Genomic DNA, 60948 nt, shown 5'->3' with positions numbered 1-60948 from the left:
AAACAAGAATGAATACATCACATAGTATTGGTTCGATCTTCTTTGAATGTTGAATGGCACACTCCATTTGGTAAACACATTCTCATATTGTACATAAACACTTAGATAGAAACATTAGTCTCACAACTCTAGTCATATAGAGAATTCCCTTTTGGTAAGTGCTTTAAGAATTTGAATTTCTTACTTAGCACTCTATTCATTTAAGAACATGGGATAATACTCTTTATGTCTAGGTCATGGCAATAATATGATGATTAACTTGAAATATGCCACAAGATACATACAATCAATTTAAAGCATGTAGATTGTCACAATATAAAAATATGAACTTGCAATCTACCATATAATTAGATCCTTTCCAAAGCAAGGTAAAATCTTTTAAGTTCATTCTCAAGTGCTTCATTTTTCCTATGTGGCTACAAAATACACAAAGGAATATACCAATTAAAAGCAATGTGCACTTAAGAATTAATTGTTACCATCCTTTGGATATCACTTGGTTGTAGGCCTTTTGCTTGATTCCCACAAAGGTTAATCCTTATTCCCTACAACACAAGTTCTTGCTAGAGATGAATATGAAGTTAGTGATATAACAACTCAATTCATCTTTGGGTCAATCTTAAAGGATAGACAATGTAAGATTGATAGCTTGAGATAAGAATTGAGTTGAACCGCTCAAGCACCCCAAAGCTTCATATCATCTCTGGGTACCTGCAAAACTTATTAAGTACATTTTGGTACCCATCTCATGATAGGTCCATCAAGGTTAGCCAATAAGGACTTAGGCACCCAAATAGCCTTGGTCCTAGAATATGGTGAACTCATCACCTTTCTAGCACAAGAGTCAAATTTGGGTCTCCTAAGCATATTTGAATGTATTGACAAGTTAGGCTTAGGAGTTTTACCCTTTGGACAAACCTTGAATAGATGACCTTTTTCACGGCAATTGTAGCAAATGTGATGTTTGTCCTTGCAATGCATTTGCCTTTTGCTTTCATCCTTTTTGATGGTCATCTTTCTTGATCGTTCAAGGTCTTGATTCTTCATGTGGGGGCATGAATCAATTTCATGACCCTTCTCCTTGCATCCATAGCACCTTCTATCGCTTCTCTTTGATCTTTCTTTGTTGAAGCACATAGGTACATTGTTAGAGCAAATAGTATGAGCATTAATTTTCTTACCATGAATTTTTCTCATGCCCTTCTTGGAAAGCTTGGTATTCTTTTGAAGGGGTTTTGTGCATGCTACGGTTGTCCCCTTCTCAAGCTTTTTCACCATATTATCACGGTTATCTTGAGAAGGTTGAGCATGACACTTTCCCTTTAAAAGAGTTAAGCTCCTTCTTAGCCTTCCAACTTCTTCCTTGAGCTCTTTATTTTCTTGTGTCATAGAAATATCACTAATTCCTGAAATTTCTAGCTCAATGGAAGATTGGCTTTCTTGAGAGCAACATTTGTTAGCACATGATAATATAGTTTCTACTTGAGTACATGTGCATATGTGAGGTTGGTATGATTTCAAATTAGTTAACACAACCTCATGAGCCATTTCTAACATGATATGTGAATCCATAAATTTATTATGAGAGCACACAAGCATATCATGTTTTTCTTGCAAAGCTAGATTTTCAATATTTAGCCTTTCTATCGTGTTCTTGAACATAGCATTTTTATTTTCTAATTGAGCAATATATGATGAATGATTAACAACTTTAATTTGCTCAATTGAAATGTCTTCATACCTTTGGACCAAATCATCATGAGAGCACTTTAGCTTCTCATGCTCTTTGGTCAACTTCTCTAAGTCTTCAATTTTTCTGATGAGGAAGTCTTCTTGCTTATGAAGCATTTCTTTTTGTTCTTCCGCTCTTTTCATGAGTTTGAGCAAGCTCATCCGATGTTTCTTGCTTAGCTGAGCGAAGAATTGTTGAAGATCATCCTCATCTTCACTATCACTTTCTTGCTCCTCCTCATCCTCACTTTCGCTTTCACTGTCACTCCCATTAGCAATAAAGCACATATGAGAAGTGGATTTGAAAGACGAACCTTGTGAAGAGGTGGATTCGTCGTTTGGTCTCCATCGATCATTTTCTTCTTCAATTTTGTTCTTCGCCTCATCTTCCTTCATTTTGAGGAACATCCTTTCGGCGATTCTCATGGCAAGATCTATTGCCCTAGGATCAACATCTGCAACAAAAGATGAAGTCGAGGCAACCTCAACTTTTTCAAGCTTAGAAGCACTTTCGTTTCTTAGTCCCCCCGACATGATCTTTTCCTCACGCGGTTAAGCGTTAGAACGAGGATTAGGCTCTGATACCAATTGAAAGTTGCCTAGAGGGGGGGTGAATAGGCAAGTTAAAACTTTTTCAACAAAAACTAGAAGCAAACTGGGTAAACCTGAATTGATCTTGAAATTCACCTAGTTAACTTTGGAAATGAGATGTTCTAAATAATCCACAGGGTTCAAAGTAGTAGATCTGAGAAGGGCACTTCTCAAAATCCACACACCAAAAAGATATAAACAATCTTTCACGGAATGGTGAGAGAACGAAGAACACAAACAAACACAATGAGCAAGAACACAAGAGACACAAGATTTATCCCGAGGTTCGGTCACACCACCAAGGTGCCCTACTTCCTCGTTGAGGCGCCCACAAAGAGCCGGGTCTCTTTCAACCCTAATCCTCCCTTTGCCGACCACAAAGGTCAAGCCCACACAATAATCTTTGCTCAAATGAGCGGGTAATACAAACTTTCTTGTGGTCTTCCACAAGATTTGGAGACTCACAAGAGACACCTAGTCGTCTAGGAGCTAGAAGCTCCAAGAGTAATGAATCCACAAAGAACTCGATGTAGTACCAAAGCTCGAATCAAGAAGAGCAAGAGAGATTTGGAGATGAAGCACAAAAACCGCAGCTCTCAAACTCACTCAAAGATTTCTCTCCAAAGATTTGAAATGGGAGAGGCAAGAGGTGTGTGAGAGAGAGTGGGAGGTGTTTCTCAGGTTAGAAATGGAGTCCAAGTCGTGCTCTTCTGTGGAGGAGAGAGGTGGGAGTGAGTATATATAGGTGGGGCTCCAAAACTAGCCGTTTTTTACTTTTCTGCCCAAAAACCGGTTGAACCGGTTTTTCAAAAAGTTGCGCACAGCTTTTTGGCTGACACAGCAGACTGGCAGAAAAAAAGTGAACAGTGCAAAAACCGGTTGAACCTGTTTTAAAACCGGTTGAACCTGTTTCCACCAGACAAAAACCGGTTGAGTGTCCGGTTGAGTGTCCGGCTGAACCAGTATTTTCAAAAAGGTGAACAGTGCAAAAACCGGTTGAACCTGTTTTAAAACCGGTTGAACCTGTTTTTCCAAAAAGCAATTTTGGCCAAGATAGACTTAAAAAGGTTGTACTACATACTTTCACTAAGGATTAACAAGGGTAAAATGGAAGTTTTAGATCAAGGATTTTGAGCTTTAGTACCAACACCAACCTTCTTTTTGGATCCCCCTTGATAGTACGACGATTCCTATACTCAAGTTAAATAAAATATAATTAAGTAAACTCCTTGAGTCATTGGTGTCTCAAGTGTGATTTCTCCATGATGTTGCTTCATAAGGATCACAAACATCTTTGTCTCACCTTTTGAAGCAAACACAAATCGAGCCTGTGACTTGTGCCATTTCACCATATATGAGTTCAAATCATGGCTTCAAGTCACCTTACTGATGCATCAACATGTTGTAACTCTTCATAGCTGATTAGTTCATCGACTTAGTGCAAGTACTCTCTTCTTCACCTTAGCCATGGTACCTCGGTCTACAAGCCGTCGCTTGGCCTTCACCTTCGCTTAGTTCCTCGAAGCCCTTTCCTTGCTATCTTCACCCTATCAAACCATTCTTGAGTCACATCCTATTGAGCATCCATTGAGAGAATCATTTCTTCAATATTGTGAACCTTGCTTGAATGTCATCTAGATATAACTGCTAAGATCAATCAAGCTCTAGTTTGATTCTCATATATACATATATGGACTAATAGTAATATGGTCAAGCCAATTCACGATTCCTCATATCTTATTCACTTTGGCTTGACCAATCCTCTTAATCACTTCAACCTCTATTATGATCATATTTATGCATAGTGATTTCTCAGGACTTGTCCATATATTCAAACCAATATAGAGACCATATTATATCCATTTGCATTGTCTCACTGGTTATTTGACCTTGTGTTGAACCTTGTTCACTGATCATTATACACTATTCAAGTATGTTCATCATACTGAATTTCCTGTTCAACACTTAGCAAACTTGTTAGACCTTTAAATGTGTTGTTATCTAAATCACCAAAACTCACAAAAGGGATGAATGCACTTTCACAAAGCTAGGTGATGCAACCATTATGACGAAGATCATCTTCGTACTTCCACATAAGAAATATGAATGCATCATCATTGTCCTTCGTAATATGGAGGACTTGAGTACAATGGCCATGATGCTTATCATTAGTAAGTTAGTGGCATTTGTCACAGAAGATGGATCAAGAATCCACATCATCAAACAAAGGCGTAACTCTCACATGTGAAGAGCACAAAAAATGAAGAAACAAATTGAAAGCTCAAGTTTCTCAAGATGATGATGATCTAGCCTCCACCTTATCCTCTAATGTTAATGAATATACAATCATAATAGATGGAAAGGATGAACAAGTTTGTCTATTCAAATTGAAGACATCCTATTTCAACAATGATAGGAAAACAAAGAAATAAGGGGTTATATCAGATGTGACAAGAGGCACTTCGTGGAAGACTGTCTAAGCAAATTCACTCTCAAAGACAAGAAAAGGAGGTGCAAGACTCAAACTCTAACATTAATCAAAACTTTGGGACGATTCATCAAGTGAAGATAAAGTCCAACACAAGAAACATGATTGCAATTGTTCTTCGTCATGCTACTCTCATAACTACATCGTGGCAAAGGTAGCATCAAAGATTCATCCTCTAGTGAGAGTGATAGCGAAAATGAGATGTATTATACTAAAGAATTTGTGCACGCCGCTAAATTCTTTAAAGAAGTTTGCACTAAACAAAAGACTCAATTAAAAATAGTTATCAAAATTTGCTATAATAATATGATTTTTTTGGTAATTCTAACTGTTGAGTCATCTAATAAAATTAAGCAATTAGAAGCTAGTGCAAACATATCTACCAATGAGTATCTTATAAAGAAAAATGACAAAGTAAAAACAAAGTTAGCTAGCCCCCTCGAGATGTCAAGATGCCTATGATAGTTTGCTTAATAAAATAAAAATGGTTAACAAATATAATGATAAGTGTAGAATCTTCAAGGACACCTTTGTTTAAAACAATTTAATTAATAAAAAGAATGATGCTTATGATAGTTTGCTTAATAAAATAAAAACGATTAACGAAAATAATTATAATCATAGAACCTTCAAGACACCTTTGTTAAAAAAATTAATAAAAAGAATTATTTTACTTCTTGCTATAAATTGATTGATATGAACTCACCCCTTACCTCTTGCAAACAAGTTTTAAGAATGTTATTATAGAGATTTCAACATTTATGTATGTTAAATTTATGTTATGAATGTTACTGCAGCGGCATGTTCAATATTCGCGTATGCTACTCGACTATAGCGGATTTGTAGTTTGGTACTAGATATAACTAAGATTTATCAAAGCAGCTAAATAGAATAACTACGGAACTTCGCAATACTCATACATAGAACTGATCGCACCGTCACGTAGCCCACACGAGCTCTGGTCCGAGGCGTCCAGCGAGAAGCGTTACCAAACGTTCGAATGATTCGGTTATTTTAATTCCATGTAGATTGAAGTGTATTGTGTGGGATTGAGATGTATTTAACTTGTTATGGATTTAAAACGACTCAATCTCATCCAATTCATATGGTTTAGCATCATAACGAACAAGCCCTGAAGTGGAACTAGAGCTACAGCAGGTCGATCTGGGGCAGACTACCAATACCAAGCATACAAGTAGAAGGATTCAGAAACCAGTGACCTGCATTGAATTTCATGTCTGTTCCGTAAATTGACAAGATACAAACATTATTCTATATATCATCGACGGTGTAAGAATCAGAAAGTACAGGCCTGACGCTGATGCACATTCATCTACAAACCACAAGAGCATGTTAATTTCTGGTCAAATGGGTCGTTCGAAATAAGTCCATCTCCCATAGTCTGGCAACTAAATGCATACAGGACAACAATAATCGGAACACCGATCACACGGTGTCATCATGGAACCACCACCTGGTCTCTTTCGGAGACCTCCCATTGCGACAGTTCTTGACATAGCGATCATTATCAGCTGGGCGTTGCTGCAATCGGTAATGTATTGCAGTCAAAAGCAAGACCCACCAATTCAACAAGGTGATGTAGAGAAAATATGTAACCTTTTCTGGCGAGCTGGACAGCATAGATAATATGCTGATACAGATAGAACTGACAGTCATCGCTGGGGACCACGAGTCATACAGTATATCTGTAGGTAAGTGGAGGAATCAATAGTTACTAGAATATCCCATTTTCATGGCAAAAAAAAAACTGATTAGAAATGTCAACTATCAAGGATTAGTCGTACATCCAAAAATAAAAGCACAGGAAGTGTTACAGGTTTCATCGAAAGAAGCCAAAAGGCATTGCGCTGTGGCTTGGGGAAAAGTTTGTGGACCTTTGGAAATAGGAGGTTTGAGAATAACTAGTTTCAAGGAGATGGCCCGGTGAAAGGGAAATGTGCCTTTGGTCAATTTTTATTATGTTTTGGTGATTAAGTGTCCAACACATTTAAATAAGCTCTCATGTGCTAAACAAAGAGAGAATTGATAATCAAGGCAAAGGTATGGTTCTAGACTTAGTATATTGGTTTTTGTGTGTACTAATATATTTGTCTAAGTGCTAGAATCAGAGAAAAGAGAAGAAGAAAAGGACTTGGCTGGAGCAGCCAAGACTCAGCTCGGTCTAGCACACCGGACTGTCCGGTGGTGCACCGGACAGTGTCCGGTGCGCCAGGCTGGCTTCCGGCGAACTGGCCGCTCTCGGGAGTTTTTGGCGGCGTACGACTATAATTCACCGGACTGTCCGGTGGTGCACCGGACTGTCCGGTGAGCCAACGGCCGCCAGCGCAACGGTCGGCCGTGCAATCCGCGCGCGACGCGTGGCCCGCACCAACGGTCAGCTGGGGGCACCGGACTGTCCGGTGCGCCAACCAGCCCGAAGTTGCAACGGTCGGCTGCGCCAGGAATGGAAGGAAATCGCGCACCGGACATGAACAGTGGATGTCCAGTGGCACACCAGACTGTCCGGTGCGCCACCCGACAGAAGGCAAGATTAGCCTTCCAAGAATATGCCTCCAACGGCTCCTAGCTGGCTTGAGGCTATAAAAGGGACCCCTAGACGCATGGAGGAGTCGTCCAAGCATTCTTTGATCATTCCTAAGCATCTAGACTCCACTCCCACGCATTTGATTCTCTATGCTAGCAATTTGAGCTCCTCTTGAGTTGAGAACTCCATGTGTTGAACTTAGAGCTCAAGTTGTGACTTGTGTGTGTGGTTGCATTGTGGATTTGAGTCTTGTGTGCGTTGCTCTCCCCTCCCTTACTTCTGTGCTTCTTTGTGATTATCAATTGTAAGGGCGAGAGGCTCCAAGTTATGGAGATTCCTCGCAAACGGGAGAAAGTATAAGAAAGAAGAACACCGTGGTATTCAAGTTGATCATTGGATCACTTGAAAAGGGTTGAGTGCAACCCTCGTCCATTGGGACGCCACAACGTGGAAGTAGGCAAGTATTACTTGGCCGAACCACGGGATAACTCGCGTGTCTCTTGTGATTACTTTTCTGTGATTACTTGTGTGTTCGCAAGAGCTCACTACTTAGTCATACTAACACTTAACCAAGTTTTATTGGCTATTAGTTATTGAATTTTACAGGATCACCTATTCACCCCCCTCTAGGTGCTCTCAATTGGTATCGGAGTCGTTCTCTTCACGAAAGGGACTAATCGCCCGAAGAGATGGATCCTAAGGGAAAGGGGATGGTGGTCAACGACAAAGAGAAGGAGTCCTTCCTCAACGAGCCAAGGGACGACAAGCCCACTGACTCTGGCTCGAGTCACAAGAAGGACGGGAAGAAGAAGAGGCGCATCAAGAAGATTGTCTACTACGACAGCGACGATTCTTCTTCTTCCCAAGAGACGACGATGAGAAAAGGAAACCGGTTAATTCGAATTTTTCATTTGATTATTCTCGTATTCCTTATAATTCCAATGCTCATTTGCTTTCCATTCCTCTTGGTAAACCTCCACACTTTAATGGAGAGGACTACGCTTTTTGGAGTCACAAAATGCGTAGTCACGTATTTTCTCTCCATCCTAGTATATGGGAGATAGTAGAAAATGGAATGCAATTCGACAGTATCGATAACCCCGTGTTTATCAATGAGCAAATCCATAAGAATGCACAAGCTACCACTGTTTTGCTAGCATCCTTGTGCAGGGACGAGTACAACAAGGTGAGCGGCTTAGACAACGCCAAGCAAATATGGGACACCCTTAAGATATCACATGAGGGGAACGACGCCACCATGATCACCAAAATGGAGATGGTGGAAGACGAGCTAGGAAGGTTTGTCATGATCAGGAGAGAGAAGCCAACGCAAACGTACAACAGGCTCAAGACCCTGGTCAACAAGATCAGGAGCTATGGAAGCACGAGATGGACGGACCACGACGTCATACGACTTAGGCTCAGGTCCTTCACTGTTATTGATCCTCATCTTGTGAACCTCATCCGTGAAAATCCCAGGTACACAAAGATGACTCCCGAGGAGATTCTTGGGAAGTTTGTGAGCGGGCGGATGATGGTGAAGGAAGCGCGATATGTTGATGATGCTCTCAATGGCCCTCTACCCGTCTACGAGCCTCAACATGTTGCTCTCAAAGCAACAAGCAGCAGGGAGGCGCTACCTAGCAAGGTGGCACAAGTTGAGGCGGCCGGGCTAAATGAGGATGAGATGGCCCTAATCATAAAGCGCTTCAAGATCACATTGAAAGGACGCAAGGAGTACCCTAACAAGAACAAAGCAACGGGAAAGCGCTCCTGCTTCAAGTGCGGTAAGACTGGTCATTTTATAGCAAATTGTCCTGTTAACTCTAGTGACCAGGAACAAGGAAAGGGCGGGAAGAAAGAGAAGAAAAAGAGCTATAGGAAGGCAAAGGGCGAGGCACACATCGGAAAGGAGTGGGACTCGGACTGGTCGTCTTCCGATTCCGACGACGAAGGACTCGCTGCCTCAGCCTTCAACAAGTCTTCTCTCTTCCTCAACGAACGCCACACCTGCCTCATGGCAAAGGAGAAAAAGGTAAGCGTTCGTGAAACCCCTAAATATACTACTTCAAGCGATGATGAATCTAGTGATGATGAAGTAGACTATACTGAATTATTTATGGGTTTAGATAGATCAAAAGTAGATAAAATTAATGAGTTAATTGATGCTTTAAACGAAAAGGATAGACTTTTAGAAAAGCAAGAGGATATATTATATGAAGAGCATGATAAACTTATTAGTGCACAAAAGTCTCTTGTTCTAGAAACTAAAAGAAATGAATTGTTATCCTCTGAATTATCTGTGTGCCATGAATCAATCTCTAGTTTAAAGATTTTAAATGATGATTTAAATACTAAACTAGAAGTAGCAAATAAATCTAGTTCATGTGCAGAATATGTAGTAATTTGTAACAGATGTAAGGACTTTGATGTTAATGCTTGTAATGAACATCTCATTGCTATTACAAAATTGAATGATGAAGTGGCAAGTCTTAATGCTCAACTTAAGACTTGCAAAAGTGACTTTGATAAGTTAAAATTTGCTAGGGATGCCTACACGGTTGGTAGACACCCCTCAATTAAGGATGGGCTTGGCTTTCGGAAGGAAGCCAAGAACTTAACAAGCCAAAGGGTTCCCATTCTCAACAAGGAGAAAGGGAAGGCCCCTATGGCTAGTAGCATTCAAAAGAATCATGCGTTCATTTATGATAGAAAATTTTCTAGGAATGCTCATAGGAGTTATGATGCTTATGATTCACATGCTATGATTGCTTTGAGTTCTACTTTTGTGCATGGTAGAAGTAGGCCTAGGAATGGAAATGTTATTCATCATGTGCCTAGGAAAATGCATAATGAATCTGCTACTGTTTTTCATACCTGCAACACTGATTTTGTACTTTCATGTAAGAATAAGAAAGTGGTTGCTAGGAAGTTGAGGGCCAAATGCAAGGGAGACAAGACTTGCATTTGGGTCCCAAAGGATATTGTGACTAACCTTGTAGGGCCCAACAAGAGTTGGGTATCTAAAACCCAAGCGTAAATTGTCTTGCAGGTTTATGCATCCGGGGGCTCAAGCTGGATTATCGACAGCGGATGCACAAACCACATGACGTGAGAGAAGATGTTCACCTCCTACGTTAAGAACAAGGATTCCCAGGATACGATTATCTTTGGAGATGGGAACCAAGGCAAGGTCAAAGGCTTGGGCAAGATTGCCATCACAAATGAGCACTCTATTTCTAATGTTTTTTAGTAGAGTCGCTAGGCTATAATCTCCTGTCTGTTAGTCAATTGTGCCACATGGGCTACAATTGTTTGTTTACAAATGTTGATGTATCTGTCTTTAGAAGGAGTGATGGTTCATTAACGTTTAAGGGTGTACTAGATGGCAAACTCTACTTAGTTGATTTTTCGAAAGAGGAGGCCGATCTAGATGCATGCTTAATCGCTAAGACTAGTATGGGCTGGTTGTGGCATCGCCGTCTAGCACATGTTGGGATGAATAACCTCCACAAACTCCTAAAGGAAGAGCGTGTGTTAGGACTAACAAATGTATGTTTCGAAAAAGATAGACCTTGTGCAGCTTGTTAAGCAGGTAAACAGGTGGGAAGTACTCATTACAGCAAGAATGTGATGACCACATCAAGACCTCTGGAGCTACTTCATATGGACCTCTTCGGACCCGTCGCCTACTGTAACACCTCAAAATCATATTTTGGGTAATCTAGGAAGTCTTTTCGAGATTTAAAATTTATATGTGAGATTAAAGAGACTAAATGAAAAGATCTACATACGAGCAAAAAAGTACTTTTTGGAATAATATATAGTCTTTAGAAATTATGGTTAAATTATATTTTAATAAATATTACACGTTAGAAATTATTCCTAGAATAAATATGTTCTTATTTATTGTGAGACTAGTATGTTAAGAGCATTTGCTTAAAAAAATAATAAATAAATAAATAAAACCAAACTATGCATCATGCCGGGCTCTTTGAATTGTGCATATAAGTTTGATTTGACAACATCAATCGGATTTAAATTTAGGATATCTAAAATTGGAAATGAAAACTGAAATTAGAAGTAGAAGATTAAAAAAAAGAATGAAGCATCGTGGCCGTCTCCCTGGCCCATCTCTCCTTATTTTTTTCTCCTGCGCTAAACAGCACTAGGCTAGCCCACGTTCTCTCCCCACGTCTCCAATTTATCTTTTATTTATTCTCTTGCCGCGGCTTGCATCATCATGATGTCAACATGCAAGCAAGCCTGAAGCCTATTCTCTAATGTTCGTTACGAACTAATCACAACAAACCCCGCATCATTGTAATCTCCAGGCTTTCACTTTTGGTCGGGATTCCATTGCCACCGTTCCTAGAATAGCCACTGCACAAGGTAATGACGTGTGGGACCCACTACCCAGGGACCTCCCAGTTCCAGATCGAAGCAAGCTTCAACAAACGCCACCGGATTCCATGGCGATCCATCGGGGATTGCTTCGATTCAAAACTCCCTAGATCGGCCACCCCTGTTACTATATAAATTGGACCCGCGGTCACCCCTTCCCTTAACAAGCTGTCGCAAGCCGCACCACGAGTCAGAATCGAGGAGTTTCCACATGGGTGTTTTTCCGTTGGGTTTGGAGCAGAGAGAAGCCACCGCGCCCTTACCTTACCACCATTGTTGCTCGGTGTCCGCCGTTTTGACGGGGTGATTCGCCGCGGTGCACGGATCGCGACCGGGGAAATTGGGGTTAGAAGAACAGCCGGAGACCAGTTAATTTCTCGCCGGAGCAAGAGTCTCGCCGCCTGGTCCTTGTCCATCGCCGCCAGCAACGACTGCCGCTGCTGAACTACGGTAAGCTCACCCTCCAGTTTCGCCAGGATACCCGCATCGTGAAAATGTAGACATTGGGTGGATTTGTATGGGGGATCGCCAGGCGGGACCTCGCCAGGGCCGCCCCACCTCGGTCGCTTGATCTCGTCGCGTCCAGATGGGCATGGGAGGAAGATGGTCTCTTGACCAGTGATTTCGGGTTGGACGACTGGGATTTTGGGGGATGCCAGCCGCTAGATTTCGAGTGAACCATTGTGATCGACTTGATGGCATACTCCCTTCGCGGATAGCTGCGCGTCGTCCGATAGGGGTTGGATGGATGGGATTATATCCTGAGGATACCGATTCAGCTGGGCGATCTGGACCCTTGATCTCTGATCGCGCGGCCTGAATTCGCGGATACCCGTTCGGCCATGACTTTTTGCTAAAGAGCCCCCGGGGAATGGTAAAACTAACCCGCCATCCTGTGTGGTGAATACTGAGTCTTAGGGAAAATGTGATTTAGGCCCCTGATCGTTTAAAAAATATTGTGTCCAGTCCAGAACACTTAGGATATTCAGAAATTAATAAAGAAATAGGTTTTTAGTATGAAAATAATTCTATAAACTTGTATAATTCATAGTTAATTCATTTTAGCTCCAAATTGAGTCATTCCAGTTGCAATAATTTTGTATTAATATTTTCTATCAACTAGTAACATTAAATGTTAATTGGAACATAGAGCTTAACTTGAGAAACACGTGCCACCATAAGGGTTTATGGACGCCCTTGGCTGATTAATTAGGAAAGCTAGTGGAGGACTACCTTACCCGAAAGGGGCAAGGGCAGTAGGGGAGTGGTCAGTGTAGGGAGGTCCTTGGTTGATTTTGCTGCGATGGCGGTCAGGCAAGAACCCTGCATTGGAGCTTCCTATAAACTGTAGCGGGTTTTCTGAAGCTAGTGGAACTTTGTAAAGGCCTCGTAGTGTTACCCTGCCTCGCCTCCTCGGTAGAGGTGTATGGGAAGTCGCGATCCCTTGGCAGATGAGTAACATGACTTGTGGGTAAAGGGTACAACCTCTGCAGAGTGTAAAACTGGTATACTAGCCGAGCTCACGGTCATGAGCAGCTCAGGACTCTCTGATGATTAACTTATGGAACTAAATTCAATTTGTCATATGCATTGCATCGCAGGTGATGTTGTTACTTTTGTTCTACTACTTAATTGGGTTGGTATTTACTTATACTTAGTAATTGCTAATAAAATTTTGACCAACTTTAAAAGCAATGCTCAGCTCTAACCATCCTCTTTGGTAAGCCTTACACTTCAAGTGAGCTCTCACCTTTGGCGAGTTCATGCACATTATTCCCCACAACTTGTTGAGCGATGAACGTATGTGAGCTCACTCTTGCTGTCTCACACCCCCCCCACAGGTCAAGAGCAGGCACCACAGGATGAGGCGCATGGAGGATGCTGCGATGTGTTCTTGAGAGGTCTAGGCCGTCGTCTCCCAGTCAACTTTGGGTTGCTGGACCGTTGTCTCCTTATAATGTTATTATTTATTTTGTATAAAACTCCTGTTATGTAGTAAAGATGTGACATTCGATCCTGTGCCATAATTCATCATATGTGTGAGACTTGGTCCCAGCACACTGGTGATTATGTTCGCGCCCGGGTCTTGGTGCCCCTAAAACCCGGGTCTGACAGAAGTGGTATCAGAGAAATGTTGACTGTAGGACGAAACCTAGATAGAACTGGACAACCATTATTTACTTATCTTTGCTACCCTGATTCTTTCTAAAACTTTCCTTAATCTTTTCTCATCTATTTCCGCTTCACTCTTATTATTCTTATCTTTTTCTTTCTAAAGACAAATGTGGATTTCACACTTTGAAATCTTGTGCCTAAAGTGACTTTAGGACTAGGAGACCTAATGTTAGGAACAAAAAAACTATTTTTGTAAGTATCTATACACTCGAATGATTGTTCTTATGATATTTGTCTGATTTGGATTTTTGATTGAGTGTGATGGGTCGTGGAGTAATGTCCATAATTGCATCTACATATACACCTAGTCATAAGGGAAAATATTTACAAAATAGAGCACACAAAATAATCCCTATTAAAAATGGATCTATTAAACTAAATATATTTATAAGATAAACTAGATCAACTTAAGGATATTCCCCACTAGAATATATCAAATAGATCCATCTTATCTTAAAAGATTCTCTCATATCTTAATAAATCCATCTTATCTTAAAAGATACTCCATTACCTTAGTAGACTCACCTTACCTTGAAAAGATTTTATCTCATCCTAATAGATCTAACTGACTGTTGGGGCGAAGGCAAAGACGCCACCCTTCGCTCGAGGCCTTCGCTGCAGCCGCTGGTCCGACAGAGACAAAGCGGGCAGGGGCACCCTTCGCAGGACTCGGCACTTTGACGAAGGCCTGCGGCGACGTCCTCCCACGGCGCGGCCTCGTTCAGTCCCAAGGCCCACGTGTGATCTGGCCCATCGTAACGGGCCCCGCGTGGCCGCCTCTGTATTACGGGCCTAACTTGTAAAGGCATACTTGTAATTACGGCTTGTAACCCTGCTTTATGGGAATATTCCGGGGATAAACTAGGCGTCTGAGGGCACATGCGTCCTTAACACAAGACGTTGGGCACTCAGATACCTATAAATACCCCCGCACAGTGCCCGTGAGAGGCTAGATTAACAGAGCTATTGCCCCGTGCACGTAACCCTGTTGTCACCACTGTTCACCCTTGTTGGCCTTCTTGCTGCAGAGAGCAAGTTCCAACACTGACCTCAAAAGATTCTATCTTTATGGATCCATCTTATCCTAATAAGCATACTTATCCACCCTAGTTTAACAACCATGATATAATCCAAAGTAATTAGATATTGTCTAGTCTAATCTAGTTATATCGATCTAATCTAGATCCCATCTAATCTAATATGATCTGATCTAATCTAGTGTAAGTTACTTAATGCTGGTACAAAGGATAAGGACATACTCCTAATTCACTTAAGACTAAATTGGTGACTTAAATCAACTTGGCTATACCCAACGACTTAACCTACATAACAGATCTATCTTAGCCTCTTGTCCCAAACCCGGATGGAGACGCCAAAGAGCAAGGAGGAGACCAACCTCGACATGGAAGAATATGAGTCAAATCAGATCTCGAGATGATTCAAGATTTACCACCTTGGATGGAGTCTTCCCTTACCAAGTTCTTCTTACCATCAGCTAACCTCACTCTGACCATCTCTCTTCTTACCTAACTATGTTTCTAAACATCGAAGATACCCATGCATTTCTAATTACTTACTAAATAGTATTAAAAAAAGAGAGACTCTTAACTTTTGAATCAATTAGAAACTACAATCTCAATTACAAACCAATCGTGGTATAATCCTTTTTCCTACAAATCTCGAGGACGAGATTATTTTTAAGGGGTAGAATTTGTAACACCTCAAAATCATATTTTGGGTAATCTAGGAAGTCTTTTCGAGATTTAAAATTTATATGTGAGATTAAAGAGACTAAATGAAAAGATCTACATACGAGCAAAAAAGTACTTTTTGGAATAATATATAGTCTTTAGAAATTATGGTTAAATTATATTTTAATAAATATTACACGTTAGAAATTATTCCTAGAATAAATATGTTCTTATTTATTGTGAGACTAGTATGTTAAGAGCATTTGCTTAAAAAAAAAAAAACCAAACTATGCATCATGCCGGGCTCTTTGAATTGTGCATATAAGTTTGATTTGACAACATCAATCGGATTTAAATTTAGGATATCTAAAATTGGAAATGAAAACTGAAATTAGAAGTAGAAGATTAAAAAAAAGAATGAAGCATCGTGGCCGTCTCCCTGGCCCATCTCTCCTTATTTTTTTCTCCTGCGCTAAACAGCACTAGGCTAGCCCACGTTCTCTCCCCACGTCTCCAATTTATCTTTTATTTATTCTCTTGCCGCGGCTTGCATCATCATGATGTCAACATGCAAGCAAGCCTGAAGCCTATTCTCTAATGTTCATTACGAACTAATCACAACAAACCCCGCATCATTGTAATCTCCAGGCTTTCACTTTTGGTCGGGATTCCGTTGCCACCGTTCCTAGAATAGCCACTGCGCAAGGTAATGACGTGTGGGACCCACTACCCAGGGACCTCCCAGTTCCAGATCGAAGCAAGCTTCAACAAACGCCACCGGATTCCATGGCGATCCATCGGGGATTGCTTCGATTCAAAACTCCCTAGATCGGCCACCCCTGTTACTATATAAATTGGACCCGCGGTCACCCCTTCCCTTAACAAGCTGTCGCAAGCCGCACCACGAGTCAGAATCGAGGAGTTTCCACATGGGTGTTTTTCCGTTGGGTTTGGAGCAGAGAGAAGCCGCCGCGCCCTTACCTTACCACCATTGTTGCTCGGTGTCCGCCGTTTTGACGGGGTGATTCGCCGCGGTGCACGGATCACGACCAGGGAAATTGGGGTTAGAAGAACAGCCGGAGACCAGTTAATTTCTCGCCGGAGCAAGAGTCTCGCCGCCTGGCCCTTGTCCATCGCCGCCAGCAACGCCTGCCGCTGCTGAACTACGGTAAGCTCACCCTCCAGTTTCGCCAGGATACCCGCATCGTGAAAATGTAGACATTGGGTGGATTTGTATGGGGGATCGCCAGGCGGGACCTCGCCAGGGCCGCCCCACCTCGGTCGCTTGATCTCGTCGCGTCCAGATGGGCATGGGAGGAAGATGGTCTCTTGACCAGTGATTTCGGGTTGGACGACTGGGATTTTGGGGGATGCCAGCCGCTGGATTTCGAGTGAACCATTGTGATCGACTTGATGGCATACTCCCTTCGCGGATAGCTGCGCGCCGTCCGATAGGGGTTGGATGGATGGGATTATATCCTGAGGATACCGATTCAGCTGGGCGATCTGGACCCTTGATCTCTGATCGCGCGGCCTGAATTCGCGGATACCCGTTCGGCCATGACTTTTTGCTAAAGAGCCCCCGGGGAATGGTAAAACTAACCCGCCATCCTGTGTGGTGAATACTGAGTCTTAGGGAAAATGTGATTTAGGCCCCTGATCGTTTAAGAAATATTGTGTCCAGTCCAGAACACTTAGGATATTCAGAAATTAATAAAGAAATAGGTTTTTAGTATGAAAATAATTCTATAAACTTGTATAATTCATAGTTAATTCATTTTAGCTCCAAATTGAGTCATTCCAGTTGCAATAATTTTGTATTAATATTTTCTATCAACTAGTAACATTGTTTAGTCATGAATCGTGAATTAAAATTGTTCATTAGGATTAATCTAATCTAAGCACTATATAATTTCAGGAATTCATAACTTAATAATCGTAGCTCCGAATTTAGTGGTTCTTGTTTCTACGATCTCGTTATGCAGCGTAGAATATTATTTACGCAATTGTTCTTATGTTTGGTGTGATGTTAATTTTGCATATACATGTTTGTATGTATTGCTACGACTAGCAGCGAGATTACGAGTCACCTGAAGATCATCCTGGTACCTGGAATCTCAAGTCCCAGGCAAGTTGTGCCCTTGTCCACTTTGTACCCAATAATGTTCTTTATAACCATTTACCATGCATAGGTTTAATTTTGATGGGACCCAATAGGTCACCCTAGTTTGTTTATCCTGAATACCTTGTTTACCCCTGAATCACTTGGGTAGTTCTGCTACTGCTTTATATGGTTTTGGGTTAATATTTCATTATATCTATGTTCCAATTATATTGTTATTTTATTTATGTTCATGACAAGATCATTAAATGTTAATTGGAACATAGAGCTTAACTTGAGAAACACGTGCCACCATAAGGGTTTATGGACACCCTTGGCTGATTAATTAGGAAAGCTAGTGGAGGACTACCTTACCCGAAAGGGGCAAGGGCAGTAGGGGAGTGGTCAGTGTAGGTGAAAGGGAAATGTGCCCTTGGGCCATTTCTAAGTATTTTGGTGATTGAGTGCCAACACAAAGTGCTTAATGTGAATCTATGCCCATGGATGGACAAGTTGCAAATCACAAGTAAAGGTATGTTTCTAAGACTTAGTACATTGGTTTTGTGTACTAATATATTTGTCTAAGTGTTAGAAACAGAAAGAAGAAAAGAAAATAAGTGGAGAGTGGCTGTGTACAGCCAAAGGCTGCTTCGGGCTGGGGCACCGGACTGTCCGGTGTGCACCGGACAGTGTCCGGTGCGCCAGACCAGCGCGGAGCAAACCAGCTGCTCTCGGGTTTTTCTCCGGCGACTTCGGCTAAAATTCACCGGACTGTCCGGTGTGCACCGGACTGTCCGGTGAGCCAACGGTCGGCCGGGCCAACGGTCGGCCGCGCAATCCGCGCGAGACACGTGGCCGAACCAACGGTCGGAAGGGGGGCACCGGACTGTCCGGTGTGCACCGGACTGTCCGGTGCGCCAACGGCTCCCAGATCTGGAACAGTCAGCAACGGTCGGCTGCGCTGTTTATGGAAACAAATCGGGCACCGGACAGTGTCCGGTGTGCACCGGACTGTCCGGTGCACCCGACGACAGAAGGCAAGGATGGCCTTCCAGATTTGTTCTCAACGGCTCCTAGCTGCCTTGGGGCTATAAAAGGGACCCCTAGGCGCATGAAGGAGTACACCAAGCATTCCTACAACATTGCTAAGCACCAAGACATCGATTCCGCGCATTTGATTCATTGTGATAGCATATAGAGCTCTTGTGGAGTTGTGAACTCTTTGTGTTGCGTTGCGAGCTCTTGTTGCGACTTGTGTGCGTGTTGTTGCTCTGATTTTCGAGTCTTGTGTGCGTTGCTCATTCCCACCTTACTCCGTGCCTCTTTGTGAACTCATTTGTAAGGGCGAGAGACTCCAAGTTGTGGAGATTCCTCGCAAACGGGAAAAGATCAAAGGAAAGAAAAACACCGTGGTATTCAAGTTGATCATTGGATCACTTGAGAGGAGTTGAGTGCAACTCTCGTCCGTTGGGACGCCACAACGTGGAGTAGGCAAGTTTTGTACTTGGCCGAACCACGGGATAACCACCGTGTCAACTCTGTGATTGCTTTCTTGTGGTTATCGTGTTTTGACTCTCTCTAGCCACTTGGCAATTACTGTGCTAACGCTTAATCAAAGTTTTGTGGCTATAAGTTTAAGTTTTTACAGGATCACCTATTCACCCCCCCCCCCTCTAGGTGCCCTCAATTGGTATCAGAGCCGTTCTCTTCAAGAAAGGGACTAACCGCCCGAAAAGATGGATCCTAAGGGGAAGGGAATTGTGATCAACGACAAGGAGAAGGAGTCCTTCGTCAACGAGCCAAGGGATGACAAGTCCAATGACTCAGGCTCGGGCCACAAGCGAAAAGATGGGAAGAAGAAGAAGACAAGACGCATCAAGGAGATCGTCTACTACGACAGCGATGAGTCCTCTTCTTCCCAAAAGGACAACGACGACTACGACAAACAAAAGACGGTTAATTCAAACTTCTCTTTTGATTATTCGCGCATTCCACATAGCTCAAATACTCATTTGCTCCCCATTCCACTTGGCAAGCCTCCTCACTTTGATGGAGAGGACTACGGATTTTGGAGTCACAAAATGCGTACTCACCTATTTTCTCTCCATCCAAGCATTTGGGAGATTGTGGAAAGTGGAATGAAATTTGATAGCTCGGATAGCCCTTCATTTATTAATGAACAGATCCATAAAAATGCACAAGCTACTACTGTGTTGCTAGCCTCTTTGTGCAGGGACGAGTATCACAAGGTGAGCGGCTTGGACAATGCCAAGCAGATTTGGGACACCCTCAAGATCTCTCATGAGGGGAATGATGTCACCTTACTCACCAAGATGGAGTTGGTGGAGGGCGAGCTCGGACGATTTGCGATGATAAGGGGCGAGGAGCCGACACAAACATACAACCGGCTCAAGATCCTTATCAACAAAATAAGGAGCTACGGAAGCACGCGATGGACGGATCACGACGTCGTCCGCCTAATGCTAAGGTCATTTACCGTTCTTGATCCTCACTTGGTGAACAATATTCGTGAAAATCCTAGGTACATCAAGATGTCGCCCGAAGAAATTCTTGGGAAATTTGTGAGTGGGCGAATGATGATCAAGGAGGCGAGGTACGTGGACGACGCGTTGAATGGCCCAATCCATGAGCCTCAACCCATTGCTCTCAAGGCAACAAGGAGCAAGGAGGCACTACCCAGCAAGGTGGCGCAAATTGAGGCGGCCGGTCTTAATGATGAAGAAATGGCCCTCATCATCAAAAGATTCAAGACGGTGCTCAAGAGTCGAAATGGACAGCCAAGCAAGACTAAGACCAAGGGAAAGCGATCATGCTTCAAATGCGGTAAGCTTGGTCATTTTATTGCTAACTGTCCGGATAATGAAAGTGACCAGGAAAAGGGGAACAAAAGAGAGAAGAAGAAGCACTACAAGAAGGCCAAGGGCGAGGCACATATCGGAAAGGAGTGGGATTCGGATTGCTCCTCCTCCGACTCCGACAATGAAGGACTCGCCGCCACCGCCTTCAACAAGTCATCTCTCTTCCCCAACGAGCGTCATACTTGCCTTATGGCAAGGGAGAAGAAGGTGAGTACTCGAGACATCGCTTATGCTTCTTCTAGTGATGATGAGTCTAGTGATGATGATGAAGTAGATTATTCATGTTTGTTCAAGGGCTTAGATAGATCTAAGATAGACAAAATTAATGAATTAATTGATGCCTTGAATGAAAAGAATATACTTTTAGAAAAGCAAGAGGATTTGTTGTATGAAGAACATGATAAGTTTGTAGAGGCTCAAAAATCCCTTGCGTTAGAAATTAAGAGGAATGAAATGCTTGCTTGTGAAATATCAACATGTCATGATTTTATTTCTAACTTAAAGAGCATTAATGATGACTTAAATGCTAAACTAGTAGAAGCAAATAAATCCAACTCTTGTGTTGAACATGTTGAAATTTGCACTAGGTGTAAGGATTTTGATGTTAATGCTTGTAGTGAACACTTAGTTTCAATTTCAAAACTAAATGATGAAGTGGCTAGTCTTAATGCTCAACTTAAGACTAGCAAAAGTGATTTTGAAAAACTAAAATTTGCTAGGGATGCCTACACGGTTGGTAGACACCCCTCAATTAAGGATGGGCTTGGCTTCAAGAGGGAAGCCAAGAACTTAACAAGCCATAAGGCTTCCATTCCCGCCAAGGAGAAAGGGAAGGCCCCTATGGCTAGTAGTGCAAAAAGGAACCATGCCTTTATGTACTATGATAGGAGACATGCTAGAAATGCTTGTAATGATTTTGATTCATATGATTCTCATGCCATGTTTGCTCCTAGTTCTTCATATGTGTATGATAGAAATGTTACTAGGAGAAATGTTGTTCCTAAAAGAAATGTTGCTCATGTTCCTAGAAAAGTTGTGAACAAACCTTCTACCATTTATCATGCTTTGAATGCTTCCTTTGCAATTTGTAGAAAGGATAGAAAAGTAATTGCTAGGAAGTTAGGGGCCAAATGCAAAGGTGATAAAACTTGCATTTGGGTCCCTAAGAAGATTTGTGCTAACCTTGTAGGACCCAACATGAGTTGGGTACCTAAAACCCAAGCCTAAATTTGCCTTGCAGGTTTATGCATCCGGGGGTTCAAGCTGGATTATAGACAGCGGATGCACAAACCATATGACGGGGGAGAAGAAGATGTTCACCTCCTACGTCAAGAGTAAGGATTCCCAAGATTCAATTATATTCGGTGATGGGAATCAAGGCAAGGTAAAAGGGTTAGGTAAAATTGCAATTTCCAATGAGCATTCTATTTCCAATGTGTTTTTAGTAGAGTCTCTTGGTTACAATTTACTATCTGTTAGTCAATTGTGCAACATGGGGTATAACTGTCTATTTACTAATGTAGATGTGTCTGTCTTTAGAAGAAGTGATGGTTCACTAGCTTTTAAGGGTGTATTAGACGGCAAGCTTTACTTAGTTGATTTTGCAAAAGAAGAGGCAGGTCTAGATGCATGCTTAATAGCTAAGACTTGCATGGGCTGGCTGTGGCATCGCCGCTTGGCACATGTGGGGATGAAGAACCTTCACAAACTTCTAAAGGGAGAACACGTGATAGGATTGACTAATGTAAAATTCGAAAAAGATAGACCTTGTGCAGCTTGTCAGGCAGGTAAACAAGTGGGAGGAGCACATCACAGCAAGAATGTGATGACCACTTCAAGACCCCTGGAACTGCTGCATATGGACCTCTTCGGACCCGTCGCCTATCTGAGTATAGGAGGAAGTAAGTATGGTCTAGTAATTGTTGATGACTTTTTCCGCTTCACTTGGGTGTTCTTTTTGCAGGATAAGTCTGAAACCCAAGGGACCCTCAAGCGCTTCCTCAGGAGAGCTCAAAATGAGTTTGAGCTCAAGGTGAAGAAGATAAGGAGCGACAACGGGTCAGAGTTCAAGAACCTTCAAGTGGAAGAGTTTCTTGAGGAGGAAGGGATCAAGCACGAGTTCTCCGCTCCCTACACACCACAGCAAAATGGTGTGGTAGAGAGGAAGAACAGGACGCTAATCGACATGGCGAGGACGATGCTTGGAGAATTCAAGACTCCCGAGTGCTTTTGGACGGAAGCCGTGAACACGGCTTGCCACGCCATCAACAGGGTCTACCTTCACCGACTCCTCAAGAAGACATCGTATGAACTACTAACCGGTAACAAACCCAATGTATCTTACTTTCGTGTATTTGGGAGCAAGTGCTACATTCTAGTGAAGAAAGGTAGAAATTCTAAGTTTGCTCCCAAAGCAGTAGAAGGGTTTTTGTTAGGTTATGACTCAAATACAAAGGCGTATAGAGTCTTCAACAAATCATCGGGTTTGGTTGAAGTCTCTAGCGACGTTGTATTTGATGAGACTAATGGCTCTCCAAGAGAGCAAGTTGTTGATCTTGATGATGTAGATGAAGAAGATGTTCCAACGGCCGCTATGCGCACCATGGCGATTGGTGATGTGCGACCACAGGAACACTTGGAGCGAGATCAACCTTCTTCCTCAACTATAGTGCATTCCCCAACTCAAGACGATGAACAGGTTCACCAACAGGAGGCGTGTGATCAAGGGGGAGCACAAGATGATCATGTGATGGAGGAAGAAGCGCAACCGGCACCTCCAACCCAAGTTCGAGCGATGATTCAAAGGGATCATCCTGTCGACCAAATTCTGGGTGACATTAGCAAGGGAGTAACTACTCGATCTCGATTAGTTAATTTTTGTGAACATTACTCCTTTGTCTCTTCTATTGAGCCTTTCAGGGTAGAAGAGGCCTTGCTAGATCCGGACTGGGTGTTGGCCATGCAAGAGGAGTTAAACAACTTCAAGCGCAATGAAGTTTGGACACTGGTGCCTCGTCCCAAGCAAAATGTTGTGGGAACCAAGTGGGTATTCCGCAACAAACAGGACGAGCACGGGGTGGTGACAAGGAACAAGGCTCGACTTGTGGCAAAAGGTTATGCTCAAGTCGCAGGTTTGGACTTTGAGGAGACTTTTGCTCCTGTGGCTAGGCTAGAGTCAATTCGTATCTTGCTAGCATATGCCGCTCACCACTCTTTCAGGTTGTTCCAAATGGATGTGAAGAGCGCGTTCCTCAACGGGCCAATAAAGGAGGAGGTGTACGTAGAGCAACCCCCTGGCTTCGAGGATGAACGGTACCCCGACCACGTGTGTAAGCTCTCTAAGGCGCTCTATGGACTTAAGCAAGCCCCAAGAGCATGGTATGAATGCCTTAGAGATTTCTTAATTGCTAATGCTTTCAAGTTTGGGAAAGCCGATCCAACTCTTTTTACAAAGACTTGTGATGGTGATTTATTTGTGTGCCAAATTTATGTCGATGACATAATATTTGGTTCTACTAATAAAAAGTCTTGTGAAGAGTTTAGCAGGGTGATGACGCAGAAATTCGAGATGTCGATGATGGGCGAGTTGAACTACTTCCTTGGGTTCCAAGTGAAGCAACTCAAGGACGGCACCTTCATCTCCCAAACGAAGTACACGCAGGACCTGCTAAAGCGGTTTGGGATGAAGGACGCCAAGCCTGCAAAGACACCGATGGGAACCGACGGACACACCGACCTCAACAAAGGAGGTAAGTCCGTTGATCAAAAAGCATACCGGTCAATGATAGGTTCATTACTTTACTTATGTGCTAGTAGACCGGATATTATGCTTAGCGTATGCATGTGTGCTAGATTTCAATCCGATCCTAAGGAGTGTCACTTAGTGGCGGTAAAGCGAATTCTTAGATATTTAGTTGCTACGCCTTGCCTCGGGCTCTGGTATCCAAAGGGGTCTACCTTTGACTTGATTGGATACTCAGACTCCGATTATGCTGGATGTAAGGTCGATAGGAAGAGTACATCGGGGACGTGCCAATTCTTAGGAAGGTCCTTGGTGTCATGGAAATCTAAGAAACAAACCTCCGTTGCCCTATCCACCGCTGAGGCCGAGTATGTTGCCGCAGGACAGTGTTGCGCGCAACTACTTTGGATGAGGCAAACCCTCAGGGACTTTGGCTACAATCTGAGCAAAGTCCCACTCCTATGTGATAATGAGAGTGCTATCCGCATGGCGGAAAATCCTGTTGAACACAGCCGCACAAAGCACATAGACATCCGGCATCACTTTCTGAGAGACCACCAGCAAAAGGGGGATATCGAAGTGTTTCATGTTAGCACCGAGAACCAGCTAGCCGATATCTTTACCAAGCCTCTAGATGAGAAGACCTTTTGCAGGCTGCGTAGTGAGCTAAATGTCTTAGATTCGCGGAACTTGGATTGAATTGTAGCATACATGTGTTTATGCCTTTGATCATGTTCATTCTGCATTTTGTTGCTTATTATGGTGCTCAAGTTGTACAAACACTCCCTGGACCTCACAAGTCCGTTGCAAAGTGATGCACATGTTTAGGGGGAGATGTGTTCCAACTTGACCCTTTGAGACTAACTATGTAGTTGAGTTTGCTTGATTTAGTCTCGAAGGAAAGGTGGACTTGGACCAATGAAAGACTTCCACTGCACTCCGATGAGAGGGTAACTTATTCCAAGTTCATCTCATGAACTCTAGTTGCCATTTGCTCTTAATTGAAGATTTTGGTGAGGCAATGGGGTTAAAGGGCCAAGATTGATCCCGTTTTGGTGCTTGATGCCAAAGGGGGAGAAAATAAAGGCCAAAGCAATAAATGGATCAGATACCACTTGAGAGATTTGAAAATAGTAGAGTAAAGCTTTTGGGTTTGTCAAAACTCTGTTTATTGTCTCTACTGTCAAAAGTTGGCTTCTTGTGGGGAGAAGTAGTGATTATGGGAAAAAGGGGGAGTTTTTGAAATATTTGATCAATCTCTTTTTAGAATGACTCTCTTTATGCTTCAACATGTGTGTTTGACTTAGAGATAGAGATTTGAGTTTGATTTGCAAAAACAAACCAAGTGGTGGCAAAGGATGATCCATATATGCCAAAATTGAATAAAACTCAAATTTGTTTTATTTGAAGTGATTTTGAACTTGTTCTAGTTGCTTTATGTTGTGTTGGCATAAATCACCAAAAAGGGGGAGATTGAAAGGGAAATGTGCCCTTGGGCCATTTCTAAGTATTTTGGTGATTGAGTGCCAACACAAAGTGCTTAATGTGAATCTATGCCCATGGATGGACAAGTTGCAAATCACAAGTAAAGGTATGTTTCTAAGACTTAGTACATTGGTTTTGTGTACTAATATATTTGTCTAAGTGTTAGAAACAGAAAGAAGAAAAGAAAATAAGTGGAGAGTGGCTGTGTACAGCCAAAGGCTGCTTCGGGCTGGGGCACCGGACTGTCCGGTGTGCACCGGACAGTGTCCGGTGCGCCAGACCAGCGCGGAGCAAACCAGCTGCTCTCGGGTTTTTCTCCGGCGACTTCGGCTAAAATTCACCGGACTGTCCGGTGTGCACCGGACTGTCCGGTGAGCCAACGGTCGGCCGGGCCAACGGTCGGCCGCGCAATCCGCGCGAGACACGTGGCCGAACCAACGGTCGGAAGGGGGGCACCGGACTGTCCGGTGTGCACCGGACTGTCCGGTGCGCCAACGGCTCCCAGATCTGGAACAGTCAGCAACGGTCGGCTGCGCTGTTTATGGAAACAAATCGGGCACCGGACAGTGTCCGGTGTGCACCGGACTGTCCGGTGCACCCGACGACAGAAGGCAAGGATGGCCTTCCAGATTTGTTCTCAACGGCTCCTAGCTGCCTTGGGGCTATAAAAGGGACCCCTAGGCGCATGAAGGAGTACACCAAGCATTCCTACAACATTGCTAAGCACCAAGACATCGATTCCGCGCATTTGATTCATTGTGATAGCATATAGAGCTCTTGTGGAGTTGTGAACTCTTTGTGTTGCGTTGCGAGCTCTTGTTGCGACTTGTGTGCGTGTTGTTGCTCTGATTTTCGAGTCTTGTGTGCGTTGCTCATTCCCACCTTACTCCGTGCCTCTTTGTGAACTCATTTGTAAGGGCGAGAGACTCCAAGTTGTGGAGATTCCTCGCAAACGGGAAAAGATCAAAGGAAAGAAAAACACCGTGGTATTCAAGTTGATCATTGGATCACTTGAGAGGAGTTGAGTGCAACTCTCGTCCGTTGGGACGCCACAACGTGGAGTAGGCAAGTTTTGTACTTGGCCGAACCACGGGATAACCACCGTGTCAACTCTGTGATTGCTTTCTTGTGGTTATCGTGTTTTGACTCTCTCTAGCCACTTGGCAATTACTGTGCTAACGCTTAATCAAAGTTTTGTGGCTATAAGTTTAAGTTTTTACAGGATCACCTATTCACCCCCCCTCTAGGTGCCCTCAGTAGGGAGGTCCTTGGTTGATTTTGCTGCGATGGCGGTCAGGCAAGAACCCTGCATTGGAGCTTCCTATAAACTGTAGCGGGTTTTCTGAAGCTAGTGGAACTTTGTAAAGGCCTCGTAGTGTTACCCTGCCTCGCCTCCTCGGTAGAGGTGTATGGGAAGTCGCGATCCCTTGGCAGATGGGTAACATGACTTGTGGGTAAAGGGTACAACCTCTGCAGAGTGTAAAACTGGTATACTAGCCGAGCTCACGGTCATGAGCAGCTCAGGACTCTCTGATGATTAACTTATGGAACTAAATTCAATTTGTCATATGCATTGCATCGCAGGTGATGTTGTTACTTTTGTTCTACTACTTAATTGGGTTGGTATTTACTTATACTTAGTAATTGCTAATAAAATTTTGACCAACTTTAAAAGCAATGCTCAGCTCTAACCATCCTCTTTGGTAAGCCTTACACTTCAAGTGAGCTCTCACCTTTGGCGAGTTCATGCACATTATTCCCCACAACTTGTTGAGCGATGAACGTATGTGAGCTCACTCTTGCTGTCTCACACCCCCCCCCAGGTCAAGAACAGGCACCACAGGATGAGGCGCATGGAGGATGCTGCGATGTGTTCTTGAGAGGTCTAGTCCGTCGTCTCCCAGTCAACTTTGGGTTGCTGGACAGTTGTCTCCTTATAATGTAATTATTTATTTTGTATAAAACTCCTGTTATGTAGTAAAGATGTGACATTCGATCCTGTGCCATGATTCATCATATGTGTGAGACTTGGTCCCAGCACACTGGTGATTATGTTCGCGCCCGGGTCTTGGTGCCCCTAAAACCCGGGTGTGACACCTACCTGAGCATCGGGGGAAGTATGATCTTGTTATTGTTGATGATTTTTCCCGCTTCACTTGGGTATTCTTTTTGCAGGATAAATCAGAAACCCAAGGGACCATAAAGCGCTTTCTAAGGAGAGCTCAAAATGAATTTGAGCTCAAGGTGAAAAAGATAAGAAGCGACAACGGGTCCGAGTTCAAGAACCTACAAGTGGAGGAGTACCTTGAGGAGGAAGGAATCAAGCACGAGTTCTCCGCTCCCTACACACCACAGCAAAACGGTGTGGTAGAAAGGAAGAACAGGACGCTCATAGACATGGCGCGGACGATGCTTGGAGAATTCAAGACGCCCGAGCGGTTTTGGTCGGAAGTTGTGAACACAGCTTGCCACGCCATAAACCGGCTCTTACCTTCATCGCCTTCTCAAGAAGACCTCGTATGAACTTCTGACTGGTAACAAACCCAACGTCTCATACTTTCGTGTATTTAGGAGCAAATGTTACATTTTGGTGAAGAAAGGTAGAAATTCCAAATTTGCTCCCAAAGCTGTATAAGGGTTTTTACTAGGTTATGACTCAAATACAAAGGCGTATAGAGTCTTCAACAAATCATTGGGTTTGGTTGAAGTCTCTAGCGACGTTGTATTTGATGAGACTAATGGCTCTCCAAGAGAGCAAGTTGATCTTGATGATGTAGATGAAGATGACGTTCCAACGGCCGCAATTCGCACCATGGCAATTGGAGATGTGCGACCACAGGAACAACAAGAGCAAGATCAACCTTCTTCCTCAACAATGGGGCACCCCCCAACTCAAGATGATGAACAGGTTCTTCAAGAGGAGGTGTGTGATCAAGGGGGAGCACAAGATGATCATGTTATGGAGGAAGAAGCACCACGGGCCCCTCCAACTCAACTCCGAGCGACGATTCAAAAGAATCATCCCGTCGACCAGATTCTGGGGGATATAAGCAAGGGAGTAACTATTCGCTCAAGACTAGCTAACTTTTGTGAGCATTACTCGTTTGTCTCTTCTATTGAGCCTTTCAGGGTAGAATAGGCCTTGCAAGATCCGGACTGGGTGTTGGCCATGCAGGAAGAGCTCAACAACTTCAAGAGGAATGAAGTTTGGAGCCTGGTGCCACGTCCCAAGCAAAACGTTGTGGGAACCAAGTGGGTGTTCCGCAACAAGCAAGACGAGCACGGGGTGGTGACAAGGAACAAGGCTCAACTTGTGGCAAAAGGTTATGCCCAATGAAAGGGAATTAGGCTTACACCTAGTCCCTAATTAATTTTGGTGGTTGAATTGCCCAACACAAACAATTGGACTAACTAGTTTGCCCAAGTGTATAAGATTATACAGGTGTAAAAGGTTCACACTCAGCCAATAAAAAGACCAAGTTTTGGATTCAACAAAGGAGCAAAGTGGCAACCGAAGGCCCTTTAGTCTGGGAGCACCGGACTGTCCGGTGCACCAGAGGACTCCAACTCGAACTCGCCACCTTCGGGAATTTCCAAGGCACTCGCGCTATAATTCACCGGACTGTCCGGTGTACACCGGACAGTGTCCGGTGCGCCAAGGAAGATCAGCCTCAGGAACTCGCCAGCTTCGGGAAACTCCAACGGCTAGTCCGCTATAATTCACCGGACTGTCCGGTGTGCACCGGACTGTCCGGTGCAACTCCGGAGCAACGGCTACCTCCGCGCCAACGGCTACCTGCGGCGCATTAAATGCGCGCGCAGCGCGCGCAGAAGTCAGGCGCGCCCATACTGGCACACCGGACAAGGAACAGTGCATGTCCGGTGTGCACCGGACACCCAGGCGGGCCCACAAGTCAGAAGCTCCAACGGCTAGAATCCAACGGCAGTGATGACGTGGCAGGGGGCACCGGACTGTCCGGTGTGCACCGGACTGTCCGGTGTGCCATCGAACAGACAGCCTCCCAACGGCCACTTATGGTGGTTGGGGCTATAAATACCCCAACCACCCCACCATTCATTGCATCCAAGTTTTCCACTTCCCAACTACTACAAGAGCTCTAGCATTCAATTCTAGACACACCAAAGAGATCAAATCCTCTCCAAATTCCACACAACGCCATAGTGACTAGAGAGTGATTTGCTTGTGTTCTTTCGAGCTCTTGCGCTTGGATTGCTTTCTTCCTTCTTGATCCTTTCATTGCGATCAAACTCACTTGTAATTGAGGCAAGAGACACCAAACTTGTGGTGGTCCTTGTGGGAACTTTGTGTTCCAAGTGATTGAGAAGAGAAAGCTCACTCGATCCGTGGATCGTTTGAGAGAGGGAAGGGTTGAAAGAGACCCGGCCTTTGTGGCCTCCTCAACGGGGAGTAGGTTTGCAAGAACCGAACCTCGGTAAAACAAATCTCCGTGTCTCACTTGCTTATTCGCTTGGGATTTGTTTTGCGCCCTCTCTTACGGACTCGTTTCTTTATTACTAACGCTAACCCGGCTTGTAGTTGTGTTTATATTTGTAAATTTCAGTTTCGCCCTATTCACCCCCCCTCTAGGCGACTTTCAATTGGTATCAGAGCCCGGTGCTTCATTAGAGCCTAACCGCTCGAAGTGATGTCGGGAGATCACGGCAAGAAGGAGATGGAGACCGGCGAAAAGCCCACTACAAGCCACGGGAGCACTTCATCGGAAGAGTCCCGCACCAAGAGGAGGGAGAAGAAGAGCTCCTCCAACAAAGGGAAGGAGAAGAAATCTTCTTCTCACCACAAGGAGAAGAAGGAAAAATCTTCTTCCCACAAACCGCATCGGAGTGGGGACAAGCAAAAGAGGATGAGGAAAGTTGTCTACTATGAGACCGACACTTCATCAACATCGACCTCCGGCTCCGATGCGCCCTCCGTAACTTCTAAACGCCAAGAGCGTAAGAAGTTTAGTAAGATCCCCCTACACTACCCTCGCATTTCTAAACATGCACCTTTACTTTCCGTCCCGTTAGGCAAACCACCAACTTTTGATGGTGAAGATTATGCTAGGTGGAGTGATTTAATGCGATTTCATCTAACCTCACTCCACAAAAGTATATGGGATGTTGTTGAGTTTGGTGCACAGGTACCATCCGTAGGGGATAAGGAATATGATGAGGATGAGGTGGCCCAAATCGAGCACTTCAACTCTCAAGCGACAACAATACTCCTCGCCTCACTAAGTAGAGAGGAGTATAACAAAGTGCAAGGGTTGAAAAGTGCCAAGGAGGTTTGGGATGTGCTCAAAACCGCGCACGAGGGAGACGAGCTCACCAAGATCATCAAGCGGGAAACGATCGAGGGGGAGCTCGGTCGGTTCCGGCTTCGCAAAGGGGAAGAGCCACAACACATGTACAACCGGCTCAAGACCTTGGTGAACCAAGTGCGCAACCTCGGGAGCGTAAAGTGGGATGACCATGAGGTGGTTAAGGTTATTTTAAGATCTCTTATTTTCCTTAACCCTACTCAAGTTCAATTAATTCGTGGTAATCCTAGATATACTAAAATGACCCCCGAGGAAGTAATCGGGCATTTTGTAAGTTTTGAGTGCATGATCGAAGGCTCGAGGAAAATCAACGAGCTTGACGAACCCACCACATCCGAAGCTCAACCCGTCGCATTCAAGGTGACGGAAGAAAAGAAGGAGGAGTCTACACCAAGTAGACAACCAATCGACGCCTCCAAGCTTGACAATGAGGAGATGGCGCTCGTCATCAAGAGCTTCCGCCAAATCCTCAAACAAAGGAGGGGGAAAGATTACAAGTCCCGCTCCAAGAAGGTTTGCTACAAATGTGGTAAGCCCGGTCATTTTATTGCTAAATGTCCTATATCAAGTGACAGTGACCGAGGCGACGACAAGAAGGGGAGAAGAAAGGAGAAGAGATACTACAAGAAGAAGGGCGGCGATGCCCATGTTTGTCGGGAGTGGGATTCCGACGAAAGCTCAAGTGACTCCTCCGACGACGAGGACGCCGCCAACATCGCCGTCACCAAAGGGCTTCTCTTCCCCAACGTCGGCCACAAGTGCCTCATGGCAAAGGACGGCAAAAGGAAGAAGGTAAAATCAAGATCCTCCACTAAATATGAAACCTCTAGTGATGAAAATGCTAGTGATGAGGAGGATAACTTGCGTACCCTTTTTGCCAATCTTAACATGGAACAAAAGGAAAAATTAAATGAATTAATTAGTGCTATTCATGAAAAGGATGACCTTTTGGATTCCCAAGAGGATTGTCTTATTAAGGAAAACAAGAAACATGTTAAGGTTAAAAATGCTTACACTCTAGAAGTAGAAAAATGTCAAAAACTATCTAGTGAGCTAAGCACTTGCCATGAGATGATTGACAACCTTAGACATGAAAATGCTAGTTTAAATGCTAAGGTTGATTCACATGTTTGTAATGTTTCAATTCCCAATCCTAGAGATAATAATAATGATTTGCTTGCTAGGATTGAAGAATTAAACATTTCTCTTGCTAGCCTTAGAAATGAAAATGAAAACTTGCTTGCTAAGGCTAAAGATTTTGATGTTTGCAATGCTACCATTTCCAATCTTAGAGATAAAAATGATATTCTTCATGCTAAGATTGTTGAACTTAATTCTTGCAAACCCTCTACATCTATTGTTGAGCATGTATCTACTTGTACTAGATGTAGAGATGTTGATATTAATGCTATTCATGATCATATGACTTTAATTAAACAACAAAATGAACATATAGCAAAACTAGATGCTAAAATTGCCGAGCACAACTTAGAAAATGAGAAATTTAAATTTGCTCGTAGCATGCTTTATAATGGGAGACGCCCGGGCATCAAGGATGGCATTGGCTTCCAAAGGGGAGACAATGTCAAAATTAATGCCCCTCCTAAAAGATTGTCCAACTTTGTTAAGGGCAAGGCTCTCATGCCTCAGGATAACGAGGGTTACATTTTATACCCTGCCGGTTATCCTGAGAGCAAAATTAGAAGAATTCATTCTAGAAAGTCTCACTCTGGCCCTAATCATGCATTTATGTATAAGGGTGAGACATCTAGCTCTAGGCAACCAACCCATGCTAAGTTGCCTAGAAAGAAAACTCTTAGTGCATCAAATGATCATAACATTTCATTTAAAACTTTTGATGCATCTTATGTTTTAACTAACAAATCCGGCAAGATAGTTGCCAAATATGTTGGGGGCAAACACAAGGGCTCCAAGACTTGTGTTTGGGTACCCAAAGTTCTTGTGTCTAATGCCAAAGGACACAAAACCATTTAGGTACCTAAAGTCAAGAACTAAACTTGTTTTGTAGGTTTATGCATCCGGGGGCTCAAGTTGGATACTCGACAGCGGATGCACGAACCACATGACTGGGGAGAAAAAGATGTTCTCCTCATATGAGAAAAACCAAGATCCCCAAAGAGCGATCACATTCGGGGATGGAAATCAAGGTTTGGTCAAAGGTTTGGGTAAAATTGTTATATCTCCTGACCATTCCATTTCCAATGTTTTTCTTGTTGATTCTTTAGATTACAACTTGCTTTTTGTTTCCCAATTATGTCAAATGGGCTACAACTGTCTATTCACTGATGTAGGTGTCACTGTCTTTAGAAGAAGTGATAATTCAATAGCATTTAAGGGAGTGTTAGAGGGTCAGCTATACCTGGTAGATTTTGATAGAGCTGAACTCGACACTTGCTTAATTGCTAAGACTAACTTGGGTTGGCTCTGGCACCGCCGGCTAGCCATGTTGGGATAAAAAATCTTCACAAGCTTCTAAAGGGAGAACACATTTTAGGATTAACAAATGTTCATTTTGAGAAAGACAGGATATGTAGCGCATGCCAAACAGGGAAGCAAGTTGGCACTCATCATCCACATAAGAACATAATGACGACCGACAGGCCACTGGAGCTCCTACACATGGATCTATTCGGCCCGATCGCTTACATAAGCATCGGCGGAAGTAAGTATTGTCTAGTTATTGTGGATGATTATTCTCGCTTCACTTGGGTATTCTTTTTACAGGAAAAATCTCAAACCCAAAAGACCTTAAAGGGATTCTTGAGACGGGCTCAAAATGAGTTCGGCTTAAGGATCAAGAAAATTAGAAGCGACAACGGGACGGAGTTCAAGAACTCTCAAATTGAAGGCTTCCTTGAGGAGGAGGGCATCAAGCATGAGTTCTCTTCTCCCTACACTCCACAACAAAATGGTGTAGTGGAGAGGAAGAATAGAACTCTATTGGACATGGCAAGGACCATGCTTGATGAGTACAAGACTTCGGATCGGTTTTGGCCCGAGGCGGTCAACACCGCCTGCTACGCCATCAACCGACTATATCTACACCGAATCCTCAATAAGACATCATACGAACTCCTAACCGGTAAAAAGCCCAATATTTCATATTTTAGAGTCTTTGGTAGCAAATGCTTTATTCTAGTTAAAAGGGGTAGAAAATCAAAATTTGCTCCTAAGACTGTAGAAGGCTTTTTACTTGGTTATGACTCAAACACAAGGGCATATAGGGTCTTTAACAAGTCCACTGGACTAGTTGAAGTCTCATGTGACGTTGTGTTTGATGAGACTAACGGCTCTCAAGTAGAGCAAGTTGATCTTGATGAGATAGGTGAAGAAGAGGCTCCATGCATCGCGCTAAGGAACATGTCCATTGGGGATGTGCGTCCTAAGGAATCCGAAGAGCCTCCAAATGCACAAGATCAACCGTCCTCCTCCATGCAAGCATCTCCACCGACTCAAAATGAGAATGAAGCTCAAGTTGATGAAGTAGAAGATCAAGCAAATAAGCCACCTCAAGTTGATGGCATAGATCAAGGGGGAGATGCAAATGAGGAAGACAAGGAGGATGAAGAGCAAAGGCCGCCACACCCAAGAGTCCACCAAGCAATCCAACGAGATCACCCCGTCGACACCATCCTCGGCGACATTCATAAGGGGGTAACCACTCGATCTCGTGTTGCACATTTTTGTGAACATTACTCGTTTGTTTCCTCTATTGAGCCACACAGGGTAGAGAAAGCACTCCAAGATTCGGATTGGGTGGTGGCGATGCAAGAGGAGCTCAACAACTTCACTAGGAATGAGGTATGGCATTTAGTTCCACGTCCTAACCAAAATGTTGTAGGAACCAAATGGGTTTTCCGCAACAAGCAAGATGAGCATGGTGTGGTGACAAGGAACAAAGCTCGACTTGTGGCCAAGGGATTCTCCCAAGTCGAAGGTTTGGATTTTGGTGAAACCTATGCACCCGTAGCTAGGCTTGAGTCAATTCGCATATTATTGGCCTATGCTACTTACCATGGCTTTAAGCTTTATCAAATGGACGTGAAAAGTGCCTTCCTCAATGAACCAATCAAGGAAGAGGTCTATGTTGAGCAACCTCCCGGCTTTGAAGACAGTGAGTATACTAACCATGTCTATAAGCTCTCTAAGGCGCTTTATGGGCTCAAGCAAGCCCCAAGAGCATGGTATGAATGCCTTAGAGATTTCCTTATTGCTAATGGCTTCAAAGTCGGAAAAGCCGATCCTACACTCTTTACTAAAACACTTGAGAATGATTTGTTTGTATGCCAAATTTATGTTGATGATATTATATTTGGGTCTACTAACGAATCTACTTGTGAAGAGTTTAGTAGGATCATGACACAAAAGTTCGAGATGTCTATGATGGGGGAGTTGAAATATTTTCTAGGATTTCAAGTGAAACAACTCCAAGAGGGCACCTTCATTAGCCAAACGAAGTATACTCAAGACATTCTAAACAAGTTTGGGATGAAGGATGCCAAACCCATCAAGACACCCATGGGAACTAATGGGCATCTCGACCTCGACACGGGAGGTAAGTCCGTGGATCAAAAAGTATACCGGTCGATGATAGGTTCTTTACTCTATTTATGTGCATCTCGACCGGACATTATGCTTTCCGTATGCATGTGTGCAAGATTACAAGCCGACCCTAAGGAAGCTCACCTTACGGCCGTGAAACGAATCTTGAGATATTTGGCTTATACTCCTAAGTTTGGGCTTTGGTATCCTAGGGGATCCACATTTGATTTAACTGGTTATTCGGATGCCGATTGGGCGGGGTGTAAAATCAATAGAAAGAGCACATCGGGGACTTGCCAGTTCTTGGGAAGATCCTTGGTGTCTTGGGCTTCAAAGAAGCAAAATTCGGTCGCTTTTTCCACCGCCGAAGCCGAGTATATTGCCGCAGGCCATTGTTGCGCGCAATTGCTTTGGATGAGGCAAACCCTGCGGGACTACGGTTACAAATTAACCAAAGTCCCTTTGCTATGTGACAATGAGAGTGCAATCAAAATGGCCGACAATCCCGTCGAGCATAGCCGCACTAAACACATAGCCATTCGGTATCACTTTCTGAGGGATCACCAACAAAAGGGAGATATCGAGATTTCTTACATTAATACTAAAGACCAATTAGCCGATATCTTTACCAAGCCTCTTGACGAACAATCTTTTAACAAACTTAGGCATGAGCTAAATATTTTTGATTCTAGGAATTTCTTTTGTTAACTTGCACTCATAGCTCATTTGTATACCTTTGATCATATCTCCTTCATATGCTTTGACTAATGTGTTTTCAAGTCTATTTCAAACCAAGTCATAGGTGTATTGAAAGGGAATTGGAGTCTTCGGCGAAGACAAAGGCTTCCACTCCGTAACTCATCCTTCGCCGTTGCTCCAAGAGACTCTCCATCTTGAGGGAGAAAAGCATGAGCATCAAAGAAAAGGACCGGACTTCGTCTTTGGTATAATCTTAACTCATTTACTTATGACCAAAGGGGAAGAAAAGCACTTCGAGGGCTCTAATGATTCCGTTTTTGGCGATTCATGCCAAAAAGGGGGAGAAATGAGCCCAAAGCAAAAGGACCGCACCACCACCAAATTGAAAAACTTAAGTGTTAAATATTTTCAATTAATATCCTATTATGTTCAAAAAGGGGGAGAAAGTAGTATTTCAAAATGATATATCAAAACCCTCTTGAACACTAAGAGGAGAATCTCATTTAGGGGGAGTTTTGTTTAGTCAAAGGAAAAGCATTTGAAACAGGGGGAGAAAATTTCAAATCTTGAAAATGCTTCTCAAAATCTTATTCATTTACCTTTGACTATTTGCAAAAGAACTTTGAAATGGAGTTACAAAAGAATTTGCAAAAACAAAACATGTGGTGCAATCGTGGTCCAAAATGTTATATAAGAAAGGAACAATCCATGCATATCTTGTAAGTATTTATATTGGCTCAATTTCTAAGCAACCTTTACACTTACATTATGCAAACTAGTTCAATTTTCTATATTTGCTTTGGTTTGTGTTGGCATCAATCACCAAAAAGGGGGAGATTGAAAGGGAATTAGGCTTACACCTAGTCCCTAATTAATTTTGGTGGTTGAATTGCCCAACACAAACAATTGGACTAACTAGTTTGCCCAAGTGTATAAGATTATACAGGTGTAAAAGGTTCACACTCAGCCAATAAAAAGACCAAGTTTTGGATTCAACAAAGGAGCAAAGTGGCAACCGAAGGCCCTCTGGTCTGGGAGCACCGGACTGTCCGGTGCACCAGAGGACTCCAACTCGAACTCGCCACCTTCGGGAATTTCCAAGGCACTCGCGCTATAATTCACCGGACTGTCCGGTGTACACCGGACAGTGTCCGGTGCGCCAAGGAAGATCAGCCTCAGGAACTCGCCAGCTTCGGGAAACTCCAACGGCTAGTCCGCTATAATTCACCGGACTGTCCGGTGTGCACCGGACTGTCCGGTGCAACTCCGGAGCAACGGCTACCTCCGCGCCAACGGCTACCTGCGGCGCATTAAATGCGCGCGCAGCGCGCGCAGAAGTCAGGCGCGCCCATACTGGCACACCGGACAAGGAACAGTGCATGTCCGGTGTGCACCGGACACCCAGGCGGGCCCACAAGTCAGAAGCTCCAACGGCTAGAATCCAACGGCAGTGATGACGTGGCAGGGGGCACCGGACTGTCCGGTGTGCACCGGACTGTCCGGTGTGCCATCGAACAGACAGCCTCCCAACGGCCACTTATGGTGGTTGGGGCTATAAATACCCCAACCACCCCACCATTCATTGCATCCAAGTTTTCCACTTCCCAACTACTACAAGAGCTCTAGCATTCAATTCTAGACACACCAAAGAGATCAAATCCTCTCCAAATTCCACACAACGCCATAGTGACTAGAGAGAGTGATTTGCTTGTGTTCTTTCGAGCTCTTGCGCTTGGATTGCTTTCTTCCTTCTTGATTCTTTCATTGCGATCAAACTCACTTGTAATTGAGGCAAGAGACACCAAACTTGTGGTGGTCCTTGTGGGAACTTTGTGTTCCAAGTGATTGAGAAGAGAAAGCTCACTCGATCCGTGGATCGTTTGAGAGAGGGAAGGGTTGAAAGAGACCCGGCCTTTGTGGCCTCCTCAACGGGGAGTAGGTTTGCAAGAACCGAACCTCGGTAAAACAAATCTCCGTGTCTCACTTGCTTATTCGCTTGGGATTTGTTTTGCGCCCTCTCTCACGGACTCGTTTCTTTATTACTAACGCTAACCCGGCTTGTAGTTGTGTTTATATTTGTAAATTTCAGTTTCGCCCTATTCACCCCCCCTCTAGGCGACTTTCACACAAGTCGCAGGTTTGGATTTTGAGGAGACTTTTGCTCCTGTGGCTAGGCTAGAGTCTATTCGCATTTTGTTAGCCTATGCCGCTCACCACTCTTTCAGGTTGTTCCAAATGGATGTGAAGAGCGCTTTCCTCAATGTGCCAATCAAGGAGGAGGTGTATGTGGAGCAACCCCCCGACTTTGAGGATGACCGGTACCCCGACCATGTGTGTAAGCTCTCTAAGGTGCTCTATGAACTTAAGTAAGCCCCAAGAGCATGGTATGAATGCCTCAGAGATTTTATAATTGCTAATGCTTTCAAGGTTGGGAAAGCCGATCCAACTCTTTTCACTAAGACTTGTGATGGTGACCTATTTGTGTGCCAAATTTATGTCGATGACATAATATTTGGTTCTACTAACCAAAAGTCTTGTGAGGAGTTTAGCAGGGTGATGACACAGAAATTTGAGATGTCGATGATGGGCGAGTTGAACTACTTCCTTGGGTTCCAAGTGAAGCAACTCAAGGACGGCACCTTCATCTCCCAAATGAAGTACACGCAAGACTTGATCAAGCGGTTCGGGATGAAGGACGCCAAGCCCGCGAAGACACCAATGGGCACCAACGGACACGTCGACCTCAACAAAGGAGGTAAGTCCGTTGATCAAAATGCATACCGGTCCATGATAGGTTCATTGCTTTATTTATGTGCTAGTAGACCGGATATTATGCTTAGCGTATGCATGTGTGCTAGATTTCAATCTGATCCAAGGGAGTGTCACCTAGTGGCCGTCAAGCGAATTCTTAGATATTTAGTTGCTACGCCTTGCTTCGGGATCTGGTATCCAAAGGGGTCAACCTTTGACTTGATTGGATACTCAGACTCCGATTATGCTGGATGCAAGGTTGATAGGAAGAGTACATCAGGGACGTGCCAATTCCTAGGAAGGTCCCTGGTGTCTTGGAGTTTTAAGAAACAAACCTCTGTTGCCCTATCAACCGCTGAGGCCGAGTATGTTGCCGCAGGACAGTGTTGCGAGCAACTACTTTGGATGAGACAAACCCTCCGGGACTTTGGCTACAATCTGAGCAAAGTCCCACTCCTATGTGACAATGAGAGTGCAATCCGCATGGCGGATAATCCTGTTGAACACAGCCGCACTAAGCACATAGACATCCGGCATCACTTTTTGAGAGACCACCAGCAAAAGGGAGATATCGAAGTGTTCTATATTAGCACCGAGAACCAGCTAGCCGATATCTTTACCAAGCCTTTAGATGAGAAGACCTTTTGCAGGCTGCGTAGTGAGCTAAATATCTTAGATTCGCGTAACTTGGATTGATTTATAGCATACATGTGTTTTATGCCTTTGATCATGTTACTTTATGCATTTATGAGATTTGGTGTTTACTTCTGGTCCTCAAGTTGTGCAAGGGATCCCCGGACCTCACAATTCCATGTGTGAATGATGCACATATTTAGGGGGAGAAATGCTACAACTTGACTCTTTGAGACTAACATTTCTGCTTGAGTTTACTTAATGTAGTCTCAAAGGTGAATTAAAAGGGAAAAGTGAACTTGGACCATGCAAAGACTTCCACTGCACTCCGGTATTAACTCCAAGTTCATATTTATACTCTTATTGCCTTTTTGCTCTTAATTGACAATTTTGGTGAGGCAATGGGGTTAAAGGGCCAATAATGATCCCGTTTTGGTGCTTAATGCCAAAGGGGGAGAAATTAAGGCCAAAGCAAATGGATCAGCTACCACTTGAGAATTTTGAAAATAGTAGAGTTAGAACTTTTTGATTTGTCAAAATACTCTTATTGTCAAAATTTGATCTCTTGTGGGGAGAATGTTTGATTATAGGAAAAAGGGGGAGTTTTTGGCTCTTAATCATTTTTACTCTTGGATTATCTCTCTTTATGCCCAAACAAATGAGTTTGACTTAGAGATAGGAAAATAAATTTGATTTGCAAAAACAAACCAAGTGGTGGCAAAGAATGATCCAAATATGTCAAATTCTAGTCAAAAACAATTTGGTCTTTAATTTGAATCAATGTTGCATGTTTTACATTGCTTTTGAATGTGTTGGCATAGATCACCAAAAAAAGGGAGATTGAAAGGGAAATGTGCTTTTGGGCAATTTCTATTATGTTTTGGTGATTAAGTGTCCAACACATTTAAATAGGCTCTCATGTACTAAACAAAGAGAGAAGTGATAATCAAGGCAAAGGTATGGTTCTAGACTTAGTACATTGGTTTTTGTGTGTACTAATATATCTGTCTAAGTGCTAGAATCAGAGAAAAGAGAAGAAGAAAAGGACTTGGCTAGAGCAGCCAAGACTCAGCTCGGTCTGGCACACCGGACTGTCCGGTGGTGCACCGGACAGTGCCCGGTGCGCCAGGCTGGCTTCCGGCGAACTGGCCGCTCTCGGGAGTTTTTGGCGGCGTACGGCTATAATTCACCGGACTGTCCGGTGAGCCAACGGCCGCCAGCGCAACGGTCGGCCGCGCAATCCGCGCGCGACGCGTGGCCCGCACCAACGGTCGGCTGGGGGCACTGGACTGTCCGGTGTGCACCGGACTGTGTCCGGTGCGCCAACCAGCCCGAAGTTGCAACGGTCGGCTGCGCCAGGAATGGAAGGAAATCGCGCACCGGACATGAACAGTGGCTGTCTGGTGGCACACCGGACTGCCCGGTGCGCCACCCGACAGAAGGCAAGATTAGCCTTCCAAGAATGCCTCCAACGGCTCCTAGCTGCCTTGGGGCTATAAAAGGGACCCCTAGGCGCATGGAGGAGTCATCCAAGCATTCTTTGATCATTCCTAAGCATCTAGACTCCACTCCCACGCATTTGATTTTCTGTGCTAGCAATTTGAGCTCCTCTTGAGTTGAGAACTCCGTGTGTTGAACTTAGAGCTCAAGTTGTGACTTGTGTGTGTGGTTGCGTTGTGGATTTGAGTCTTGTGTGCGTTGCTCTCCCCTCCCTTACTTCCGTGCTTCTTTGTGATTATCAATTATAAGGGCGAGAGGCTCCAAGTTGTGGAGATTCCTCGCAAACGGGAGAAAGTATAAGAAAGAAGAACACTGTGGTATTCAAGTTGATCATTGGATCACTTGAAAGGGATTGAGTGCAACCCTCGTCCATTGGGACGCCACAACGTGGAAGTAGGCAAGTATTACTTGGCCGAACCACGGGATAACTCGCGTGTCTCTTGTGATTACTTTTCTGTGATTACTTATGTGTTCGCAAGAGCTCGCTACTTAGTCATACTAACACTTAACCAAGTTTTATTGGCTATTAGTTATTGAATTTTACAGGATCACCTATTCACCCCCCCCCCCTCTAGGTGCTCTCACCCGGGCCTTGAGAATGCGATGATTATGGTTGGAAAAAACTGAACCTAATAGGCCGGGGATTGCTCTTCCTATCCAAGTGCCTGAAAAGACTCTTCTTCTCTATCTTCTTTGTCAGAGAGATTGGAAATGGGGCTACAACTTTATTCTGGAAGGATAACTGGATTCATGGTAAAAGCATTGGGCAGCTAGTTCCTAGGCTCTTGGATGCAGTTCCCAAGAGGATGGTTAACTCAGAACGGTTCAGGAAGCCCTTTTAGATGGTTTGTGGATTTCTGACATCCAGGAGGGTATCTCCGTTGTAGTCATTGTAGATTTTCTCTCCTTATGGGACCTTCTTCAAGAATTTGATTTACAGATGGATGTTGAGGATAAGAAGGTCTTAAGACACGCTGCCAATGGAAAATATTAGGAAAAAACTGGTGTATGAGTGTTTCTTCATTGGGTCAGCTCAGTTTGAGCCTGCTGAAAAGAATTTGGAACACTTGGGCACCGGCTAGATGTAAATTCTTCATGTGGTTAACTGCTCATGGATGGTGTTGGACAGCAGATCGGCTGCACAAGGGGGTTCAGAGCACCCAGAACGGTGTCAACGGTGACCTTGTGTGATCAACAGGAGGAAACTATTGACCATCTATTAACTAGCTGTGTTTTTGCTAGAGTTTTGGTTCCGGCTGCTAGGACATATTGATCTTCATAATTTGGCACCCCAACCTCATGACTCGAGCTTTATGGTTTAGTGGAGGTGGGCAAATAGTCAGGTTAATGTCATTGCAAGGAAGGGGCTGAACTCATCATTCTTGGAGCATGGACTCTGGAAGCATAGAAATGAATGCATGTTTGACAGGCATTCCCCCAACCTGGAAGCTGCAATCCGGAAGGCTGATCTTGAGAAGGAACTATGGAGTTTGGCAGGAGCTAGGGCTCTCCCCCTTCTTGCAGTCCTTATTCCGGGGTTGTAAGCCCCTGCTAGTAGGGTAGTTTAGAGGTTTTCTCCTATAGATAAGTTCTTGTATTTTCACTTTTGGCCACCATAAGGAGGCCCTTGCTGTTGTAATTGTCCACTTTGGATTGTACTCTCTTCTTAATATAATGATGCACAGTTCTCCTGCGCATTCAAGGAAAAAAACAAGTTTCATCTTCTACAGTTCAATTGTGCCATGCTAGCTAATTTAAATAGTTCAAGCTAGAAAAGGTAGATCACACATTGGTAATTCAAGTCGATGAGGTAAAAGTAACTTAAGACTGAAAAGAAGAGGCACAAAGCCACAAACACATGAAATTGATGCAGTCGTATACAAAATATATACTTGCTCTAGAAAAATAACCTTAAGGGGCCAGTGATAGTTGCCATCTCATGGAATCATGGTTAGTTAGTAATATTTCTAGGAATTTCTTGGCATAGCCAGTGGACCAATCTGGAAAAAAAGAAACAGTATAACAAAACTCATTATAACAGCAGTGTTCCAACAAGTTTATGATGTTCATTATGAAAAACCCAGATGGCAATATTATTGGGCTTTAATAGAATCATTTTGTACTTGAAAGTTCTAATCGAGATTTCTAGAAGTGTTACTTGCATGGAAACATTTACTCATGTGGCATGTCTTGTCTTGACTAAGTGTAGTTTTAGTACCCCATTATTGTTGTCAATCAAGATTGGATTACACTTGACAGCTCACATACAAGAAAACAATAGACATAAATTACAAAGATAACCTGACTCCAGCTTAGTCACATTCCTAATCTTAACTAACTGATCAGACATAACTCCGCCGATGGAGGGTCATTCAAAACTAGGAAAAAACAGTAACATCACAAAATGGTCCATGTGGTCAGCATTCAGCAAGGGAGCAAAATCAATGGGTGCAGGATAATGCAGACCAACCACAAGTACTAATCATGGCATCATAGTATGCGACATATGTCATATGTGAGAATACTGTCAAGGTGTTCTGCTTAACATCCTGAAACAGACAGCTTGATGTGTAGCCAGATAAAATGTGTAGATGCTGATTTGGAGCGAAAAGAGGGACCATTTTAGTTGACTAGAGATCAGAGTAGACAACAATGGTGACCAGCTCATGGACGAAACTGCATTAGTGCTGGTTAACTTAAAACACAAGAGTTGGTCAATAAGTGGAAACAGTGAATACCTAAACAGATGTGTCCATTGCTGTAAATGTGTGGATGCATCGGTGCTGGATGCAGAAATATAACCTGAAAAAAATAAAACAACATAAGGGAAGGCACTAAAACCCGATGCACACTAAAAATCAATTGAAAATTTTTATCAAAATGGGGACTGAAGATATTGACCTGAGGTGCCTCCATCGGATAATGCTCGGGGAAATCCACCTGCAACTTGTAGGTTTCGCCAGTGTAGAGCGTGCCTGCTGCCCCCGCTACATCGATGACCCACCTTTTTTTGTTGTTTCATCCACCATTATTTTTGCATTTCTTAAAATTTTCTTTCTTCCAGGATCACAAAAACACTTGAAAGATTCTAATGTATACAAGCTGAAACCCCCTTGGAAGAGAAGACGAGAGAATAATAAAGAAACCAATGTATACAAGCCCAAAACGCACGCGACGTATCACGTCGCGTCGCGTCGCGTCCAGGGCGCTGGACGTGCTAGACTCGCGAACAAGAAAACGGTAGCCAAGCACGGAGCCACGGAGAAAGGAATCTAAGAGACCCCGCACAGCAGGGATTGCCTGCTGAGGAAAGGGGATAGGAAGGGCGACGATGGCGGAGGGGCACCTCTGGAGGTCGTCGGTGACCCTGTGCTTGAAGCCCGCGGGCGGGTTGACCTGCCACTCCGCGAGCTCCTTCTGCAGGCGGCTGCAGGCGATCTTGCTCAGAGCCTGCACGCGCGCACCCATGTGTGCGGAGAAAGGAACCCAGACAAAGGGGTGGAAACAGCAAGATCAGTCAAATCGAACGGCGACCTCGCACGCGGCTGGATCGGATGTGGGCGGTCGGGAGATGGTCTAGAGATTCTTACCTTCCGCGAGGGGGACGAGGACGGGCTCGCCATGCCGGGCCGGGATTGCCCAGGAGAGTGGGACGGGAGAGGAGAGAAAAGGTATCTGTGCGCCGTGCGCGCGTGTGATGAGGCAGGGGCAGAGCGGTGAGCACTGAGCACTTGAGCATAGGTAGCGGCAGCCGGCAGCGGCAGCGGCAACGGCAGCGGCTGCTGTCTTGTCCTGTTGGTGGGGCGGCAACGCCAAGGAAAGAGAAATTTGACATTATGAAACACGACGAGTGCGGCTTCGACGAAATAGAGACTCAGAAGAGGGTTTCTCCGTTATGAAAAAACTAGGCGTAGCCAACACTCTAAAATGAATATGACTACTCTATTAACAGATTTAGAGCAGTATTAGTCTCGTTGAAACCGGGTTCCGTCCCCAGCGCCGTCGCCGTCAGTTCTCCATCGCTAGATCTCCTCCATCCCCGTCGCATTCTCTTCCATCTCCGTCGCGTTCTCCTTCGCGCTGGACCTGGAGCTGGATCTCGGAGCTGTCCCTCCCTCCCTCGCTTCGCTCTGCTCTTTCGGCTAGTCTAGGCTTGCTCCCTATTGCTTGCTAGGCTAGGCTACCCGCGCGTGCGAATACACCGTCGCGTTCTCCTTCGCGCAGGACCTGGAGGCTTCTTTGTTCGAGGAACTATGGAAGCTGATGACTCATTATCAGCAGGAGGAACCAATATTGTCCGAGGCTCTATTCTGCTCTGCTTTCTCGAGTCTACCCGAATTGGGTCGGTGGAAGGAGCCTCTTCCTCCTGCTGCTGCTGCTACTTCTTGAGTTCTTCTTGTTTATTCTTCTCCTCCACGCTCTTCATATACCTCAGCACTTTCTTCCAAGAACTCCGATCAGAAATAGCATCCCACCACCTCCTTACATTTTTCCTCGAATCATAAAGGTAAAGAAACTTGTTAGATGCTTTGATATAGTGGGAATTTGGCAGGTGAACAAGGTCGGCAAGAGTGAACTTGTTTCCAACAAGGAATTCGTTGTCACTGAGCCTTTGCTCATAAACTTCCAGAACCTCTTCTAGCTTCCTTGTATGAACATCAATATCATCATCTTCTTCACCCAAGGGAAAGGCCAAATGACAGAACAAGGCCCGGCTCAGAGGGTTGAAAGCATGCTCCTCGTTGTGGAGCCATTGTTCAACTTAAGCCCTCTCAAGGGCATCCTTTCCAAGGAGGAACGAATATCCTTGATTTTCATACTTTTCTGCTATATAACGGCAGATTTCTCTGGATTCTGGAAATAGAAGGCAGAACCATCAACTTCAAGTGAAGCGCATGTTTACAATTTTCATGAAGGCTGATCTTCGATAATGCAAGAAAAGTACAGGGTGGTTCTGTGTCACTTGAACAATGTATTAGAACTGAGAACTCTCAAAAGAAGTTTGAAAAAATGAGCGTATAAAATTTAAATTCCATTTCGGTATTGCTGATTTTCTGAACCTGTTTCTGTTGACTGGCAAAATGGATCCCTACCACTTCATGTATATCAATATGTCATTACCATCTAATAAGAATTAATATGAGCAGTTCACGGTGAATTCATTCCCTCCCTATATTTGTATGTTACTATGTTTACTGCTATAGTTTTGTTTCTAAAATCCTGAGTGCAAGTCAAACGAAATTTTCCTTCCAACTTTAGCAAACGAAAACTCAACTTGTACATTATTCATGGGGATGTGTACATTGTTACTGAAAATATAATCATGTCCTGGGATTCCAAAGAGTAACATGCTGCTAGTCTGAATCTATCCATAACTCTAACACACTAAAAGCAATATCCTAATATTTGCAAGTCAATCGAAAAAGGAAGATACAATGTTTTTACATAGTCCTTCCACCGAACCAAACACGCGGTTTCACATAGTCCCCAGTCCCCACGGACGCGCACTGGTAACGCAGTAACGCTAGAGGTAGAGTTAAATGTCAGAGGCACAAATGAAGTGAGAGCCCAACACCAACACCGCTTCCCGTCGTTTCGCCGACCAAACAAACGAAGCGCAAGGCAGGGTTCCACCGATCCACACTTCCACAGTCGCCACTAGTGGCTCGCCGGAACGATCTCAGCTGATTCTACCCGCGGAGCTCGTGGCACGGTGTATTCGCACGCGCGGGTAGCCTAGCCTAGCAAGCAACAGGGAGCAAGCCTAGACTAGCCGAAAGAGCAGAGCGAAGCGAGGGAGGGAGGGACAGCTCCGAGATCCAGCTCCAGGTCCAGCGACGCGACGGGTACGGAGGAGAACACGACGGAGATGGAGGAGAACGCGACGGGGATGGAGGAGATCTAGCGACAGAAAACTGACGGCGACGGCGCTTGGGGACGAAACCCGGTTTCAACGAGACTAATACTGCTCTAAACCTATTAATAGAGTAGTCATGTCCATTTTAGAGTGTTGGCTATGTCCAGCTTTTCCATAATGGAGAAATCCTCTCCTGAGCCTCCATTTCGTCGAAGCCGCACTCGTCGTGTTTCATAATGTCAAATTTCTCTTGGGAAACGGGGAAAAGAAAGCAAAACTTGTCGGCCTTTTTGCTTTGAATGTTTGATAAACATGGGATGGATAGGTACGGCTAGCGGGTTGAAAATTAGTTTAGGCCTCCTTTCTAACAAATAAAAAGTGAAGTAAAATCTAAAAAAAATCTTATGTGACCCTTTAGCCCTTCAGAACAAAGGATTGAATTTATGCAATCTCTCTCGTGCTTCTGGCACGAACCATCGAGCTACAATCAGCGACATCGTCCTACCGCAAAAGCACCGCGAGGGTAACCCCGGGTGTGCGGTCGGACACTAGACACCGACAGGACAGTCCGGTGATTTTTAGCCATGGCGCATCGGCACAAACTCGAGAGTGACCTGTTCACCAGCTGAACAGTCTGGGCAGCAGACATTGTCTGATGCACACTGGATAGTTCGATGCTCCCCAGACTAGCACAAGTTTGGCTAAACTTAGCCAAACACAACTTCTCCAAATTGGTTCGACTTGAAAAGTTTCCTAGCACTTAGATGAATATAGTTAGCAACTAAAATAATTTACTAAGTGCTATAATCATACCTTGTTCTTTTAATGCAATAGGATTTGCAGTATACACCAAAATGCACTTTCTTATACTTCTCAAATTGCCTTTCAAATACCTGTGCTCATGCTTATATGTGGAGTTGTTAGTCCGTAGTACTGTGTTCAGCCTCTAATCACCAAAACAACATAGAAATGGCCAAAAGACACATTTCCCTTTCACCCTCTCCTTTCTGGGACCATAGCTTTAGCACGGGCGCAAATACGAAAACAGACAGGCCAAATGTAGAAAAGGTACATGTGATTGGTGACTGACTAGCTAGCAGGGCAATAACATGAAAACAAATAGGTACATAGAGGCAACATTCTATTGATGTTTGCTTGCGTGGTGTGGATATAGCTACAACTGATGTTGTTTGAGCCTTTATACTACTTATCATTAAGGAGAGCCGGTGGCCAAAATCGCTACTCGTGCTATAATTTGTCACTTAAGGATATGTGGCTTTAGTTTATGCAATAATACATATTAGGTTTATCCTAGATTTCTTAGATACATGATAAATACGGGTTCAATCCGGATAAAAACGGGATTTCGCAAAAACAATCGGAATAGATCCTCTCCCGTTTCAGTTCTGTTTTTAGACTTTTCCGTAAATTCAAAACGGAGGAGTCAAATGTGAAAACGGTACGAATTAGGATGAGAATTTACCCATCTGTTTCCAACCCTGTCTTTTGGTACCTCGATGACTTTGCTACTATTGTATCATGAAATAAAAAATTAATAATATTTATTATCATTGTTGTTATTATATATACCAATATATAATCCACTAGTGGAAACTTTATAAAATCCACCCAACTAAATCACCCTCACACCTATAACCTCCACTAAATACACAAAACAAACTACACTCACACTAAACACACAATGAAAACCAACGGTTCAGATTGTTGGATGACCCTATGTCCCTCCTGAAAGGGAATTAGGTTTACACCTCTTTCCTAATTGATTTTTGGTGGTTGAATTGCCCAACACAAATAATTGGACTAACTAGTTTGCTCTAGATTATGAGTTCTACAGATGCCAAAGGTTCACAACAAACCAATAAAAAGACCGAGAAAGGATTCAAATATTGAGAGCTAAAGTCAGCCGAAGTGTGCCCTGATCTGGCACACCGGACTGTCTGGTGTGCCACCGGACAGTGTCCGGTGCACCAGGGACTCCAACTCCAAACTGCTCACCTTCGGGAATTCTGGAGGCCGCTCTACTATAATTCACCGGACTGTCCGGTGTGCCAGCGGAGCAACGGCTACTTCACGTCAACGGTCGTCTGCAGAAGGCATTAAATGCGCTACAGTGCGCGCCATAGTCAGAGCAGAGACAGATGGCGCACCGGACAGTGAACAGTGCCTGTCCGGTGGCCCAGAAGACAGAAGCTCCAACGGTCGGAATCCAACGGCTTGGTGACGTGGCAGGCGCATCGGACTGTCCGGTGCGCCATGCGACATCAGCCTTCACCAAACGGCTAGTTTGGTGGTTGGAGCTATAAATACCCCCAACCACCCACCATTCATCGCATCCAAGTTTTCTGACTTCTCACACCTTACAAGAGCTATAGCATTCAATACAAGACACACCAAAGAGATCAAATCCTCTCCCAAGTCCATAGATCATTCCAAATCAAATAGTGACTAGTGAGAGAGTGACTCGTGTTCACTTGAGCTCTTGCGCTTGCATTGCTTCTTTTTCTCATTCTTTCTTGTGATCAACTCAATTGTAACCGAGGCAAGAGACACCAATTGTGTGGTGGTCCTTGCGGGGACTTTGTGTCCCGTTTGATTGAGAAGAGAAGCTCACTCGGTCTAAGTGACCGTTTGAGAGAGGGAAAGGGTTGAAAGAGACCCGGTCTTTGTGACCACCTCAACGGGGAGTAGGTTTGCAAGAACCGAACCTCGGTAAAACAAATCCGTGTGTCTCACTCTTTATTTGCCCGCGATTAGTTTTTCGCCCTCTCTCTCGGACTCGTTCATATTTCTAGCGCTAACCCGGTGTTGGGGCGAAGGCAAAGACGCCACCCTTCGCTCGAGGCCTTCGCTGCAGCCGCTGGTCCGACAGAGACAAAGCGGGCAGGGACACCCTTCGCAGGACTCGGCACTTTGACGAAGGCCTGCGGCGACGTCCTCCCACGGCGCGTCCTCGTTCAGTCCTAAGGCCCACGCGTGATCTGGCCCATTGTGACGGGCCCCGCGTGGCCGCCTCTGTATTACGGGCCTAACTTGTAAAGGCATACTTGTAATTACAACTTGTAACCCTGCTTTATGGGAATATTCCGGGGATAAACTAGGTGTCTGAGGGCACATGCGTCCTTAACACAAGGCGTTGGGCACTCAGATACCTATAAATACCCCCGCACAGTGCCCGTGAGAGGCTAGATTAACAGAGCTATTGCCCCCGTGCACGTAACCCTGTTGTCGCCACTGTTCACCCTTGTTGGCCTTCTTGCTGCAGAGAGCAAGTTCCAACATTTGGCGCCCACCGTTCGTGCTACGACAAAACCACCCGCGATGGCACCCAAGAGAGCTAACCCCAAGGCTGACGAGGCTGCGAAGGCAGCACTGCTGGCCGCAAGAAAGGGCAAGGCCCTCGTCCTCACCCAATCCACCCACCAAGAGCCCACCGAAGACAATGTTCCCCACACCGGCGAAGACGACACCTTCCGCACCTGCGGAACCGAAGGACAGTCGCAGCCGCCCCCAGGCTTCGCCCCACTGGAAGGCGCGGACCTCACCGAGGACGGTGAGGTCCTCGGCGTCTCGACAGAAGAACAGCTGCAGCTGCGCGCCCTGCGCCTCAGGAACCGCAATCTCCAGAGGCAGAAAGAGATACTGGAGGCCAAGCGCCAGCGTGTGTCCGCATTAGCCAAAGTGCGGCAAATGATACGCGACGAGGAGCAGAAAGCCCAAGACCTCGAGCGCGAGATCGCGCTGATGCAGCGCGAAGGCCACCTCGGTCTACAGCAAGAGCCACCCCTCCAACAGCGCGCACAACCGGAGGACACGCGCGAAGGCCACCTCGGCCGGCAGCATGGCCCACCCCTGCAGCACCGGGCGCAGCCGGAGAACCCGCGTTTCCCCCAGCATGACTACGTCTCCCAGCACGGCGCGCCATTCCAAGGGGTCAACTACCTCGACGAGCGAAGTCCCCTGGCGCCACACCTACAAGTGACGCCTTGGCCAGCTAACTTTCGAGCGGGGGCATACCCCAAGTACAACGGCAGCACCGACCCGGCGCAATACATCATGAGTTATCAAGTCGCCGTTGCATCAGCCGGAGGGGACGAAGCCACAATGGCGAAGTCTTTCATCATCGCCCTAGAGGGCCCAGCACTCACCTGGTTCACCAGATTGCCTCCGCTGTCCATTGATTCGTGGAGAAGTCTCAGGGACAAGTTCCTCCTCAACTTCCAAGGGTACCGTCCAGACACCGACGCTTTGGCCGAGCTCTCGCTTTGCAAACAGCTGGAAAAGGAGACTCTGCGGGAGTATTACCGCAAGTTCTTAACACTAAAGTCGCAGCTGCCCTCTGTCGACGATCAGATCGCTATCCACTACGCCATCAGTGGCCTTCGGGCCGGCGTCCTCTACAGCCACTGTATCAGAGATCCACCCAAGAGCTTGCAGAAGCTATATCAGCTCTTCGAAAAATATGTCAAATCCGAAGAGCTCCACCAGCGCAAGGTCGAGTCACAACGGAAACCCAAAGATGCCCCGCAGTCCAGCCGCACGTGGACAAGGACTCCGCAGCCAGACTCCGGTCGAGATGGCCGCAGTCAGCAGCAAGTGCACAACATCGTCAACCAACAGCCTGCTGCTGACCCCCCTCGCCGCCAGGAATATCCCCCCCAGGGCCGCGGAAATGGAACTCGCGGCAGGGGTCGAGGGCGAGCGCAGCAGCCCCCGCGCCGGTTCTACTGCCTTTTCCACGGCGAAGACTGCGCCCACCAGACCAAAGACTGCCCCGAGACGAAGGCCACCAGAGACAGAATGGCGCGGGCGCAGCCAGCCGACAATCCCAGAATTGTCGCGCACAATTACCAGCCACCCCCCTCCACCATATATCCACGCTCCCGCTCCGCATCCACCGCACCACGCTTACCAACACCATCAGGAAGTACAAATCGTACCTCCTCCACAACCACCACCACACCAGCAACACCAAAACATCCCCCATGCACCAAAGCAGGAAGACTTCGCCGATCAACCATATCGCGGAGTCATTCACATGATAACAGGGGGGTCGAGCACTGACTTCGACACCAAGCGGCAGAAGCGGGACCACTACCGTTGCATCAACCATGTCGCCGTCACTGGCCCAGTCGTGCAGACGAAGTGGTCCCACATACCGCTAACCTTCGACGCGCGAGACGTCGACCTGCGCAGCGCCCCCCACATCGACGCTATGGTCATCAATTGCAGCGTGGCAGGCTGGGACTTACACAAAGTCCTAGTCGACAACGGCAGTCAGGCGGACATCATCTTCCTCCACGCCTTCGACCGCATGGGTATAAGCCACAGCTTGCTGAAGCCTTCGGACAACCTGTTGTATGGTTTCGGCGGCAAGGGCACCTTTCCAGTTGGCAAGATAGAGCTGCCCCTCTCCTTCGGTGTAGCACCCAATGCCCGAAGTGAGCAAGTAACCTTCGACATTGTCGACATGGTATATCCATACAACGCCATCATGGGCCGGGGCTCCATCAACAAGTTCGAAGCTGCCATCCACGGGTTGTACCTATGTATGAAGATACCAGGCCCGCTAGGCGCCATCACAATCTACGGCAACCAGCAGACGGCGCGCAACATAGAGCGGGACTTCGTGCCCGGTCAGAGAAATGTACACTGTCTCACGACCCAGCGCGAAGTCTCTGCGCCAGCCAGCCCAACCGGCAAGCAGCACGACAAGGCACAGTTGCAGTGCCAAGACGGGACCAAGACTGTCCCCCTCGATCAGGCCACGCCCAAGCAGACAGTAACTATCAGCGAAGACCTCACCTCACTTGAAGAAGAGAAACTTCTCTGCTGCCTGGCCAAGAATAAAGATGTCTTCGCCTGGTCTGCCCTCGATCTGGTCGGAGTCAGCCGAGCCATAATTGAGCACAGCTTGGGAATTGACCCTTCGGTGCGACCCAAAAAGCAGAAGCTTCGCAAAATGTCAGACGAAAAGACAGAAGCTGCCAAGGCGGAGGTGCATCGCCTCCTGGAGGCTAAATTCATCGAGCCAGTGGCTTACCCCACGTGGCTCTCCAATGTTGTGATGGTGCAGAAAAAAAGCGGAAAATGGCGCATATGCATAGACTTCACCAGTCTCAATAAGTCCTGCCCAAAGGACAATTTCCCGTTGCCGCGGATCGACAAAATAGTCGATAGCGCGGCCGGATGCGAGGTCATGTCCCTCCTCGACTGCTTCTCCGGCTATCACCAGATATACATGAAGGAGGAAGACAAGGCTAACACCAGCTTTATAACACCCTTCGGCACTTATTGCTTTGTCAGAATGCCGGAGGGTCTCAAGAATGCCGGATCCACCTTCTCCAGACTCACCAAAACAGTGCTCGAGGGGCAGGTCGGCAGAAATATATTCACATATGTGGACGACATCGTCGTCGCCAGCAAGAATAAGGAGGACCATCTCACCGACCTGGCAGAGACATTCGCGAACATGCGAGATGCACGACTCCGCCTAAACCCGGAAAAGTGCGTTTTCGGTGTTCGCCAGGGCAAGATATTGGGCTACCTGGTGTCCCGCCGCGGCATCGAGGCCAACCCAACCAAGATCCAGGCCATCGTCGATATGTCGCCACCACAGTCCGCCAGGGACGTCCAGCGCCTGACAGGCAGGATGGTCGCTCTCAACAGATTCATCTCCAGGTCTGCCGAGCGAAGTCTCCCCTTCCTCAAAACACTCCGCGGTGCGAAGGACTTCGCTTGGGGACCGGAGCAAGCAGCGGCCTTCGCCTCATTAAAACAGTACCTGGCGGAGCTGGCCATCCTCACAAGCCCCGACTCCTCGCTCCCCTTATTGCTCTATGTCGCGGCTTCGCCGCACGCGGTCAGCGCGGCACTGGTACAGGAGCAGACAGTCGAGGGCGCAGTCAGACAGTGCCCTGTCTACTATGTCTCCGAAGTCCTGACACCATCCAAATGCAACATGACAGAGCTGGAGAAGATTGCCTACGCAGTTGTTATGTCCTCGCGCAAGCTGCGCCATTATTTTGAAGCATTCAAGGTCCGAGTCACCTCAGACAGGGGACTCGGCGAACTATTCAGGAACCCGGAGGCATCAGTGAGGATTGCCAAGTGGGCAGCCGAACTCTCCGGCTACCACATCAGCTTCGAGCCCAGGACAGCTATCAAATCGCAAGTCCTGGCAGACTTCGTCGTCGACTGGACTGGGCCAGTAACACAGCCGGACCCATCCACAGAAAAGGTCTGGACTATCCATTGCGACGGCGCATGGTGTCATGCGGGGGCAGGCGTCGCTGCAGTCATCACCTCACCAGCCGGAGTCAAACACAGATATGCAGCACGCCTCAGCTTCGCTCTGGAATCCGACAAATGTACAAACAACATAGCAGAGTATGAAGCAGTCATCCTCGGCCTCCGCAAGCTAAGGGCCCTCGGAGTCACCACATGTATCATCAAAACAGACTCCAAGATAGTTGCCGGTCAGGTCGAGAAAGACTATGCAGCAAAAGACCCCGCGCTCATGCAATACCTCGCGGCTATCCGAAGTCTCGAGAGACAGTTCAAGGGATTCACCCTACAGCATGTGGACAGGGCCAAGAACGAGGAGGCCGATGCATTAGCCAAGGCCGCCGCCAGGGGCGAGCCCCTGCCCTCCGACGTATTCTTTCACACCATCGGCACGCCAGCCGTCCGAAGCCCCGAAGGGCTCCAAATAACTAATGATAGCGAGGGCCACCGTACAGTCAACCTAATCATGACCGAAGACTGGCGTGCCCCAATAACCCTGTTCCTACAGGGATACTATCATCCAACCGACGTCAGTGAGGCGAAGCGCCTCAGACATCGAAGCCGGGACTTCGCACTGATCGAGGGCCAATTATACAAGAAAGGGGTCAGTCAGCCAATGCTTAAATGCGTCACCGAAACCGAAGGCATGCAAATCCTGCGCGAGGTCCACAGTGGCACGTGCGGCTCGCACGCGGGGCCAAGGGCCCTGGCTGCAAAGGTAATCCGACAAGGGTTTTACTGGCCTGCAATGATATGCACCGCAAATCGAGTCACAAGGTCCTGCGAAGCCTGCCAGAAATTCTCTCCTCGGTCAGGCAACCCTTCGCAATACACAAAGCTGATTGCCCATACATGGCCTCTTCAGCGCTGGGGCCTGGACATTGTCGGGCCCCTGCCCACAGCTCAGGGGAACCTCAAGTTCGCCTTCGTAGCCGTCGAATACTTCACCAAATGGATTGAAGCGAGGGCCGTTTCCACAATCACATCAAAGACTGCCCAAAAATTCTTTTGGCAGAACATTGTTTGCCGCTTCGGAGTACCGTCTGAGCTAACAGTTGACAACGGCAAGCAGTTTGACAGCCAAGATTTCAAGGATTTTTGTTTTTCCATCGGCACCAAGCTTGCCTTCGCTTCAGTCTATCATCCGCAGTCCAACGGGGTCGTGGAGCGTGCCAATGGGAAAATCTTCACAGCTGTCAAGAAGATGCTCCTCGATGAAAAAAAGGCAGATGGACCGACTTGTTACCGGAGGCAGTCTGGGCGCTAAACACAACCGAGTGCAGGGCGACCGGGTTCACTCCTTTCCGCCTTCTATACGGATCAGAGGCTATGACCCCGCAAGAAATAAAGCATGGCTCTCCGCGCACAGCTCCATCAGCCACCCCTGACGTGGATGAGCCAACCTCCAAAGATCTCATTGACGGAGACCGGGTCTTCGCCCTGCAGGCCTTAAACAAATACCAAGCCCAGACCAAAGCATGGCGCGACCGCGCAGTCATCCCAAGGGAGTTCAGCGCGGGGGACCTCGTACTCATCCGAACAGCTCGGACGGAGTCCAAGGGCAAGTTGGAGCCCAGATGGGAGGGCCCCTTCATAGTCAAAACAAAAGCTTCCCCCAGCGCTTACAGGCTCACAACGCCAAATGGCGAGGACCTGGAGCACTCCTGGAACATCGACAACCTTCGTAAATTTTTTGTTTAATACTTAGGGCTGAGTTCGCCCTTGTAATTCACCGCAAACAATCTTGTACCGGCCCGCACTCTTTTCCTCCCGGGGGGTGAGGTTTTTAACGAGGCGGAGCCATGTAATATATGTGAGAAAAATCCCCCGCAAAAGCATGTGTCGAAAAAAGACCGCGACAACGGTCTTCGGCATTCGACCAATTCGAAGTCACCGCGAGGCTAAGCGCTAGACACCCTCGCGTGCGACCAATCCGCGCAGAAGTCGCCTAAGGGTGCAGCCGGACTTAGCACAACAAGTGCGCAAAAACCGAAGTCTATCGCGAAGACTATCCGCGCAGAAGTCGCCTAAGGGTGCAGCCGGACTTAGCACAACAAGTGCGCAAAAACCAAAGTCTATCGCGAAGACTATCCGCGCAGAAGTCGCCTAAGGGTGCAGCCGGACTTAGCACAACAAGTGCGCAAAATCCGAAGTCTATCGCGAAGACTATCCGCGCAGAAGTCGCCTAAGGGTGCAGCCGGACTTAGCACAACAAGTGCGCAAAATCCGAAGTCTATCGCGAAGACTATCCGCGCAGAAGTCGCCTAAGGGTGCAGCCGGACTTAGCACAACAAGTGCGCAAAATCCGAAGTCTATCGCGAAGACTATCCGCACAGAAGTCGCCTAAAAGGTGCAGCCGGACTAAGCACAAGCGCGCAAAAATCCGAAGTCTGTCGCAAGAGCCGCCTAAGGGCGCAGCCGACCCAGCATAACAAAAGCAGAAACGACAGCAAGACCAATTATAATCATACTGGCACAGCACAATCAATCACACCAGACAAAGTACACAGCGCCCTCGCAGGCACAGGCACGCGAGGGCACACAACTCCATTTTACAAGCCCTTACACATACACAAGCGAGGGCACCACGCCCTACATCGGCTCAACCTTAGGAATAATCCTCATCTCTCTATAATTAAATAACATTATCCTAAGCTCCTCACCCGCAAAAAGGCTTCGCAGCTCCCCTTCCCCTACACCCGAGGCGGTCGGCAAAGACAGCAGCTCCTGCCGACCAGCCCTACTAACGCGAAGCCGAGCCCCTTCCTCCGCACTAATCCTACGCTTTGCAACCGCCCTTCGTTGTCGGTGCCCGGTGCTAGGACCGGGCACGCCTGGCGCGTCCGCAGCATGTGGTGCAGCCTCCGCCGCAGCCACGTCCAAGGCCGCAAAATAATCCAAGTCCTCCTCCGACGACTCCTCAGTCCACTCAACCGAGCTCCCAGAGTCAGTAAAATCAAAAAACTCAGAAACATACCCACCACATTCATTTCCATCTTCCGCGGTCGAAGCCGCCAAAAACTCAGTAGTAGCGGTTGCGTGCGCAGGCCCAAAATCTTGAACCTGCGCAGCAACCAAAATTCAGTACAACATCCAAAAATTCCTCAACCCTAAACACCACCTATGCCACCTGCGAAGGCCCTGCCGCCGCGGCAGCCTCCGCCGACGCCTCCGCCGTTGCCTCCGCCCCCACCTCCGCTGGATCTTCAGCGCTCCGCACAGCAGCTGCGGGGGCATCAGGTGCGCCTTCGGCCACCGTTGGGGGAAGGTCTTCGCCGGCCGCAGCAGGTGCAGGGGCGCCTGGTGCATCTTCCGCAGTCTCCGGGGTCGGTCCCGGGGCGACTCCAGTCGCGGCCTCCGCAGGGGTCGTCTCCGGCTCAGGCAGCGCGCTGTTCAACGCCCCGAAGTCGTCCACCCGCTCGCCGCGCTCCGCCTAAGACAAAACGCACAAAAATTCAGCAAACACACGCACAGACCGCATCCAGCAAACGCCGAGTAAACGACAACGTTACCTGAGCCCTCGCGGCCTCGGCCCGCGCCCGGACCACCTCACGACCGTATGAACCCCACATCCGGTCATAGAGGGCCCCGACGGACTCCTTCACCACGGGGTCTTCGACCTCAAAGATATCTCGCCCAAAATCCTCATCCACCTGGTCGAGGGCCTCATAGTGTCGGCAGCCTTCGCGAGAGAGCGCGTTCATCGCTGCCTCGCAGGTGACCAGGGAGGTGAACGACATCAACCCCGCCAAGACAGTGGGGAGCTCCTGCAGTTCCTCCTGCACCCATTCCAGACAGCGAAGTCCGGCCTCTCGCTCCGGCACCTCGAAGTCACCCGTCCGCACACCCAGCTCGCGATATGAAGTCATGAGCTGCGTGCGCGTCCGTTCGGCCTCCGCTCGCATCGCAGCCTCGGCCCCCTCCGCGCGGCTCTCCAGGGCAGCAAGCCGCCGCTGCAGCTCTCCGGCGAGCTCCTTAGCGATATTACCTTCCGCCCGCGCCAGCCTGGCCTCCGCCTGCGCAGCCTGCTCTTTGGCGATGGCTTCGTTGGCCTCCCTCCTCTCCTCCGCCAGCTGGCGCCGGAGGTCAGCCTTCTCCTTCTCAAGGGCGGCCGCCTTCTCCGCCAGTTTGCGGCACTTGCTGTCGGAGGCCGACTTCTCACGGACAACGTCAACATGTTGCGTCCGAAGTCTCTCGACCTCGGCAGACAATGCTGCCGTAAGGGCCCCCGACGCAGTGCGGCTGGTGAAGTCAGCCACCTGCAGAACACACGTAAGGCCGTTGTGCAAAAAAAAAAACAAAAACAAAAAAAAGGCTCGGCGGACCTGACTCAGCGCCTCCGTCGCTCGACTCAGCGCCTCCGTCGCTCCCTTCAGCCGGCGGGTCGCCACGCCCGCCTCGTCCCTGACCAGCGCGAGGGCCGACACCTCGCCTCCGGCGCCAAGGAAATCTCCCCCCGCCTTCGGCGCTGGCGCAGCCGTCGCGATCGCCGCGCCAGGCACAACTAGAGCAAGCGGGCCCTCGTCCGACCCTGCAACGCGTCAACAAATTAAAAAAAAATGTATGCATATATATATTCATATAGACTTACCCCCAAGATAATCCTCCACATTAATCTCGGTGCCGAAGTCGGCAACGCGTTTGCCAGGCGGCGGCAACGTTCGGGCCGCCTTCGCAGCCTCCGCCGCTCCGCTGGCAGACGGCACCACCTTCGTCAGCTTGGGGCCTCCGGCGCCCACCGTCACCTCCGGTGCCTTGCCAGGCGCAGAGGCGCCAGCCTTCGCCGGCAGCGGCGGCTTGCCTCCGCCGGAGGCCTCAGCCTTCGCCGTTCCCCGCTGCCTCTTCGGCCGAGCTTCGTGAACCCTCACAGTCGCCTGGCGTTTTCGCGCCGCCCCTTGGCGATCCTTGTCCATCACTGTCCACACAACATGACCGATATTTCGCCCATAAGGAAAAACTTTCCACCGATGAACCATACGAGATGTAAAACAGTCCTCCTCAGCCGCGCAGGGGATAGAAATGTCTTTAGGCCAACAACCCCCGGTAACCCTCAGCATCCGAGCCGAAGACTCCCGGAGCTCGGGCGAAGACATCCTCTCCCCCGGGGCCGCACACGTCCTCATTAACTCTCTAGCGAAACTATCAGACACCCCAAGCCTTCCCATCGCAGTACCTAATTTTCTCTTTTTCGAGGAGGCGGCGGCCACCAGCGCAGGGTCGCCTCCAGTCTCCACCGCCGGTTTCTTCCCACGGCGGTCTGCTTCGTCTTGACCAGGGTAGCCGTCGTACGGCAGTTGATTTAATTCGAAGACCCTGTTCAAACGTTCGTTTGACCCGCGGATGTCAAAACTGCGCTGGCCTTCCGTCCTCGGCACGTAACGCCCCACGAGCCGCACCGCCAAGTCCTCCGCATCACGCACAACGACGGCCGGGTCACGGTTCCGCAAATTCAGTGCGAAGGCTGGACTTCGCACCACCCTTCCTCCGTGAAAGGGCATTTGGCGAGGGCATACTTCGCCCAGCGCCCAGCCGTGCGCCAAGGGCCAGACCCCGTACGCCACAAACTCTTCAACTAAATCACGGCCGCTGCTTTGACCGGCGGCGCACCGAAGGGCCCCTTCGTCTGCATCCTCTTCTGCCACTTCAAAAGGCGGATACGCAGAGTAATAGTGAAAGCACATTTCGGACACGGGGAGCCCTTGATGGCCTTCGACAGTAGCCTCAGCAACATAAAACCAAAATTCATTCCAATTGCCCCACTTGTTGCGGGCGCACGGGACCAACTCCACCACTGGCATTGTGGTCTTGCCGGTCTTCGGCGTGAAAGTGCATGACCCGAACTGGGCAACTCCGGCTTCAACCACCCTTTTCTGCCAATGCAAACAATAATTCTTCGCAAAAACTTCAACTGACGGCTGCCCGCCGTACGAAGTCGTCGCCTAGACATACTTCGCCAGCGCCACTATGGCGTTCGGTGTCAGCTGATGTATTTGAACGCTGAATCTGCGCAGGACTTCGCCGACAAACCGGTGCGCAGGCAAGCGGAGTCCGGCGACGAAGAACGCCTCGAAAACAACCAACTCGCCCTCCGGCTCGGGGACTTCCTCCGTCCCCGGAGCACGAGCGACTCCGCCGCCAAAGTAGCCCAACCGCTGCATATCTTCAATACGGGCTGACGTCATCCGTGACACACCAAATTCAACAGAGTCGCCGGCGCGCAACTCCTCCACCATCACGTTACTCAACGTCTCCTCAGACGAGGCGGCGGCCGGCGGCGTGGCGTTGGCGGAAGAAGAAGAGGATGGCATTGCTACGTACCGTCTGCGGCGGCGGGCGGTCTGCTTCACTCGAGCCAGAACGCCGGCGAGCAAAGGGAGCAGTGGAGGAAAAGGAGCAGCAAGACGGCGGGCGGCTAGGGTTTTACGGAGCGCGGAAGGCAGAGTTCAAACAGCGCCGCCCCCGCCCC

At 46.6% G+C, this 60948-nt stretch overlaps 1 protein-coding gene and 1 pseudogene across 2 annotated transcripts; both read right to left on the bottom strand.

The window, feature by feature from the left end:
• Nucleotides 1-6012: 6012 nt before the first annotated feature.
• LOC100193523 (uncharacterized) lies at nucleotides 6013-45151 on the bottom strand. Of its 2 annotated transcripts, XR_004852291.1 has the most exons (7): nucleotides 44911-45151; nucleotides 44667-44770; nucleotides 44222-44324; nucleotides 44059-44122; nucleotides 43231-43320; nucleotides 6428-6516; nucleotides 6013-6352 (listed from the first exon to the last, which is right to left on the bottom strand). XR_004852291.1 is itself a non-coding variant. In NM_001366956.1 (6 exons), exons 1-6 carry the CDS (start codon nucleotides 44941-44943, stop codon nucleotides 6257-6259), a joined length of 489 nt encoding a protein of 162 aa, NP_001353885.1. In that variant the 5' UTR covers nucleotides 44944-45062; the 3' UTR covers nucleotides 6013-6256. The 2 variants fall into 2 exon arrangements, 1 of the variants encoding a protein (NP_001353885.1); NM_001366956.1 differs by lacking the exon at nucleotides 43231-43320 and having other exon boundaries at nucleotides 44911-45062.
• Nucleotides 45152-45486: 335 nt separating this feature from the next.
• On the bottom strand, nucleotides 45487-46196 carry LOC103645492 (glutathione S-transferase F10-like; annotated as a pseudogene).
• Between the last annotated feature and the right edge of the window lie 14752 nt (nucleotides 46197-60948).

The sequence above is a fragment of the Zea mays genome, chromosome 1, assembly GCF_902167145.1.
Source record: "Zea mays cultivar B73 chromosome 1, Zm-B73-REFERENCE-NAM-5.0, whole genome shotgun sequence".
NCBI classification, from domain to species: Eukaryota; Viridiplantae; Streptophyta; class Magnoliopsida; order Poales; family Poaceae; genus Zea; species Zea mays.
Note: the sequence above shows the minus strand (reverse complement) of the source record. Positions and strands in the feature narration are given on the sequence as shown.

Excerpts from the sequence above, each read along its gene's own strand:
- LOC100193523 (NM_001366956.1), bottom strand. The coding sequence starts at position 44,943 with ATGGCGAGCCCGTCCTCGTCCCCCTCGCGGAAG. Across the intron at positions 44,325-44,666 it reads GTCACCGACGACCTCCAGAG|GTGGGTCATCGATGTAGCGG; the intron begins GTGCCCCTCCGC and ends CAACAAAAAAAG. Across the intron at positions 6,353-6,427 it reads TGTCCAGCTCGCCAGAAAAG|CAACGCCCAGCTGATAATGA; the intron begins GTTACATATTTT and ends TACCGATTGCAG.